General features: G+C 38.3%; 3 protein-coding genes and 2 long non-coding RNA genes across 5 annotated transcripts; 3 read left to right on the plus strand and 2 right to left on the minus strand.

Moving 5' to 3' along the window:
* The first annotated feature begins 30,513 nt into the window (after positions 1 to 30,513).
* LOC118481908 lies at positions 30,514 to 30,897 on the plus strand. The gene is made up of 2 exons (XR_004866333.1): positions 30,514 to 30,650; positions 30,740 to 30,897. It is a non-coding gene; the product is annotated as an uncharacterized LOC118481908 (long non-coding RNA).
* A 1,769-nt stretch (positions 30,898 to 32,666) lies between these two features.
* LOC110877033 lies at positions 32,667 to 33,373 on the minus strand. Its single transcript, XM_022125192.2, has one exon. It carries the CDS (start codon positions 33,167 to 33,169, stop codon positions 32,822 to 32,824), a length of 348 nt encoding a protein of 115 aa, XP_021980884.1. The 5' UTR covers positions 33,170 to 33,373; the 3' UTR covers positions 32,667 to 32,821.
* A 1,798-nt stretch (positions 33,374 to 35,171) lies between these two features.
* Positions 35,172 to 36,269, minus strand: LOC110877032. The gene is made up of 3 exons (XR_002556714.2): positions 35,742 to 36,269; positions 35,586 to 35,620; positions 35,172 to 35,497 (listed from the first exon to the last, which is right to left on the minus strand). It is a non-coding gene; the product is annotated as an uncharacterized LOC110877032 (long non-coding RNA).
* A 2,750-nt stretch (positions 36,270 to 39,019) lies between these two features.
* Positions 39,020 to 42,416, plus strand: LOC110874040. The gene is made up of 3 exons (XM_035977481.1): positions 39,020 to 39,147; positions 39,679 to 39,732; positions 41,005 to 42,416. The coding sequence occupies exon 3, from the start codon at positions 41,145 to 41,147 to the stop codon at positions 42,414 to 42,416; it is 1,272 nt and encodes a 423-aa protein (XP_035833374.1). The 5' UTR covers positions 39,020 to 39,147; positions 39,679 to 39,732; positions 41,005 to 41,144.
* Positions 42,417 to 51,072: 8,656 nt separating this feature from the next.
* LOC110874022 (nucleolin-like) lies at positions 51,073 to 56,406 on the plus strand. Its single transcript, XM_022122979.1, has 4 exons — positions 51,073 to 51,416; positions 51,505 to 51,651; positions 51,925 to 51,989; positions 56,348 to 56,406. The coding sequence occupies exons 1-4, from the start codon at positions 51,073 to 51,075 to the stop codon at positions 56,404 to 56,406; spliced, it is 615 nt and encodes a 204-aa protein (XP_021978671.1).
* The last annotated feature ends 15,683 nt before the right edge of the window (positions 56,407 to 72,089 follow it).

Genomic DNA, 72,089 nt, shown 5'->3' on the forward strand with positions numbered 1-72,089 from the left:
GTAGATACTAGTTAACGTAGGATTTACATTAGTGTCCTGACTAACCTGAGGACGATGGTCTATAGTCTAGCAATAGTGTAAGTACGATTAATTATCCAATTCAATTCTTCCAACCCAATTCCCACCCGGGAATCCATGCCTTGGCTGTGTGAACTAACCTTGGTTTGCTCGGTATGCTATGCTCTAGGGTTTATCAAATGTCTAAGTCCGTTACAGACGACCTAGGATATATTGCACATGATACGATGTAAGTGTTTGTATCCAATTAGGGTTTGCAAGTCATTGATAGTCAAGCAACTGTGTTTTGTGTGCTTATTGTGTACATGATGATATCACATAGAATGATTCATACATGCAAGATCATACAGTTGCATTCAGTATCATACGATCATATATAGAATCATACATCACGTAAACAGTTATTCGTTTTCACATAATTAATGCGTCGCGTTTTTGATTTCACAGTTTAGTCTAACGTGAATATTAACCTAATGGCCACCGTTAACATACCTAACATATTAACATCGTTAACAAGCTTAACAGGTTTAATAGAGTTTGTGGCTTAACCAAGTGACATACACATCTTAACAGCTTCACATCCCTTAACATACAATCATTGTTCCACAGAAATCATTACACAACCTCGGACAGGGCCTTGCCCTTTGTAAAACTCAGACAAGTGTGTGTGTGGGGGGGGGGGCTTCCCCTGTTTAAAAGTCAGACAAAAGTCCATTGGCAAAAGTCGGACCATTGGGGGTGGGTTTAAAGCTCGGATCATGGGGGTTTGGGATCAAAAGTCGGACAAAAGGAGGCAAGGGTCACAAAGTCGGACCACCTTTCAAGCTTAAAGGTCGGACAAGGGTTTGGGGGCCAAAACTCGGACCATGTAAGGTTTTAAAAGTCGGACCAAGTGTATCATATGAGAACTCGGACCTCACTTAATCAAACATCGGACCCTTTGATGTTTTATATAAAACTCGGACACCTAGCAACTTATAAAAGCTCGGACTCCCTATTAGGGTTAAAGATCGGACAGCATTACCAACTTAAAGGTCGGACCTATATGTGTATCTTATAAAAGTCGGATTCTCATGTGATATATATATAAACCTCGGACAACATATTTATAAACAACTAAACTCGGATACAAGCATGCCTTTTAAAACTCAGACAGTCAATCATGGTTACAAAAACTCAGACAAACACATTCATTAAAACTCTGACTAACAAGAAAAACCATACGTTCTTTGCATCGTAACAGTTACGTTTCATACATTCAATAGTTCTTTTCTTGGTTTCTACGATCCAAAACCCTAAATCACACATATTCACAGTGCAGTAGATCTCAATCAAACTCAACGATTTTGCACATCATGTATCTAATCATAAGCAATCTATTATATAACTAGTCAATTATCATTTCACAGTAAATCAGAATCAATTAAACAAAGAATAGCATAAGAAGAACTAGGGTTTTCAAGTATTACAAGATTCAAGAATTGATAATAATCAAGCAATCCATAAACAATTACCTTGTATTGATTCTAGAGAAAATGTGGAATCAAAATTGTTGAATGTCTTGTGCCAATGATGATGGTGATGATGATTGCCAGAGAATCAGAGAGGTGCAAGTACGTGTTTAGTTTCTTGGGTGGTGATTAGTGAAAGGAATTAGGGTTAACTATGATTTAGGTTTCACTAATAACTCTTTACACCCTTTATTATTATATTTTACACAAGCACACCATCTCACAACAATTTCACAGTTCCACCACCAAGTTCACATATTTGACAAGTCTTTCACAATTAACACATAACCATGCACAATCACACAATACCCTTCATTGTATCAAACGTATACAATTCCATAGCAACTAATTGTGCAAATAATTAACTACACAAACAATGAACGTGCAATAAATGCGAAATAGGAATCTTGGAAATTCGGGTTGTCACATTATCCCCAACTTGAAAGAAATTGCGTCCCGAAATTTAGCATGCGGTTACTGAGGAAGCTAGGTAAGTTGTATCGTTTACTGATTTTCCGGGGGTGTCACATCATCCCCCCGTTGATTTGGAATTTCGTCCCGAAATTCCGCAGTAGGAGCTTCAGCCTCAGTAGTAGTTGCATTGGTTTCGAATAAATGGGGGTACTTTTCTGTCATCTGGTCTTCGCGTTCCCAGGTGTACTCTGGGCCACGTTTGGAGTTCCAACGAAATCGGACAAGAGGGATTCTCTTGTGTTTGAGGAACTTAACATCCGGTCTGTGATTTCAACTGGTTCCTCGACGAACTGCAACCGCTCGTCGATAGTGAGTTCCTTAAAAGGAACTATGAGGGTCTCATCTGACAGGCACTTCTTCAGATTCGACACGTGGAATACATTGTGAACTGCACCGAGTTCAGCTGGTAGGTTCAGTTTGTAGGCTACTTTGCCTATTCTTTCTGTGATTTCGAATGGTCCAACATACCGTGGATTGAGCTTGCCTCGTTTCCCAAAACGAACCACACCCTTCCAGGGTGAGACTTTAAGTAAAACCCGGTCCCCGACCTGAAATTCCAATGGCTTCCTACGCTTATCCGCGTAGCTTTTCTGGCGGTCACGAGCTGCCGCCATGCGTTGTCGTATTTGTGCTATTCGTTCAGTAGCGTCAACAACCATTTCTAGACCTGTAATCTGACTATCCCCACCTCTGCCCAACAGAGAGGTGACCGGCATTTACGCCCGTACAATGCCTCGAATGGAGCGGCCTGAATGCTGGTGTGGTAACCGTTGTTGTACGAAAACTCCACTAAAGGGAGGTGCTTTTCCCAGCTGTTGCCGAAATCAATAACACATGCCCGAAGCATGTCTTCTAAAGTTTGAATCGTGCGCTCAGACTGCCCATCTGTCTGAGGGTGATAAGCTGTGCTCATGTCGAAATGAGAGCCAAAAGCTTTGTGCATCGCTTGCCATAGTTCTGAAGTGAATCGTGCATCCCGATCCCAAATGATAGAGGTGGGCACCCCGTGCCTCGAAACAACTTCTTTAAGATAAACGTCTGCGAGGGTGGAGAACTTATCCGTTTCCTTAATAGCCAGGAAGTGTGCAGACTTGGTGAGTCGATCCACGATCAACCATATAGTATCATTCCCACGCTGAGATCTAGGCAGGCCAGTAACAAAATCCATGGAAATTTCTTCCCATTTCCACTGTGGTATTCTGGGTTGCTGAAGTAGGCCTGAGGGTTTCTGATATTCTGTCTTGACTCTCGCACAAGTCAAACATTTGCCGACGTAAGTTGCAATGTGGGCCTTCATACTAGGCCACCAATATGTAGTTCTGATGTCGTGATACATTTTATCCGAACCTGGATGTACTGAGTAGCGAGACTTATGAGTTTCATCCATCACAAGTTCTCGTAAACCGCCGTATAATGGTACCCAAATACGTCCTGTTACATAGTAAGCGTCGTATTCCTTCTGTTCTAATCGTTGCCTTGATCCGCGTAAGGCTTCAGCCCTGACGTTTTCTGGTTTCAATGCTTCAACCTGAGCATTTCGTATCTGTGCAGGAAGATCAGACTGAATAGTGAGCTGCAGAGCTCGCGCCTAGGTAGAGTGTCTTTTCGACTGAGAGTGTCAGCCACAACATTGGCTTTGCCTGGATGGTACTTGATGGCGCATTCATAATCATTAAGCAGTTCGACCCACCGTCGTTGACGCATGTTCAATTCCTTCTGCTTGAAGATATGCTCGAGACTCCTGTGATCGGTGTAAATGGTGCACTTGGTACCGTACAGGTAGTGTCGCCATATCTTGAGCGCGAAAACAACAGCTCCCAGCTCCAAATCGTGCGTCGTGTAATTCCGTTCATGAACCTTGAGTTGCCGCGAAGCATAGGCAATAACTTTATCACGCTGCATCAATACACAACCAAGCCCCTGTATCGATGCGTCACAATAGACCACAAAATCATCCGTGCCTTCTGGCAATGAGAGAATAGGTGCGCTGCAATGCCTATCCTTTAAGTACTGAAAAGCGGTTTCCTGAGAGTCTCCCCAATGGTAGGTAACACCTTTCTGTGTCAACATTGTAAGCGGCTGTGCGATCTTAGAAAAGTCTTTAATGAAGCATCTGTAGTAACCCGACAAACCCAAAAATTGGCGTATTTCCGTTGGTGTACGCGGTGCAGGCCAGTTCCTGGTCGATTCTACCTTGGATGGATCGACATGAATCCCATCCCTGTTCACCACATGGCCTAGAAAGTGGACTTCACGAAGCCAGAAGTCACATTTTGAAAACTTTGCGTACAGTTGCTCCTTTCGAAGAAGTTCCAAGATAAGTCGTAGGAGCTGCTCGTGTTCCTCCTGACTCTTGGAGTAGATCAGGATGTCGTCGATGAAAGCAATGACGAACTTGTCTAGATAAGGTTTGCACACCCTATTCATAAGATCCATGAAAACTGCAGGCGCGTTCGTAAGCCCGAATGGCATGACAAGAAACTCGTAATGGCCGTAGCGAGTTCTAAATGCTGTCTTGGAGACGTCCTCATCCCGGACTCTCAGCTGATGGTAACCGGACTTTAGATCAATCTTGGAGTAGTAGCTCGACCCTTGCAACTGGTCGAATAAGTCGTCAATACGAGGAAGAGGATAGCGGTTCTTCACTGTGACCTTGTTCAGCTCACGGTAGTCTATGCACATCCTGAAAGTGCCATCCTTCTTTTTCACGAATAATACTGGAGCTCCCCAAGGCGAAGAGCTTAGACGAATGAAGCCCTTGTCCAAGAGCTCTTGTAGTTGCTTAGACAGTTCTTCCAGTTCAGTTGGAGCTAAACGATACGGTGCGCGAGCTATAGGTGCTGCTCCTGGAGCTAGCTCGACCTGAAACTCGACCTGGCGATGAGGCGGTAGACCCGGTAAATCTTCAGGAAACACTTGAGGAAAATCACATACTACTGGGATATCCTCTATTCTTTTCTCTTTCATCGATGCATCAGTAACTAGTGCCAAAATGGCAGTGTGACATTTTCGTAAACATTTCTGAGCCTTCAAGAAAGAGATGATGCCAATCACTGCACCACTCTTGTCGCCTTGAACTTCGAGAGGTTCTTTGCCAGAACGAGGTATACGAATAATCTTCTCCTTACACAAGATCTCTGCTTGCTGCTTGGATAACCAATCCATGCCGATGACGATGTCGAATCTACCTAGAACTATAAGAATAAGGTCAATAGAGAAAGCTTGACCAACGAGGATAAGATTACAACCCTGAACTATTTGTGTGGCCTCTATATTTTTACCATTAGCTAATTCTACGACATGTTTGGTGTTTAGGGGAGTTGGTGCACGTTTTAACATTTGGCTAACTTTCAATGACACGTAACTTGTATCCGCACCCGAATCAAACAATACAGTAACATAATAGTCGTCAAGAAGAAACTTACCCATGACTACGTTGGGATCATTTCTGGCATCACCCTGCCCCAACACAAAAGCACGACCCCGAGCTTCATTGCCATTGTTGTTCCCACCATTGTTGTTGTTGTTGCCATTTCCCTGATTGTTGTTGTTGTTGCGATTCTGGTTCTGGTTTAACTGGGGGCAATCACGCTTGAAATGGCCTTCAGCCCCACACTGAAAACATCCCCTGTTGCCCCGCTGTTGCTGCTGCTGATGTTGGTTCTGTGGAGCTGGTGGTGGGTGTTGCTGATTCTGATTTGCAGGCCATGGACTCCTCTAGTCTTTGTCCTCGTGACCCATCTTGAGACACTTTTGGCAACGACCCTTGTTGCACTGGCCGCTGTGATGCCTGTTACAGTTGTGACACTTGGGGTGAAATCCTTGATACCTTTTCTGCCTGTGACCACCAGAAGATTGCTGACTAGGACTCTGGTAGTGATCAATCTTCTGCTGTTGAATCTAAGACTGAACTGAAGCTGATCCCTTGCTGGAATCCCCATCCCACTTTCTTTTGTTGTCACTGGGAGTAGCAGAAGTAGTGACAGCAGTAGTAGTAGCACTGATACGTTTAGGTAGTCTGTTCTGATCCACTGCCTGATCTGTGATGCAATGAGCGAGGCGTTGAATAGCCTGGATGTTGTCAAGATTAGCCGATGTCACATGGCTTTGAATTTCTGGCGCCAAACCCTTGAGATACAACTCAATACGCTTAACTGGAGGGTCCACCATAGTTGGGCACAATACGGCCAGCTCTTTCGATCGTTTAGTATAAGCTTCGATCTCTGACCCAACCATTTTCAGATGATACAACTCGTCTTCCAACTTGTGAATGTCTTCACGTGTGCGGTATTCCCTTTTTATCAGTTCCTTGAAATCATTCCAAGGGGTGGCGTTAGCAGCTGCCAACCCTAGGATCTGCACTTGTGCGTTCCACCAAGTTGACGCAATCTCCTCTAAGGTACCAGTGGCATACTTGGCCCTGCGAGCCTCAGGGCATTCACACATTTCAAATACTGATTCTAGCTTCTCAAACCAATGGAGGAGTCCCACTGCCCCCTCGGTGCCACTGAATGTGCTTGGACGACAGTCCATAAAGTTCTTGAAAGTGCAAACAGGCTGATGAGCGTGTTGACCTAATGTGTAAGAACAGAACGAGGTTAAACATAAGAGTTGTTTAGGAACGTAGGATCTAAAGATCCTAGAATGAGTTACGACTGCAGGGTATACCTCCTGCGTTTGCAGCTGCAAGTGCCGCAGCAACTTGTTGATTGATAAGAGCCGTCAACTGGGCTTGAGTCAAATTGATACGCCCGACCATTGATCTTCATATCAAAGGCAACATAAGTGAGAAAGGTTCGTGAATAGTGCGATGACAGAAGAGTGTAAGCACATAGATGTTCTCAAGCAATAACAAGTAGTGAGCAATGTAATCTAAGCAGACTGCGAGCAATGTTCTATGCAATTCTAGCAAGTAGGCAATAAACATAAACCTTATTACCTAGTATGTTGAGTCTTGCACGTGGAGCGAAGCGTCGTTGTGGATCGTTGAGAGCGCTGTTCTGGTTATAGTCTGGTTTTAATAAAAACGTTTTCCCATATTAAAACCAAGTTCTCTATAACCAATGGCTCGGATACCAATCTGTCACACCCCCAAAATCCACCTGCGGAATACCACCGCTTGGGAGCGTGACTGACCAGGATCAAGCCACCAATCATATTGAACATGTAATTAATATCAAGTAAAAATAAATGCAAACCAATCATTCAATACGATAGGTGTTCAAAACATTATTATAGTATCAAGTGTAGCGGAAGCGTAAGTATGAAAATCCAATGTATATCATAGTTCAAATGTTTATATGTTTTAACATGGCATCCACGATCCATGCTCCACAACGACCTGCTCCTCCCTGTGCAAGCTCCATATACCTAACGACCTGCAAGGCATGCAGCAAAGAGTCAACAACTAGTTGAGCGAGTTCACAGAAAGTAAGTTCGTAGCAGTAATACGTATGTTCAATTGGTGGGGGCTTCCCACGTATTTATGTACTAATAGTGGGGGTTTCCCATGACTATATTTATTACAATTGGGGGCTTCCCAAGTTTATACTTACTAGACTATTTGCGACCATGTGTTCTTCTTAATCCGAGAACATGAATACGTACAAGGTCACATAGGATTTACGTGAGTGCCCTTCCCCGAGGACAGTGGTACGTGTGGGGTTTACGTAGGATTTACGTAAGTTTCCTTCCGACCCGGAAGACAGTAGTAGGTATAAGTTTACGTAGGTTTTACATAAGTGTCCTCCCGACCCGGGAGACAATGGTAGATACTAGTTTACGTAGGATTTGTGACAACTCGAACTTTAGACTTGTGTTGATGTAACGTTACGTGCTTATGTGACATTTTGAACTAATGAATGTTATGATGTTATGTGCCTTATGTGTGTATGTTATGTTTATCTTTATCGAGCCAAACCTGAACCGCACAACACTTCATACGAGTGCACAAGCCCCGTTGGGCCGCTCTTTGTTCTCGGACCACTAGGTAGCCGAGTGGGCTCGGCCCACTCCCCCACTCGCAACACAAAACCGAGTTTAAGGGTTTTGTTTTATTGTTTTGCAAAAACACAAACACACACACAACCCTAGACTCTTTCTCTCTCTCTCGATCGGAACCCAAGGCAGCCGACCCTCTTAAGTCTCGAAGTTTCTTGTAATCGGATCATCCCTCGTGCACACTCTAGAATCGGTTAGTGTTTATGGTTGGTTGTTTATACATGATGTTATATGATTTCATGTTTGATGATGTTTCTTGCATGATAATCTAGGGCTATTGTATGTAATTGAGAATGTTCATGTAATCGGCTCATGTATAGATCTGATAGTGTTGGTATAGCTCGAACGGATTGATAATCAAAATTAACATATGTAATTACGCATAGGCTAGGGTGCATGCTAGTTAGAATCGGCTGGCTTGATAATCCGATTGCATGTTTGTTTGATCTAACTGCTATTGTTCTTGATGATAATATGAATGTTCTTGAATACTATTCATATGTATGATTAGGGTTCATGAGGAAACCGGTTGATTTTGCCTATTTAATCGATGATTTGCTTGGATAGTAAACTGTTAATTGTTAGTTGATTTGAATTATGGAAACTGATAAATGATTGGCATAAATGTGTGTAACTGAATTGCATGAAATCAGGAAACCAGTTCATACGCACGGTTGTGAGTCGGTACCTTCAATTACGACTCGAAACCTCACACCGACAACAGCAGCACGAGCCGCAATCGTGGTTGCGAGTCAGGTTGCGACTCGTAACCAAACCATGATGAGCCGAGACCACCCATTGCGACTCGCATTCAGCTGTTGCGACTCGTAACCCTGTTGCGAGTCGAGACCACCTTTGCACATACACTGTCTTAGGCCTTCGCTGTCACGGGCCCAATCAGTTGGGCCCAATGATTGGATTTGTGGACTGGTATTTATTGGACTTGTATGCGTTTACTATTTGGGCCGATTGAGAATCTGGACTGTTTTGTTATTGGGCTGCTTATGTCATTGGACCGGGTATAGTTGGGCTTAGACAATTGGATCACACATGCTATGTCTTATCTGCTTACGTGCATACGTGTTTGTCATAAGGTATACGTGCATTACTTGAACCGAACCTAACTTGCATAATAACCATGATAGGACGTGGTTAACCACTTGCTAGCTTATCTTTCCTTGTGTATCTACCGAGCAACCCAAGGTGAGTTCACACAGCCAAGGCATGGGTTCCCGGGTGGGGAATGGGATTTGATGGATTGTTGTGTACACTCAGATTGTAGAACCTAACGGATACGAACCTACTAGACTAGTAACACTTATTGAACTGATCTTCGCACACCTGCCAAGGGTTGGCCGCGATATTATGACATCTTCGCACACCTGCCTTTGGAAGGCCGCGAACTGAACTTACTACCCTTCGCACACCTGCCTGGTAGGCCGCGATACGAATAAACCTAGTCTAGAACACTTGGGAGGAACATCCCCTAATAATCTTCGCACACCTGCCTGGGAGGCCGCGATGGTAATATGATACATGATATAAACGAACGAACTTACTATTACTCATACTGTACTATTACTGAATTGTTATCTGTGAACTCGCTCAACTAGTTTGTTGACTCTCTGCTGCATGCCTTGCAGGACCTTAGGTACTTATGGAGCTTGCACAAGGAAGGAGCAGGTCGTTGTGGACAATTGAATCGTGAACAATTTATGAACTTATAACTTATTTCGAGTTACATTACTATGCTTCCGCTACTTAAACAATATTTGTTTTTGAACATCAATCATGTCATGATGAATTGTGTTAACTACTTTTATTATTAATTGCTATGGTTTGATATGATTGATGGCTTGATCCTGGTCAGTCACGCCTCCAAGCGGTGGTACTCCGCGAGGTGGATTTTGGGGGTGTGACAGGATTTACGTAAGTGTCCTGACTAACCTGAGGACGATGGTCTATAGTCTAGCAATAGTGTAAGTACGAGTAATTATCCAATTCAATTCTTCCAACCCAATTCCCACCCGGGAATCCTATGCCTTGGCTGTGTGAACTCACCTTGGTTTGCTCGGTATGCTATGCTCTAGGGTTTATCAAATGTCTAAGTCCGTTACACACGACCTAGGATACGTTGCACATGATACGATGTAAGTGTTTGCATCCAATTAGGGTTTGCAAGTCATTGATATTCAAGCAACTGTGTTTTGTGTGCTTATTGTGTACAGGATGATATCACATAGAATGATTCATACATGCAAGATCATACAGTTGCATTCAGTATCATACGATCATATATAGAATCATACATCACGTAAACAGTTATTCGTTTTCACATAATTCATGCGTCGCGTCTTTGATTTCACAGTTTAGTCTAACGTGAATATTAACCTAATGGCCACCGTTAACATACCTAACATATTAACATCGTTAACAAGCTTAATAGGTTTAATAGAGTTTGTGGCTTAACCAAGTGACATACACATCTTAACAGCTTCACATCCCTTAACATACAATCATTGTTCCACAGAAATCATTACACAACCTCGGACAGGGCCTTGCCCTTTGTAAAACTCAGACAAGTGTGTGTGTGGGGGGGGGGGGCTTCCCCTGTTTAAAAGTCGGACAAAAGTCCATTGGCAAAAGTCAGACCATTGGGGGTGGGTTTAAAGCTCGGATCATGGGGGTTTGGGATCAAAAGACGGACAAAAGGAGGCAAGGGTCACAAAGTCGGACCACCTTTCAAGCTTAAAGGTCGGACAAGGGTTTGGGGGCCAAAACTCGGACCATGTAAGGTTTTAAAAGTCGGACCAAGTGTATCATATGAGAACTCGGACCTCACTTAATCAAACATCGGACCCTTTGATGTTTTATATAAAACTCGGACACCTAGCAACTTATAAAAGCTCGGACTCCCTATTAGGGTTAAAGATCGGACAGCATTACCAACTTAAAGGTCGGACCTATATGTGTATCTTATAAAAGTCGGATTCTCATGTGATATATATATAAACCTCGGACAACATGTTTATAAACAGCAAAACTCGGATACAAGCATGCCTTTTAAAACTCAGACAGTCAATCATGGTTACAAAAACTCAGACAAACACATTCATTAAAACTCTGACTAACAAGAAAAACAATACGTTCTTTGCATCGTAACAGTTATGTTTCATACATTCAACAGTTACTTTCTTGGTTTCTACGATCCAAAACCCTAAATCACACATATTCATAGTGCAGTAGATCTCAATCAAACTCAACGATTTTGCACATCATGTATCTAATCATAAGCAATCTATTATACAACTAGTCAATTATCATTTCACAGTAAATCAGAATCAATTAAACAAAGAATAGCATAAGAAGAACTAGGGTTTTCAAGTATTACAAGATTCAAGAATTGATAATAATCAAGCAATCCATAAACAATTACCTTGTATTGATTCTAGAGAAAATGTGGAATTAAAAGTTCTGAATGTCTTGTGCCAATGATGATGGTGATGATGATTGCCAGAGAATCAGAGAGTTGCAAGTACGTGTTTAGTTTCTTGGGTGGTGATTAGTGAAAGGAATTAGGGTTAAGTATGATTTAGGTTTCACTAATAATTCTTTACACCCTTTATTATTATATTTTACACAAGCACACCATCTCACAACAATTTCACAGTTCCACCACCAAGTTCACATATTTGACAAGTCTTTCACAATTAGCACATAACCATGCACAATCACACAATACACTTCATTGTATCAAACGTATACAATTCCATAGCAACTAATTGTGCAAATAATTAACTACACAAACAATGAACGTGCAATAAATGCGAAATAGGAATCTTGGAAATTCGAGTTGTCACAGAGAGCATCGAGAACACTTTCCGTCATGTGCAGTGTCCTGACAATCGCAAGGTCGAGTTTTCTTCGAGTGTGTTTCAGAAGAGGGCTATTACGTGGTGGAACGGGGTTATGAGAGATCAAGGTGCAGAAGATGCTCTAGCTCAGACATGGGCTGAACTGAGAGTGTAGGTCCCCTTGAGTCTTACGGATCGTCACAGAATCGTCTATCTAACCTAGAGTGCGGAATCCTCTAGATCAGATTGTAGCAGAAAACGTGTGGAACAGCAAATCACTTTCAATCCGGGTTTTCTATTGATTATCAAACCAAAGTATTACAATCAATCAAAACCCTAATCCTCTCTCACAATTTCGTCCAAACCCTAATGCTCTCACGAAATTGCTCTCTAACAACTGTTTTGGCTGATTAACCTCAACCCTAATGTCTAACCTTGTTTATATACCACAAGGTTTACAACTGGGCTAGGTTAAGGACTCCTGGGCTGCGAATTGGACAGGCCCAATTCGCCCCCATCACCCAATTCCTTGGGTTTAGTTAGCCCAAACATAACAACTAACTATTACAAAGCTAAACCCGCTAACCGTTTATCGTTTAACTAATTACAAGATATCCAAAGACCAAATCTAAGCTGTTGTCACAAACATGCACCAACAAACTCCCCCTTGACAATAGCTTCATAAAAACTTTGTCTTGAGTCAAAACTTTGTCTTCGGTCGTCTTGCAATCTTCAAGTAATCTTGCACTGTCTTTGGTCTTTGGATAGCTTCAGCTTCAATAGCTTCTGTCAGCAGCAACAGCAGCAACAGACTCCCCCTAAGCTGATGCATCCAATCACCAAATCTTCAAAACGTTAGCGTTTGAGAAAACTCCAGTTCAGCATTTGCACAGCAATCTTCAACTCTTCAATCTTGTCTGCAATTTAGAAAGGAGGTTCTACCATGCAGCCAATCAAACTCTCATCTTTACACTTCACAACAACTTTTCAGCAACAAACCGCTTCAATCTGTATACTATAAAACAAACATCTCGAGAAACCATAAGAATTTTTCAACATAAGTTAAATAAATTATTATTTTTCAAGAGATTAGTTAAACTGTATAACAGATTAAGCATTTTCAACTTATCACCAACACGCAAAACATTTTGCTCAACACACAAGAACAACCTGTCTGATTTAAAATTTTGAACTCACTTACTAACACCGTCTCCCCCTATCGGTAACAATTCCTCCAAGAATAACAGTTTTCCGTACGTTAAGAATTTTAAACAGAAAAAGACACTATTTTTGGATTTTTATATTTTTCTGAAAGCAAGTAAATACAAAAGCAATAAACACTCTATTTTTGTGAGAATCACTGGTAAGAAGATCATATCAGCACAATCAAACTATTGCACACACTTAGACAATTCTTATATTTTAGTGAAAAGCAGTTCAAGACGATTACCAGTATATTTGTCCACTTAAACAAAATGCATGAACATTTCAAGTACCATTACCATATGATACTTTAAGGTAATTTTATTACTGATATAAGAGCGTGTCCCACTTCAGGATATACCCCCACGATCAAGGTATGCACAAAGATTCATCGTAGTAGGTGAGTATACTGAATCCATACTTTAAGATATTCTTACTGTGTCTGCATATAATATGTTTTATCATGTTTTGATTGCTTAACAATGAACACCCAAATAAAGAGTAATCAAATCCTGGAAACATAAACAACACACTCTATCATGCAAGTATCTTCCCTACCACATATTTCACAAGTCCAATCCTGAGTTCTGAAATCTTAACTGGGACTAGGTTGAGAAGAGAAAAGAATAGATCTTTAGCAGAGATGATATAATATACAAATCAAATGAGATTTTCTCAATTTGATATAGGTTTATTGGGTTTCTTTTGGGCACTAGAGGGCCTCTTTCGGGTGTATTAGATCTATAGCGCGACAACGTACAGCTAGGTCAGCATGTATCTGGATGCAGCAGAAGCTGTCGTTGCCTAGCACCTCCAGGTCAGCATATATCTGGATGCAGCAGAGGAGGTACACGACTTTTTTCAGAGAAGATTTCAGAATCAGATCAAAATTGTGTGTATCGGGAAACATACAGACATTCAAATAGAAATGAGCTAATTCCAAGTGACTATCTTTCCTGAGGTCATGTACAATTTAATTCTAACAGACAGACAGCCAAGATATCCCTAGATGAAATAACAGTATAAAGACCCAAAACTTCAGATTTTGGCAATCTATCAACGCAAGAATTAAGGTCATTAAACCATACACCACTGATGCGTTCCCCACTCAAATTCAGTTCATTTATGTTTATATCACATTGGTAAGTTGATTATTTCATGCTTTTTGCCTACTGGTACATCATATGATGAAGCTGCTATCACACTTAAGCAATTTTGGTTCAACTTCAGTGTGACAGTCTAACTTGCTGATGTACTATCATTTCTTCTTTTCACACAGTGATAACTCATTTTTGATTTTTTTTTATTTTTTTATGTTTTTGATTTTTCAATTTTTTTGTGTTTTTTTTTATTATTTTTAAGAAAAGCAGTAAACTATTTACAAAAATTCTTATGAAAAACCAGTTATTCAGGATTCCTCATCCCGTTGAGTTCGACTAAGTGTTCAAAGCGAGCCCTGTCAAATGCTTTAGTATAAAGATCTACCAGGTTATCCTCTGTGTCGAATAAGCACTTTGAACTTCTATTTAAATCATTTAATATATATGAATCAACAATCTCATACCCCCCGTCCTGTGCCTAGAGCAGCCATTATCAACCTAAGTTGATGATCCTCCTTAGCAGCTCCTGCACACACTAACTTAAGAAATTAGTTAGATTGGGGAACCCAAGCCTTAAAGGTCTTGGGTCGTCCAAATTCACCAACCACCGGAACATCTATCCAATATCCATTACTCCTAACTGGAGTCTTGGATCGTAGACCTGTTGGAATTTGATTTTGATTTCCACTAGGCCTTTGGTCCTGAGGGTTTCTATATACATTTGGACAATTTGACCTTTGGAAATTTTGATTGTGATTCCAAGAAGCATTATTGTTATAATTTCTAAAGCCATTGTTATAAAAATTTCGACCACCATTATTTTGGTATCGATTTTGATATTGACTTTGACCTCTGAAATTATTTGAATTATAATTGTTCATTTTAGGTGAAATGCTTCTAGGTCTCTGATATCTGCCTGGTGGAGATCTAGGCTGAAATCTTTGTTGATTTCTTTGAAAACGAGGAACTTGAGGAGTTCCTTTTTCAGCCCTATCTACACCAATAGCAACATTCTGTGGTTGCTTGGGAGCAGATTTCTTTGGAGAATTTGAACCTTTCTCCTCACTCACCTGTGCTTCATTCTTTTTGTTAGGACAGCAGCTAGCTACATGTCCTTTAGTGTGACATTTGAAGCACGATCTCTTTTTCGAAAACTTCTTATTGGAAGTCTTTGAAGTAGATTCAGATTTCATTTTCTGACAACTTGATTTCACATTATTGCTTGACCCAACCTGATTCCCGTCTAAAACTTCGTCAACTTTTTGCTTACCTTTCTTCAAAGGACAACAACTCGCCACGTGCCCTTTGTTGTGACATCTAAAACAGGATATTTTCTCTTTGTTTGATCCCTTTTTAAATGTGTTGGTCTTTTTGTCTTCAGTATCCTCATCCACTTTATGAGGTGTACTGTTAGACCCAACAGATTCTTTCAAAGAAACTGGACTACTTGGCAAGTCCACAGCTATCGGATCCACTACATGTGCAGTGGTTACAAAATCAGTTAGCTCATCTTCAGTTGGTAAAAATGAGTAGTCAGAAGATGAAGCTTTAGTAAACCCCACCCCTGTTTTATCATTACTTCTTTTTAAACCTTTTTGAATTTGAGTTCTGACTAACGAAGAATTCCCAAAATTATGTAACTTCCCCTGAAGTTCTACAATTTTGGCTTGTGCATCAGCCAATTCTGTGCACTTTTCTGAAAGCTCGTTAGTCTGTTCTTTCACAGTTTCACGAGCCAAATCAATGACCTGTAACAGTTCATTGACTTTGCTTGTTAAACTGCTAATTTCCTGTTCATTTGATTTGAGTTTTTCCAAACAGTTTGACTCTCGTTTAATCAAAAGAACATTTAACTCTTTTTGGTTTTCCAAATCAGCTAACCGAATGTTGTTTTGCTCCGATAGTTTGTCAACTTCACCCTGTAGTTCAGTGCAATTATGACACGTATGACTTACAGGTTCTGTTGTTACCTTCACCTCTGTTGTAAGTTCATTCACACCATTTATGCACTTTGAAACCTTCTGTTCAAGAGCTTTCTTCTTCTCTTCTTTCACAGCAACTGCTTCAAGATCTCCTACACTCTGTCTTGATGAATTCTGATAGCGTTTTCGTAAAGCTTCCCACAGATCATAAGAAGTCCCATAGTGCTTGATGGTATGTTTAATTCCCTCAGGCAGGGACATCTTTATCACTGCTAAAGCTTTCTTCTCAGCATCAACCATCAGTTTCTCAGATTCATCCATCTTGTCATAAGAGATCACTTTTGTCCTTCCTTCAACACGACGTGTAGGAGCAATGTATCCATCTATAATACAATACCACATTCTGGTATCTTCGCTCTTCACAGCCAATTCAAACTCCTCCTTCCAGACAGCATATTCGTTTACATGTGTAAGCTTTGGCCACTTCTCGACATTGTCCACTTTAATCATTTTTAAACACGTTTAACAGTAACCGTACTGATAAAACCGTACAAAAGTCGTCCGAAAACAGTGGTTACTAAGTTACACCGTTAGAATCGTCTTGAAAAGACGAATCCAATGATATATAATGTCAAAAACCGAATTCGGGATTTTCCAGACAGCATATTTTTTTTTTTTTTGTCCTAAAAATCACACGAGTTCAACGGTGCAAACGGTTCTGTCTAACGAGTTACGGATCAATTTCTATTTGCAAAACACCGAAAAATTTCCGACGCTTGCCAACTGAAATTCCACCTCTTGGTTCTCTCTTAATTTCGCTGGTTGTTACTTAAATTCGCTGGTCAACAGTTAAATTCGCTGGTCAACAGATTAATTTTGCTGGTCTATTTCGCTGATATGTCAAATTCGCTGCCAATTTCGCTCAGATTAATTTCGCCGGGTAACCAGTTCGCTATTATAACGACTGGTTAAATCGCTGAAACCGTGATAATTTCGCTGTGGAAACTAACACGATTACCAAAGTCGCCTTTGGATTTTAAATTCGCCGATCACCGTGAAATTATGTCCCAAATTCGCTGGTTTATGAATTTCGCTGATCAGTCAGCAAATTTAATCAAATTCGCCAAATCAATATGGAAATCCAATCTTTCCGAAATTTTGAAGATCTTATCTCCTCTCCAACACAAATCTGCACAATCAAAACAGCCAAATATCAGTGATTTTCGAAAATTTTAACAAGAAACAGAACGAAGAACGCGAAGAACACGAAGAACAGTCTTCGAATCTTCAAGCCTTTTTAGCCAAAATCCTTCAAACAGTCAACCAGAAACTATCCTGAGTACCTGCAAATCAGCAAACAACAAACCAAAAGATCAAAATAGCCAAAATTTTCGAAAATCAGTATCAGACACACAATAAATTCGAAAATCTCAAAAACCCTAATTTTTCAGGTTTCAATTTTCGAAAATTTTTTCTGCAGCAAACAATTCTGAACCGAGCAATCAAGAGCCTAACGCTCTGATACCAATTGTAGGTCCCCTTGAGTCTTACGGATCGTCACAGAATCGTCTATCTAACCTAGAGTGCGGAATCCTCTAGATCAGATTGTAGCAGAAAACGTGTGGAACAGCAAATCACTTTCAATCCGGGTTTTCTATTGATTATCAAACCAAAGTATTACAATCAATCAAAACCCTAATCCTCTCTCACAATTTCGTCCAAACCCTAATGCTCTCACGAAATTGCTCTCTAACAACTGTTTTGGCTGATTAACCTCAACCCTAATGTCTAACCTTGTTTATATACCACAAGGTTTACAACTGGGCTAGGTTAAGGACTCCTGGGCTGCGAATTGGACAGGCCCAATTCGCCCCCATCACCCAATTCCTTGGGTTTAGTTAGCCCAAACATAACAACTAACTATTACAAAGCTAAACCCGCTAACCGTTTATCGTTTAACTAATTACAAGATATCCAAAGACCAAATCTAAGCTGTTGTCACAAACATGCACCAACAGAGAGCTCTTATGAGTTTTGTCCTCATCATGAACAACGAGCGTTGGAGAAAGAATTCGATGTTTTGAAGCAAGATAGTGGCGAGCACAGGGCTTATACTGATAGGTTTGAGGAGTTGAGTCTGCTTTGCCCGACTATGGTTACCCCACTCGATAAGGCCATCGAAAGGTACATCGACGGCCTACCTGACTCAATACAAGACATCCTTACTGGTAGCAACCCTACCACACTCCGTCAGGCAATCGAGTTATCAGCGACACTGACTGAGTCGCAGATTCGAAAGAATAAGCTACACAGGAAGGGCGACAAGGGCAAGAAACAGTCGGCTGACAAGGAAGATAGCAAGAAAGGTCAAAACAAGAAGGGAAAGGATTCTGGTTCCTCAAGGGGGTCAAGGAAGCGTAAGGCTTCCCAAAACTATGCTGTCACTGCCCAAGCTAACCAGGCAGCTCCCAACCAGCCTCCAGCAAAGAAGCCCTACTCAAGAAGTGCACCTTTGTGCAATCAATGCAACAGTCACCATGAGCCGCAATACCAGTGTCGTTTCTGTACTAACTGTGGAAAGTCGGGTCATCTTGCCGATGTTTGTCGGTTTGCTCAGAATCACGCAGTTCAGAACCCTGCTCAACAAGTTGCTCAACAACAGGGTCAGGCTGCACGACCAAACTACCCACCAGGTGCTTGTTATAACTGTGGGGATCTGACCCACTATAGAAATCGGTGTCCAAGGCTAGCCAACCAGAACCAGAATGCAAACCAGAATCAGGCTCAGGCTCGAGGTCGAGTCTTCAACATGAATGCACAAGAAGCACAAGCAGACAACGAGGTGGTGAACGGTACGTTCTTTATTAATAATCAGCCAGCATCTGTTCTTTTTGATTCGGGTGCCGACAAGAGTTTTGGGTCATTGTCTTTTGAGACAATGCTTCACGCGTCTAGAACGAAACTAGGTAAACCTTTGACAGTAGAGGTTGCCAATGGAGAGCCCATTGTTCTTAATTCTGTTCTACGCAACCGCCAGTTGAACCTTAATGACCATATTTTTCCTATTGACCTCACGCCAATGCAACTTGGAAGCTTCGACATTATAGTAGGTATGGATTGGTTATCTAAGCATCACGCAGAGATAGTTTGTTCTGAGAAGATTGTTCGTCTACCGCTGTCGACAGGCGAGATCCTACAGGTTCGTGGTGAGAAGCTTGCCGGTGGTCTCAGACTTATGTCTTGTTTTAAAGCACGGAAGTATCTTCGGAAGAACTATGTGGCTTTCTTAGCACATGTTACAGTAGATAAAGGCAAGGGTAAGACTATTTCAGATATTCCTGTCGTTCGGGATTATTCTGAAGTTTTCCCTGAAGAGTTACCTGGTCTACCTCCAGCACGCCAAGTTGAGTTCCGTATTGATCTCGTACCTGGTGCAAATCCCATTGCCAGAGCTCCATACCGTCTTGCACCGTCAGAGATGCAAGAACTATCTAAACAGCTTCAGGAGCTCTCCGACAAAGGTTTTATCCGTCCTAGCTTTTCACCTTGGGGTGCTCCCATTCTTTTTGTCAAGAAGAAGGATGGATCTTTTAGGATGTGTATCGATTATCTTGAGCTTAACAAGCTCACCATCAAGAATCGATATCCCCTACCTCGCATTGATGATTTCTTTGATCAATTTCAAGGCGCTTCTTATTTTTCAAAGATTGACCTACGATCTGGATATCATCAACTCCGTGTGCATGAAGAAGATATTCCCAAGACAGCGTTCCGTACTCGCTATGGACATTATGAGTTCACAGTCATGCCATTTGGTTTGATTAATGCTCCTGCTGTTTTCATGGACTTGATGAATAGGGTCTGCAAACCTTACTTGGATAAGTTCATCATCGTTTTCATTGATGACATTTTGATATATTCTAAGACGCGAGCTGATCATGAACAACATCTTCGTCTTACGTTGGAACTCCTAAAGAAAGAGCAACTTTTCGCCAAATTCTCCAAGTGTGAATTCTGGCTTAAAGAGGTTCAGTTCTTAGGACACATTGTCAACGAACAAGGTATTCATGTAGATCCCTCCAAGATCAGTGCGATTAAGAATTGGGATACACCTACTACCCCTACTGAGGTTCGTTCTTTTCTTGGCCTAGCGGGTTATTACCGCCGCTTCATTGAGAATTTCTCAAAGATTGCAGTTCCTCTAACTGCTCTAACTCAGAAGAACAAGCCATTTGATTGGGGAGTCAAACAAGAGGAAGCTTTTCTGACTTTGAAACAAAAGCTTTGCGACGCGCCTGTCCTAACATTGCCTGAGGGCAATGATGATTTCGTCGTTTATTGCGACGCATCTAAATTAGGTCTTGGCTGCGTCCTGATGCAAAGGAACAAAGTCATAGCAAACGCATCGAGACAGTTGAAGATTCATGAGAAGAACTACACCACTCATGATCTTGAGTTGGGTGCAGTTGTCTTCGCTCTCAAAATCTGGAGACACTATTTGTACGGTACAAAATGTGTGGTTTTCACTGATCACAAGAGTCTTCAACACATCTTCAATAAGAAAGAACTCAACATGAGACAACGACGTTGGGTTGAACTTCTAAACGACTACGACTACGAGATTCGCTACCATCCTGGTAAGGCGAATGTCGTAGCCGATGCTTTAAGTCGCAAGGAACGTACTAAGCTTCATTGTGTACGTGTCCAATCTGTTATTCAAACCGATATCCAAACCCGTATTTCTCAGGCTCAAGAAGCTTGTGTTTCACAAGGTTTGATGGACAAGGAATTTCCTTATCACATAACACCTGCTCTTGAACTGAAGGACAATGGATCATATTACTTCATGGACCGCTTGTGGGTCCCAAGCCAAGATAATATGGTCTTAAGGTTAAGGCTGAACATCAGCGTCCTTCCGGATTATTGGAGCAACCAGAGATCCCAGTTTGGAAATGGGAAAACATTACTATGGATCTCATTACTAAACTCCCGCGCACAAAGAAAGGTCACGATGCCATCTGGGTAGTTGTTGATCGTCTTACTAAGTCAGCGCATTTCTTGCCAATCCGTGAGGATTTTTCGGCTGACAAACTTGCTCAAATCTATGTAGATGAAATCGTAGCTCGACATGGTGTTCCTTTGAACATCATTTCTGACAAGGATGCTCGTTTCACTTCTCATTTTTGGAGAACCATGCAATCTGCTATGGGGTCTCAACTTAATCTGAGCACAGCTTATCATCCGCAAACGGATGGTCAATCTGAAAGAAAAATCCAGACACTGGAGGATATGCTTAGAGCTTGTGTGATCGATTTTGGTGGTAGTTGGGATTCACATCTTCCATTGATTGAATTCTCCTACAACAACAGTTATCACTCCAGCATCAACATGGCTCCTTTCGAGGCTCTCTATGGTCGAAAATGTCGTTCACCAGTCTGCTGGAATGAGATCGGCGAGGCTCAACTTACTGGACCTGCCCTCATTTTAGAGACAACCGATAAGGTTAAGAAAGTACGTGATAACCTTCAGACAGCTAGAAGCCATCAGAAGAGTTACGCGGACCTAAAACGCAAACCCTTGGATTTTCAAGTCGGTGATCGTGTATTACTTAAGGTCTCACCTTGGAAAGGTGTGATCAGATTCGGAAAGAAAGGAAAACTTGCACCTAGATACGTTGGACCATTCAAGATCGTCGGAAGAATCGGTAAGGTAGCCTACAGACTTGAGTTACCTCCTGAACTTGGAAATGTTCATCCAACCTTTCACGTGTCCAATCTCAAGAGGTGTTTAGCTGATGAGAACCTCCACATACCGCTTGACGAAGTTCGTGTTGATAAAACACTAAAATTTGTTGAGAAACCGGTGGAAATCATGGAACGTGAAGTCAAGTGGCTTAAACGCAAGCGCATTCCTTTGGTCAAGGTTCGCTGGGAATCTAAACGTGGACTCAAGTTTACTTGGGAACGTGACGATCAAATGAAGGCAAAATATCCGCATCTTTTTCCACGAGTTTCCTCTAAATAAATTTCGGGACGAAATTTCCACAAGTAGGGGAGACTGTAACATTTGTGCTTGAAATCATTGTGAACAGTTCAGTTATCAATAAAACAATGTTATTTTATCCTAATGTTTGTTTGGTTGTGTTTTACATTTTTCATGTTTTAACTTTTGTTCAATTTCAAACTCTACATCGCTTTCTAGAGAATTATACGCAAACTAGTACGTAAACGTACTAAGTTTAATGCGACAAATACTCCGGAACATCATCATATACTCAACATACCTTAAATAACCTTTACATAACTTAGAAATAAGTTTTGAAGGCTTTGGTATGGCAAAAACAAGTTAATTCGCTTACAGCGACTAAACTTGACAAACTGCGAAAGTATGTCAATTTGAACTGTAACGAACATTCCGGAACATGTCCATAAGTTAAACATACCATAAATATCCTTTACATAGCTTAGAAATAGGCTTTGAGGGGTTTGGTATGCTAAAACAAGCTTTTGGATCATTCAGGGGCTAAAAGTGTCAAAAAGTGCACAAGTTTGCCCTTTTGCGCATAACTTACGTTCTGAATACATCCGGACATCCAAAAATTTATGTAAGCATCCTTATATTATGCCTTAGTGTTTGGCATAAGAAAAATCCATTCGTCGCGTCATTTGGATCGTCTTTCGCGCTTATGCGCATTCCGTCGTAATTAAGCGAACATCGCGATCGTACGGCCAAACGAACCAACATCCGGAACATTTTTGAGCATGTTTCATGTCCACAATGTTTAGGCATCATTTTAGGGCCTTAAAGTTGGCTTTACAGGCCTTAGAAGTGTCGGAAATAGCTTAAACACGCAACAGGGACCAAATTTGTAAATTCTGCAAGTGGTGCAGATCAGACGGGGTCAGGCGGCCCGCGTAAGTCTGACCTGCACCTTCACGCGGGCCGCGTCAGACTAACAGATCAGATAAGATCGATTAGTTAGTGAATCTCAGCAGATTAAACCTCGTCCACATGTTTTCACTTGCCCTTTCAGCTCACTAAGGGGCATTTTCAGTAACCACAAGTTTTCGACAAGCGTACGCACGAGATTCGATCACGTTTTTCAAGAAACGATCCTAACGGTTCGGGAAATGCTATAAATACCCCCCCCCTTTTTGTTAAAACCCACAAGAATCTGATCTAAGCTCTAAGTTGGAACCTTTGTTTCATACCTGAGCTATTTTGATCTAGATTAGCATTCGGGGACCCTCCGTAAGTATTCATTCGTTCTTTTATTCGCTTTTTGAGTCCGAAAGTCAATGTTTTGTTGACTTTCTGCATTGACCAGCCTATGGTCAACACGAAGTTCATGGAACTTCATAACGTGAGCGTGATCACGATGGTTATAGTCCATGACGACTATACCTACTGATCACCACGTTATCTAGGCTCAGTGACGAGTCGTAGTTTCGGCCAAAATGTGCATTCTTGCATATTTTGTAACCAAACTACTCGTGAGCATCAAAGCCGTTTGTTTTGATGCCAAACCTATTTTCTAAACTTAGTTAAGCATGTTCTAACATGCTTAGCTCGTCACTTTTAGTATAGTGCTTATGTAGGGTCGTAAGGTAAGCGATCTAAACCATCGCTTATACTTTCAAACCCGACCCATTTGGTCGATCATTAGGATCTGACCAAACACATTAGGTGACCATAGCTATAACCTTCCGAGGTTATGCCTTGTGGTCACAATGTTAGGCGTTCCAGACGCGTTCTACGCGAACGACGCGTAAGGTAGCATAAGCTACCTAAACGGGTCGTAATGGGCCGTAAGCACTTAGGTTAGGTTTCATTTTAGTATGTAGCCTTTGTTAAACCATATTACACGAGTCTCCATACTCGTTTGGTTTACGAACCCGCATACTATCCGATCCTTCCGATTTTGGTCCGGTATATTGATATAGCTACCTATTAGGTGCCGTTTGATATTCCGTGATCTCTAGCATTATTTGGTTATTATACAAGAACTCAAAGCAATCTCAGGTGAGTACATTGAACCCCTCTTTTACTGTTTTCCAAACTGTTTTGGGGTGAAACACATGTGCCTATCTGTTACATTCATGCTTTCCATGTTTTCACATCATATGCCTGCTATGTTATTAGTACATTATAGTACACGATTTCATTACATTTCATGCTATGTATGCCCATTGTGTGCGTACTTAGTACATTGATTTACATGAACATTTCTGTTGCATATGTTTACTCAGCATATGGACACATTGATTTACATGAACATTTCTGTTGCATATGTTTACTCAGCATATGGACACATTGATTTACATGAGCATTTCTGTTGCATATGTTTACTCAGCATATGGACACATTGATTTACATGAACATTTCTGTTGCATATGTTTACTCAGCATATGGACACATTGATTTACATGAACATTTCTGTTGCATATGTTTACTCGGCATATGGACACATTGATTTACATAAACATTTCTGCTTCGTATGTTTACTTAGCATACTTAGTACAATTGTTTACATCACATGCCTTCATTTTGTTATGACATTTAGTTTGTTTAACATGGGACAATACATTCATTAACATTAGCTACGCCGTTCGTTAGTAGGTAGTGATACCATAGGAATTGACAACTCCCGTTCCTGAAATCCTGGGTTTGATAGGATTGGAAGGAATGACCGAATTCGATATACATAACTTAGATAAACCTTTAATTTGTTTAAGGGTTTATCGCCATAGTCTCAAGGCTTGGATGTATGCATAGTTTACAATACCGCATAAATGTTAATATCAATAGAGCATGCATTTTTCCACAGAACATAACGTTGATTTAAACCACGTTTTACTTCAACGACTTGTTTTGTGCATTTTACATATGGTTTAAGTTGATACATTTCGCTTACCATACATGATACATTTTGGGATACACATTACATGATTTACATTGAACATAAACACGTTGACATTGACATACACATTTGGTGGTTTACATTGAACATAAACATTTGACATGGTTTACACAATAACACTTGACATTTGGTTTATACATGAACAATTTACATGGTGGATTGGTTTGGGTAAATGGTTTGAGTAACGTGGAGTATGTAATATGATGCAAACATGGTGGATACGCCGCTGGTACTTCCTATATATAAATGTTTGTATAATATTACATATCTTAGCATTATCTAAATCATTTCAGTTTAGACATATAACATTTTATACAAATAACATACTTTTCATAAAACATTGTCTTACAAAACAACTTATCTTATTCAACTCATTTTACTAGGTTATTCATTTAACCTTACGTTTATCTATACATATCATCTGATATTATCGTTTTTCAAATGGTTTACAAAGCGAGACAAATTACAAGGTTCATGACTGACTGTTATTAAACATTTCTTTAAAACTCAAGTCATGAATCCCACTTTCACAAAACCTATGTATCTCACATGCATTTTTATGCTGACGTACCTACTTTCACATGTGTTTTCAGGAGCTGTTCCATAAGATGTTGATCACGATACTAGGGCGGACCTGTGCCTTAGAGACTAAAAACAAAGATAGACTAGTTTAATTTTGTTATGAACTCTCTGTTTCCTGTTTAAGACAATGTAACACTTCTGTTTGATAAATAAAATGTAACTTTAATTTCCATGGTTGTATAACAATTAATTCTGTCCACAACACTCCCCGGCGTTTCCGCCGCGGTTGCATGTTATACGCGGCCGGGGTGTAACACAAATTCTCGTTCTTCTTTTCTTTATCTTCTTTCTTCACCTCTTCTTTACTCTGTTGTTCTTCAGTAACAGCTTTCTTAACCTCTTCATTCACCTCAACTTCTTCGCTTTTGATTTCCTTCACAGCTTGAACTTCAACCACTGTTGTTTTAACCTCTTCAGCAACTTTCTTCAAATTATTAACCATCTCTTCAACACTCTTCTTCATTCTCTATTCATCTCTTTTTCTTAGACACGATAGCATGGCATATCTGATCTCTTTCTCATGCCTTTTTGCATATCTATCATCTTTCAACACATTCCTATTATATTCAGCTCTTGAAGGAATTATGAGAAGAACATCATCAAAAATTATATCTTTCTTTGGAACTACTGGTTCTCCTTCTCTGTTGAAATAGCATTCTCTCTTTTTATCCCATCTCTTACTGCTGACAGCAATCTCATATTCTTCCTGCATATCATCCATTCTGTTCAGTACAATGTTTCTTTCTCTGTAAGTTTTCTCACTCAAGATCTCTTCTCGAGTTTTCTCTTTGAACTCAACTTTTTCTTCATGGATTTCAGCAGTGTCTTGTATTTGTTTTCATTTTGAATCTCAGCAACAAAAACATAATGCTGGGCCTTTGATGCTTTTCTGCCATAAGTTGTTACAGGACGATCTTCATCTGGAAGAACTGTGCTCAAGTCAAAACCTTCATCGTGATGAATCACAACATAAGCTCTTGAATTTTCTTTTGGTTTACTTTCAATCAACTTTGGCTCTTCTCTGCTTCGATGGTAGATCGCCTTTCGATAATAGTCATCGTTGAAAGGACGTTCATTTCCTTCAGCAACTTCAGAGTTTCTGCATTCTCTTTTGAAATGACCCTTTTTCTTGCATCTGAAGCAGGTCACTTTGGATTTGTCGAATCCAAGTTTTGTTGATGCACCTCCAAGCGATTGTTTCCCGGTAATCTCCATATACCTCCGAGCTCTGCGAATACAACTAGCGAAACACCAACGGATGTCAATGAGCTCCATCTCTTCCGGATCAATCTGGTCGTAGTCTTCTTTAGTCAATTCAGAATTTCCAATTTTGCCAGCTACTAGACCTTCATATGACTCCAGAACAGATGCAAGAAAACTCATTTGTTGCTTAGCTGCATTGATGCTCATTGCGGGAGAATTCTTCAGTTTAAGAGCAATGTTGCACAGAATTTCTTCAGATTCATCAGAATTTGACTTTGAAGATGAATGGTATCCAGAATGATGACTTGTTGAAGTTGTTTGTGGTTCTTTCATCTTCTCACCACTGAATGTTGTCTTTGGTGAACCAACGCCTTTCTCCGAATGTACACTGCCTTTGTAGTACAAGCCAACATTCTATTGATGTGAAGAGCCAGACATCTTGTTCTGTTTCTGCAACTCCAAGTCATGACTTTCAATCTTTTCAAACAAAACATCAAGAGCAATATTGTCATATGAAGCATCATTTTTTAAAATAAAAACAAACGTTTGCCACTGATCAGCTCGTGGTAACGCTTCAATGAATTTATCAATAAGTTCCTCTCTTGTTTTGTCAATTTTAAAACGTTCAAGCTCGATTTTAAGGTGACAGAATCTTTCAATCATTTGTCTTACTGTCTCTCCTTTTATATTATCAAACAGATCAAATTCTTTTTTGAGTAAGGCAACTTTATTCTTTCTAATCTGTTTTCCCCCCTCGGCTTTAACTCGTAAAGCTTCCCAAACTGATTTTGACGATCCATCATGATTAAGCAAAGCAAATATATCATTTCTGATTGCTGTCTGGATCAAAGCAATCATTCTCTGTTCAGCTGCGTATTCTGCTTTGTCTTCTCTCGGTAACTTCTTGAATGGAAGTTCTTCGCCTTTATCATCTTTTGCATATGCTTTTGCCCAGTTGAGAACCTTTCTTTCCACCATGTATAATCCTCAATGCTTTCCAGAGTTGGTGGTTTTGATTGCGTTCCGTAAAAATTATCATGCTTGATGTTTTTGTTGATCGCCTTCCTGGTTTTTAGTGTAACATTTGTAATCTCGGACGATTCGGATGTGAACGCGTTGAAAAACGTGTTGTAGAATTCCTCAGCCATGATGTAAACCTGGACAGATAATCAAGCAAAACACAATTAGTACAATCAACTATCAAATAAACTGAAACTGACTGACACTCGATCGACGCAAAATGATCTCGACACGAAAAAGTTCACTTTCGAGCGAAATATAACACTTGAGCGAAATCAGACTGAACCCTATGAGCGAAATCAGGTTGAACCCTATGAGCGAAATTAGGTATCTTTGGAGCGAAACCTCAAGGAATGATGTCCACTGGAGCGAAATCTGATGTGAATTATGAGCGAAATCACTAGATGTCCATATGATCGAAATCAATTCGAAGTCAATTTTAGTCCATTTTTAGTCCGGATTTCAATGTCCAACTTTCAAGGGTTTATCTATGTACAATTATCTATAATCTGTGAAATTTTGAGCGAATTTTGACCGATAAATCTCTCTAAAATGATGAAAGAAGGTGTAGAAGTCAGAATGAGAATGATATCAAGCTAAACTCTTCTTCTTGAGCTCTGATACCACTTGTAGGATCGTTGTTTGACCCGATTGAGTCGATCAGAAGAGCTTTATGTCCGGTTCAAAGGCGGAATCAGAGAACTGGACTCGAAAACAGCTTGATACTATAATATCTGTTACTTATATTGCTTTTAACATCAATTACAACCTGGACAGATTTTGGCAGCACTTCGTTACAATTCCGGAAGTCGCGATGCCAAAAAAATGAACAGTGCACCTATATATACTGTTAATGATTTCGCTTATGTGAACATGCCATATGAGCGAAATCTAATGATTCTGATTTCGCTTATATGAAATGTACATATGAGCGAAATCACTCCCTTAACTCCTAAACTTCGATTCTCGAACTTCATGCACTGGATATCCTATCCTATCCTATCTTATTACATGATACAAGACGAAGTCAATAGACGCAATGCACTAACAGATATGTACCGCCATACTCCATGGGTAGGATGCCAATATTAATCCTACGTATTCTCCTTGGGTAGAATACGTACGTTCGTCCTCCTTGAGTAGGACAACAACCTTAAACTTACTAGACAAAACTCTATCATGAAGTCCCTCATTTTTATGTCGACTTAATCGCCGGGCCAATGGCGAGCGGTTATTAGTTAATAGCACTATTAGGGTTGACAAGCCTTACACCGTGCCGGTAGGACGGGCGTGTACTAATGGATCTGGGCACTTAGTTAATGATGATAGGCATTGACGTACGGCACAACTTCCTTTCGTCAGTTGTCAATTTGGTAACGGTCTAGTGGTTCACATGGGGAAGCCCCCACTGATTATGGATATGGTTTGGGAAACGAAGATACTGGTTAACTCGTGGTTTACGAAACAACTTATGCTTTTCAAAACAAACTTGTAAAGCTAAACAACCAACTGTGAACTCGCTCAACTTTGTTGTTGACTCGTTGTTACATGCCTTGCAGGTTGTTAGGTGCTTGTGGAGCTTGCACCGGGAGGAGTGATCGTTGTGGAACATGGACTGTTGAGTTCCACGTCAAACATTTAAACTTTATGAACTTATTGCTTATGGTTGGGTTTTTACATTTTATGCTTCCGCTGTTAACTTTTAAAGTTGGTTACTTTCTTTTGGACACCAATTATATTGTGGTTGGTTTTAATTACTTAATTACATTGTTTAATATGATTGGTGGCTTGATCCTGGTCAGTCACGCCTCCTTGCGATGATACTCCGCTTGTGGATTTTTGGGGGTGTGACATTTTTGACTAAGAAAGATGGCACTAATGTTGTTCCAAAATTGTGTCCGTCGATCTCGTAGCAAGGCATGTAGCTTGGTGATCAGAAGGTGTGTGATTCACAGTTAGTTGCTTTTTAGGCATACATGTGTTATAGTTGTCATCGTTCACTGAGAGGCGTACATTTCCTTTCATGTACATTAGGTTAAGGCTGAACATCAGCGTCCTTCCAGATTATTGGAGCAACCAGAGTTTCCAATTTGGAAATGGGAAAACATTACTATGGATCTCATTACTAAACTCCCGCGCACAAAGAAAGGTCACGATGCCATCTGGGTAGTTGTTGATCGTCTTACTAAGTCAGCGCATTTCTTGCCAATCCGTGAGGATTTTTCGGCTGACAAACTTGCTCAAATCTATGTAGATGAAATCGTAGCTCGACATGGTGTTCCTTTGAACATCATTTCTGACAGGGATGCTCGTTTCACTTCTCATTTTTGGAGAACCATGCAATCTGCTATGGGGTCTCAACTTAATCTGAGCACAGCTTATCATCCGCAAACGGATGGTCAATCTGAAAGAACAATCCAGACACTGGAGGATATGCTTAGAGCTTGTGTGATCGATTTTGGTGGTAGTTGGGATTCGCATCTTCCATTGATTGAATTCTCCTACAACAACAGTTATCACTCCAACATCAACATGGCTCCTTTCGAGGCTCTCTATGGTCGAAAATGTCGTTCACCAGTCTGCTGGAATGAGATCGGCGAGGCTCAACTTACTGGACCTGCCCTCATTTTAGAGACAACAGATAAGGTTAAGAAAGTACCGGAGGAGCCGGCGACCGACTTACCGGCGGTGATGATGGTGGTGGTCGTCAGACGTGGCTACAGCACACGGGGAGGGGGGGGTGGCGGCGACTTTAATTCCTTCTGACAAGTTCACCGGTAAAACATGGTGGTGTTCTTGATGAAATAATTAATTACATCCAATCATTGCAACATCAAGTTGAGGTAATTCTTGTTGTTAAGTTACTTGGAAGATCTTATGTTGATTACCGATGAATTTGACACCTTACTTTATATTTTCTTTTATGTTGTAGTTCTTGTCTATGAAGCTTGAAGCTGTAAATGCAAGGATGGCCTTGCCTGTAGAAGGGGTTCATACGAAAGATGTAAGTTTTGTTTGTCGATTTTTCTTGGTAACCTTGAGAAACTTTTAGGGAAAACTTATGGGGCCCGTCAATACCCTAATAACTAATCAAACGCCTATCACCATGCTAACCCTTGAAATTTTTTGTTTGTTGATTTTTTGAGAATTTGTTGCTAAATCTTGCTCGTCAAACTGAAAACTAATCATAATAAAAAATGTGACTTTAGTCCTTTTATGCTAATTGACAAATTGAGATCCAAATAGTCCAACTACGCTTAAACGGAACCCATAATCCATCCTAAGGGGTGTTTAAATGTGAATTTTGTATGAACATTGAATTCCTTATCCACATTCCTATAAGAGCACACACAATGATGACCTTAAAAAATTTGTGAGTGGGTTTAGTTATATTATAAGAAATGGTTGTTAGGGGACTGGGGACAGTTAACCCGGTCAAAATTAGCAGTTTCAGGTGTCGTTTCAGCGGGTTGTTCAGGTCTCGTTTCGGGTCAAGTAGCTTCGTTACAAGTTCGGGTCTCTAGTTTATTTTATTCTGTTTTAAATGCAGAAAATATTTTGAAAATGTCCGTCGATCTCGTAGCAAGGCATGTAGCTTGGTGATCAGAAGGTGTGTGATTCACAGTTAGTTGCTTTTTAGGCGTACATGTGTTATAGTTGTCATCGTTCACTGAGAGGCGTACATTTCCTTTCATGTACATTAGGTTACTGTTAGAACAAAAACTTAATTATCATATGTATTTATATTATAAAGTAAACATTATGCGTATAATTAGCGTTAGCATTAAGGTAGCATTATCGAATATTAAGGTGACAAACTATGGGACAGAATTTGGAGATTGTGGAAGACAGTTATAAACGGTTTTTGGCGCCAGGATCTCTCAACCATAACTATCACAGCATATGTATATATAGACCTAAGCTGGAATTCTTTCGGGTACCAAGATATCAATTACATTTTCTGTATGTTCATAGTTTTTGAATATTGTCATTCAAGTTCGCATTTGTGTGATATTTATCGAAACTGTTCTTGATATCCAACAGTTACATGGTCGTGGGAAGGCATGAATAAAACAAAAGAGTGTTAGAGAGATAAAGGCAAATCATTTTGATAAATGTAATTGATTGTATTTTGTAATTTTGGTATAAGTTATAAGGATTTAAGTATTTTGTATTGAGTTTTGATTTCCAATTACTGTATAACTTAGTCAACCTATATATCTGGGTTGGGATGTTATAAGAAACTTATTTAGCCATGGAAACCAACCACGAGGAGTTTGTTTGAGACCATATAAGGCCTTTTATATACGACATACTTTATTTGAAAGTTGTGGATGAATAAATCAGGAAATGGTTCCATAAAAACGGTCTCTGTAATTAATGCTAGTTTAAGTTATACATTTTGAAAAAAACAGTCGATAAGGATGCCAAAAGTGAAAGATAACAAGGAGATAATACAATGTGAACCGTGGAAGCCTTGAAAAGAGGGCTAAATACAATGTTAATCGTGGTAGCCTTGAAAAGAGGGCTGGCGTCCAAACACGATATATAGTTAAGTGAAATGGGTTTGAAAAGGGATAACATTGTTACCTTAGTTTTGTATTTATGTTTATTTCTAATTCAAAGGGAGGAGTAGTTTGTGTATAATGCATGTGAAACAATGGAACATTTGATACTAGTTTCTATTATGTAAAGATGTCTAGTAATTCTGTTCTCTGGTTGATTGTTACACTTTTAATCTCATTCTCATTATCGACTAAAATCAAACCTCCAATCTTAATGAGGGAGAAAATTAAGTTTTTAACTTGCTACTTTCAAAAACTTAAATATGATGTGGTCCAAAAATAAAATAAAAAACATAATTTAAAAAAAATATATATAATAATTAAGCAATCATCAACACCTCTATGGTCTGATTATGGCCATGCATATATAATTTATCTGTTGCTTGCTTAACATTGGTTGCAAATAAGATTCATAAGTTTATACATAACAAATCAGATCAGACACTTGCTCACCCACGCTTGACAGGATCAAAATTAGAAACACCAATGATGGCTCCAAGAATCCCACCAAGCACAACACCACCAGCCCCAATGCTGAGCAAGAAGTTGTTGAGAGACGGAGTAAGACTGGACGCCGCCTGTGCCGCCTCCGGGACCACCATGGAGGCCGTTAGAACAGCGGCAGTCAACGCTGTCACGGCGTTCTCCTTCAATGAGCTCTTCACCACCATCCGTTTAGTAGTCTTGGAAGATGAGTTAGCCTTAAGGGTCGACATTAATGGGTTGAAGAAGGAGGTTGTGATTGTGGTCTTGTTGGTCAATGGCATGGCCATGGAAACCGCACAAGTGGAAGCCATTGATGAGTTGTGGTGGATGAGATGGTGGTTTGGTTTGGTTTGGTTAGGTTAAGTTAAAGAGAGGGTGAGAGAGAGGTGTGAATTATCTCCATATCTCACGTGGCAGCTTCTCTACTTGGTATTGGTAGATAACCTTATCCACACATCTATCTATCTATCTGCATATTTATTTATTTATTATTTGGTGGATATTATTGGTTTCTACCTTAAGTCTATAAATCTTAAATCACCTGTAATATAACACTACATAGGCAATTGAGGTCATGCATGCTTGTTAGTAGGGCTGGTAATTTGGTACCTGTTAAGACATGATTAGACCTGTTTGATTGAAAAATACATCCTTTGACTTTTTTTAATTTTTAAAATAATTAAAATTACAATGTTAGGATTTACAATTTATTCATCTTTGTACATAAAATATAAAACTGTTTTATAAACATGAGGTAGAAAGTAGTTAAACGAGTCGTAATCATGTTTGAAACTTATGCCGTACGCGCCGCCAGAAACCTGTTAAACCTGTTAAAACACGATTTACCAACCTTACTTGTTAGGAATATCCATGCCCCACTTGAATTGTTAGATTAATTGTAGCCAAATAGTAGTTAATCAGTTTCTAGCTTGGATTTTTTTTTTATTGGAACGATGATATACAATATAATGTAAGAAAATGGTATTCATCGTGAATTAATAATCAGAAGAGTAAACTCTCATTTTAGTCCTTGAGGTTTGGTTACTTTTGCTATTTTAGTTCAAAACTTAAACTTTTTATAGCTGGGTTCCTGTGGTTCAGTTTTATTGCCATTTTAGTCTAAAAGTGAAATCAGATCATATTTATCTTACAAAATCCTACTATTTTATCCTTTTCTCCAAGGGCAAAATGGTCCAAAGTGAAATCAGTCAATAGTGCGGTTGGATATAGACATTGTTTGTGTTTGTTTAGTAGTATCGATTGAGATTAGGTTTAAGTACATATAAGTGCTAATGATGACGAGCACAATGAAAATCTCATGCTAAAGAAGATGTGGGAAGTATGACTTGCATTGGGTGCGAGTTTTCTTGTGACAATCCAAAGATGGTGCCATGCTACTTGGCCTATTACGATAGATTTAGGAAATAAGGTCAACTTTAAGGTTAATTTTCAACTCAAAACTTTTGGTAATTTTAAATTTGTGTTTGTTATTGGTATGACTTTTGGTAAGTTTGAATTTATGTTTGTTTCTTATTGGTATATAATTGTAAGGTTTAATAATTGTTTCAGTTTGTAACCCACTCTGATGTCAGCCTTGTGGTTGTAGGATGTCAAATCTCCTTTTCATTCAGCCTTAAGGGTATAGGGAGTGGTTAAACACTTTGGAGTGGCAAACCAAATAACCGACCAATCAGAGCGCGCCATGTCAATCAGTCAAAAATGTTTAAACTTTGATGAAAAGTGTTGGCAATGGTTTAAACATTTGGTGAATTGGTAAACTTTTTAAATAAAAAAAAGGAAAAAAATGTGATTGGTTGAGATTGGAATGGACCCCACCCCATACCCCCTCTCTCTTTCCTTTCTCCTTTCCCGCATCGGTAAAGCTTCACCGATTTCTTGAACATTTCGTCAAACACTTCATGTGGCAAAAGATTGGCAATGGTTTGCCAAAGTTTACCGATCGGTAAACTGGCTTTGCCGAAAGCCACTCCCTATCCCCTAAGGGGTTGGGAAAAAAAGTTTTAGTTCTTAATATGGGTACACTAAGAATCTGTGATTTGTGAATTTTTTTTATTTTTCATTATAGTAGATACTTGTATACCATTTTTAAGAAAACTTAACCTATTATAACAATTCGATTGGTCAAATAAAAGGGTGCTTGGTTGAAATTAGAGTTGGGATGGTTTGTATTTTAACCACCATACATTTACTCATACCATTAAGTGTGTGTATTTCTACTATTTCATTAAGTGTGTGTATTTCTACTATTTTATTATATGATCCTTGTCATATATTTTATTTGTAAATAACAACTTTTAAACATTCGATCTATGTTATAATTTTATAGTGTTTTTTTTTTCAAACCGTGTAATACACGGGTTACTAACCTAGTAACCTTACATAACTCAGCATGAACAGATTTAATCTTTTCAATTAGCTTGATAAATTGAGGAGCAGTCATGGAATGCACAGCCATCCGCTTGGACTCTGAGCTGACACCTTCATGATCATCATCTTATTCTTCTTCACCGCCCCCATTAATACCTTTTTGATAAAAAGGTTGAAAAGACAACAAGTTCTGATGTTTAAGCAACGGGCACCGCTTAAGGTGAGACTCAAGGTTTGACTCCAATACAGAACTGATCCATCACATAATAATATATAAATATATAATCTAATTAGGGAAATTGAACATCATGTTATGGATAGTAAAGAGTGAAGACTTACTGAGATGGGTTGATTGAGCACAGAAACAAAAAGCCCTAACAAAAAAAATCTAAATTAATAATCAGATTAATTTGGGGAAAATATTAATTGTAGCATAGAAACAAAAAGCCCTAACAAATTGAACCATTTTAGCAACAAATTGTGAGGTAATTTCACCTTCAAGTAGGGGAAATGATGGTCCTCTATTCAACATGGAGACAAATTGAACCTCTTCAACATAATAGAAGTGTTATGAAACCCTAATTTCCGCAAACAAGTTAATATACATAAATATGCCTTGATATGTTCTCTCTCTTGAAAGTTTCTCCCTCTAGACCTGTGTTTGTCTCCTTTCTTGGTGATGGTTTGAAGGTGGCGGTGGATGTTGCTGGGTTTGAGTTGATGGAAGATGGTGGTGATGCAAATACAAATATCACAGGAGAGGGAAGCGGCTGCTTGCTTTGGTTCAATGACCTCAAAGACTTCAGAGTAATCATAGGTGGTCAGGATATATTTATAAGAATGGCTTCATCTGAATTAGTTAACTATCCCTTACTAAATTAAGCTAAACATGTATGTAATTTCACACAAAACTAATCTACACTAATCAATTTTCGTTTATACAAATCAACAAAATTTGTTGGCTGCTGGTGAAAACGTAGAGAGAGAAAGAGAAGGAGCTATGGAAGATCTGCTGGGGAAATGGCTGGTGGTGGTGATATATTACTTTTTTTAATGGCTAAACTTGCATTTCATGTGGATTGAACCCATGACCTCCATCCATTCTACACCTTATCTAACTCACCAATACTATTGGGCTATTCCCAATGGATAATGATATATTACTTAAAATGGCCATTTTGCCATTGAGGAAAAAAGGGTAATTGCACGGTACCCCTAACCGCGGAAGGGATCTCCCTTCCCATTTCACCACCCGACAAGGATCCCTGGCGGTAAATACCCATAGCCATCAAAGAGGGGTAAGAAACATGTTTCGAACCCGAGACCTCGAGTGTCCTCGGTCCGGCTTTAAAGCGGGTGTCGGTGGCCACCAAAGTGGCACTAATGGGAATTGAACTTGAGTCTCCATTGGAGAACCCAAGTCACTCCACCACTAGGCCAAAAGGACAAAATAGTAGGATTTTATAAGACAAATATGATCTGGTTTCACTTTTGGACTAAAATGGCAATAAACTTGAAACCACAGGGACCCAGATGCAAAAGGTTTGAGTTTTGGACTAAAATGGCAAAAGTGATCAAATCTCAGGGACCATTTTAGCAGTTTACTCTAATCGGAATAACCGTAATGCTAGCTAGGATACATTTAACAATTTTTTTTAAAAGACAACTTCATTAGAACCAACCAAAGACACAACAAACTACATAATTACAAAATTAGATCAATCGGTCCATGAAACAGGCCTAACTTTTAACCTACTTCTGAACCAAACAAATCCGATCAATTTTATGTCTCTAATAATATCTGCCACTCGAACCAGTTTATTCCGAAACCTAACTTCATTCCTAGCACGCCAAACACTCCAACAACAAGTCATCATAATACCATTAAAAACTTCTTTCGCCATCCCGCTTAGGCCAACATGATTATGAAGCTCCAAAAGATCCCGGAAAGAATGCGAAACAAACTGAGCCACTTTACACCACACAATAAAGCCACTTTAAGCACAACTGGCCTCCACGCAAACACATTACATTTAACCGGAATCCACTTGCACCACTTCATCATGTAATTGCTTCTATTATCCAACTCAATATTTAAAAGCCGTCTCGCCGCCCCTACCGAAAAACCGCCATTTGCCTCGCCCAGTGGCGAAGCTTGAGATTTCTGACTAAGGGAGCAGAAGTCACCGGACCTAAAAATTACTATAAAACCGGGGGGTCGAAAACGTATATACCTTAAAAATTTTATACGAAAACTACATACTTTCCACTATTAAGCGAAAAGTTCCGGGGGGTTAGTCGCCCCCTCCCGCCCTACTTAAGTTTCGCCCATGGCCTCGCCAATCCATGTCCATTTATCCTTTTTATTGGCTAGCCTAACCGGATCGAGCTCTCTTGTCAACCAGTTGAGTTCTGTGACTTCCATAAAAGTCGTTGGGTTTTTTCTTCCAATTCCAAGACACCTCACAAACTCCAAAGTTATTGTTAATACATCTGCTATCAACTGTACATTTTTTGTTTCTTTCCAAAATGAATAGGAAAATATCTTTTAAAGGTTCATTAGTCAACCAAGGGTCTTGACCAACCCTGACTATTAACTATATTTTAAGAGTTCAATCGAGCAACTAAAGGTGAGTTCACATTTTCGTCAAAGCATGGTATTCTTGCTGGTTTGGGAATGGGTTAAGTAACAACTATCCCCCTTAGATGGGATGTAATCGGAATGGGTTAGGTAACAACTGTCTCCAATAGGTAGGGGTGTAAACGAGCCGAGCCGAGCCAATGTGGGCTCGGGCTCGGGCTCGAAGTTAAACGAGCCGGCTCAGGCTTGGTTCGAAAATGTTAGCGAGCTGAAAATATGGGCTCGAGTTCGGCTCGATAAAAGTTCGAGCCAGCTCGCGGCTCGACGAGCCAGCTCGTTTTTTAAAAAAAAATTATACAAAACTGCCCTTTGTAGCTGGGATTATATATTAAAACAATAAAAGTTGAACATTTGTAGCTGGGTTACTAATGCAGGAACATAACACCATAAAAATTATAAGAAGAACATTTGTTCATTACATTAGTAATGCTGGAACATAATACCAAAACAAGAAACAACCAACTTCAAAACATAAACAACCAAAGTACATGCAGGAACATCATACCAAAACAGGAAACAACCAAGCAAGTTCAAAACATAAACAACCAAGTTCAAAACATAAACAAAACATTAAGGTGTCATCTCATCTTCAAAACATCCCGAACTTCACTCGTTCTCCATCTTCAAAACATCCTGAGTTTATTCATATTTATATACCACAAATATAAAACATCAAAGCAATAATTTATATTCTGCAGTAATCTATACAAAATTTAAAATTACCTTTCACCTCAATTAAATGCTTCACTTCAATTAAATGCATCGTCACTTCAATTAAATGCTTCACTTCAATCATAACATCGTCACTTCAATTAAATTCTTCCATTGCCAATTGCTACGCATAAATAAAATAAAAATTTTAGTAATAAAATTATAAAATTAAAGATGAACGATAAATATGAATATTTATGTAACACCCCAAAATATGCAATTTATTTATGTTATTTGTAATATCTAGACATGTTATATGTAACCTAGTATGTTAGTAACTTGTTAAAAGGAAAGTTAAATGGCAAAATAACCAATCTAAGGTTTAGAGGGACTAGACTTGTTAAAAAGGGATGGAAGTTTTAGTAAAAAGAAATAAATAAAAACAAAAATTAAAAACACACACATCTCTGTGATGTGTGGATCGACCAGAGCAAAGAAGCAAGGGGACAAACCCTAACTTCATGAACTTCTCAAAATCAAAAGGGAATTAGTAGCCTAAATGGATGCATGAACTCAAATTTCGAATGATCTGAGCTTGTTTAAAGATTGGTAAGTAATAATTTTTGTTTTGGATGGTTTGTAGAAAGTGGGTTTTAACCCAATCATGAACTTATGTGGAAATCTTGTGTAATCGTGAGTTAGGAATGCACAATAGATGGAGGAATTGGTTTAATTTCGATTGTTTGAGTGATTAGGGTTCATACCCACTTGTTGTAGGAATAGGTTGAGCAAGATGAATTATGATATCATGTTTATGGAGGTAAATTGATATATAATCTGAATGTGATATGGAGAATTAGATAGGATGAAAGAAAAGATGTGAATTTGATTTCTTCTTGTTAGATTAGAAAGGGAACATGTAGAATTATGCTATGAACACTTGTACCTTGTGCTTTGTTGATATTGTGCACACCAAGTGTTTGACAAATTGCCTCAATGAAAATGTTAGTCTTGCAAGCCATAACTTTAAATAAATTGAATGTGTTTATAAATGCGTGAAGTAAATTGCATGATGTTAATCGACTGCTATGCGAAATTGAGTATGAAACATAAACTAAAAGAATGGATGGTTACGTGTAGGAGTTAAGGAAGAAAGTTCGAGTCAAGTGAAGCAACAAGGAAATCAAGACCGAGGTACGGTACTTGTACAATTTAGTTTTCACTATAGATATGTGTTGATCAAATAATGTATTAATTCGAATCAAGTAGGGAGAAAATGTATGTTTGGACCCTTCTTTTGTATGGGTCGAATAATGCTATTGTAAATCTAGAAGGAATGGTAAGAAGTTCCGTTGGAATACATTACCGTGCAAGAATGAAAGAATGAAGTAAAGCGTAAGTTGTAAATGTCACATTTGTTACAAGTTCGTATGTTAGATTCTTGAGTTAATGAAGGAAATTGTTTTTCTAATGAGTTTTGATGTTGTGGTCATGTAGGTAAATCTCATGTCTAGCTATCAAGCTTCGCCTGGTTTGAACACGCCTCAAGCCCGTCAAGCGTTCCGCATTTTGTAGAAGTCAATGTTTAATACTTTGTCACTTATGTTTTCGTCTAGTACATAAACCTAGTTTTCATCATGTTGTCTTTTGGGAAAACTTGTCGTAAGCGTGTACATAAACTTAATGGTTTTGTAGGTAAAATATGGTATGTTTTGACGTGTATGTTGTGTCTTCGAATGATTTTGGATTATATAAAACAGGGGACCACTCGTTTTTCAAACGGGTCATGCCCAAATTTTGTTAGAAAATTACATTGCTATTTAATAAATATTTAAAGGAAATTATGGATGTTACAAGTTGGTATCAGAGCGTAGGTTTGAGGGATTCAAGCATTAAACGCTTGAACTCAAACCGGAAGCTCATGTGAAGTGCGTGTTCGATCCGCGGCGCGAAGCAAGTAAGTACCTTTAAAGTTGATTTTGCATTATGAATGAGTTAGCTAAGGAATGATAGGAAAATCATTATGGGATGATGTGTAAAAGTTTGGGATGAAACGGACTGGTTCGGGTTAAGACGGGTTGGAAAGATGGCTGCAAAATAGAAAATTTATCATAGTATGCTGGGCGTCACCGTAAGCTACGGTGGCTACCGTAGCTTACGGTAGACACTGGGACAAAACTCCTCTGTCGTAAGGCAGTAGCTTTACACCGTAAGAAAAATAATGCCACCGTAAGTTACGGTGACACCGTAACTTACGGTGGAGACTGTTTTCAGCCTATATCAATTGTGATGATTTGTTTCATGTTTTCTATCATACGTAAAGTATTGTAAACGTTATAAGAAGACTCTAAAGAATGATAGTATGCATGAACGTTAACTTTCAAAGGAAGTTATGTACTATTAGAATGATTATATGATGGAAAGGATGATTAAATGCTTGAAATAAAGAATGATGTTTATGTGTAGATGGTGGATACGAATGACAATGAAGTGACACAACAGGAGCAACTGAAAACTATGATCTCAGAAGAGGTTGGACAATACAAGTAAGCGTCCCTCATTTAGCCCAAGAAGTGGAAGGTCATGTACTGGAAGTGGTGGAAACGATGATGGCAAGCAAGATAGATGAGTTGAAGGGAATGATTGTAGAAATGCAAGGAAAGAAAGGGGCTCGCAAATGTACTTATAAGGAATTCATGGCATGCAACCCATTACCCTTCAAGGGAGAAATTGATCCTATAGCATGTCGAAGATGGATTGCAAGTACAGAGGCGGTGTTTGTGAGAAGTCATTGTGAAAAAGAGGATCAAGTAATGTTTGCCACCGGGTTGTTACAATTCCAAGCTAAAGACTGGTGGGATGCCTATAGTAAAGAGATTGGGGAAGACAAGGTTCAAGCTTTAACGTGGCAAGAATTCAAGGAACCTTTCCAAAAATACCACTGCCCGCAGTCTGCCATTGACAGAATCCAAGAAGATTTCTTACATCTTCGTCAGAAAGATGAAACCATTGATGAAATCACCAACATCTTTCTCGGTAAGCTGAAATTCTATAAAGACATAGCGGGGACGGAAAGAATGAAGATAAACCGCTATTATGGTGTATTGAAGGCTGAGTATCGGGAATTCATCATTCCTGCTAAATGTGAAACCTTGAATGAACTCATCAATTTGGCCCGAGACAGGGAGATTGAATTAAGAAGGCAGGCAGAAAGAGGCGAAAAGAGAGTATCTGAGAATGTTTCCAGCTCGAGCCCTTCAAAGAAACCAAAATTTCAAGATCAAAGCAAGAAGGATAAGACAAAGGGTAGTATTCCGAAATGCAAAACGTGCGGAAAGTTACACACGGGGGAGTGTTTGAAAGGGAAGAAGGGTTGTTACAATTGTGGTCAAGAGGGACACCCATACTATAGGTGTCCAAATCCTTCCAGAACGTGTTACAACTGTTTCCAACCGGGTCATATTAAGGCTGAGTGTCCCAAGCTTCAACAGAAAACCGATAAGGAAGCAAGAAGGGAGGAAGCCCCAATAGCTAAGGGGAGGATGTTTCAGATCACAACCGAAGAAGCGAAGGACCACCCGAATGTTGTATCAGGTATATTCTCATTGAACTTGATGCCTACGTACGTGTTATTTGATACTGGTGCCAGTAGATCGTTTGTATCCAGTGAACTAGTGTCACACCCCTCTTTTAGAATCGAAAGAATGCATGTACCATTAGAAGTAGAGATAGCCGATAGTAAGAGTTATTTGTTGCACGAAGTTTGTAGAAATTGTGAAATAATCATTGAAGACGAGAAGTTTGCCATTGACCTTATTCCCATGATATTGGGGGAATTTAAGGTTATAGTTGGCATGGATTGGCTAGCTAAACATTAGGCCGAAATTCAATGTGAGAAGAAGGTGATTCATGTGTTAACATCGGGAGGAAAACGAGTAAGCATACAAGGGGAAAGGAATATCAATTTAAAGCTTTGTTCTATAGTCCAAGTATACAAGTACGTACGAAATGGAAGCAAGGCATTTCTAACTTATGTGGTGGATACTAAGCAGAATACCCCTAAGATAGAAGAGGTTGAAGTCATGAACGAGTTTCTTGATGTTTTTTCGGAAGATTTGCCGGGGCTTCCGCCGGAACGTGAAGTAGATTTTAAGATTGAATTGTATCCCGATGCCAAACCGGTAGCCAAGGCTCCTTATAGGCTAGCCCCAACTGAAATGCGGGAGTTAATGGTACAAATACAAGAATTGCTCGACAAGGGATTTATACGCCCGAGTGTGTCGCCATGGGGAGCGCCTGTACTTTTTGTCAAAAAGAAAGATGGTTCGATGCGCATGTGCATCGATTACCGCGAGTTGAACAAGCTGACGGTGAAAAACCGATACCCATTGCCCCGAATCGATGATCTCTTCGATCAGTTACAAGGGGCAAGTTGGTTTTCAAAAATAGATTTGCGGTCCGGGTACCATCAATTAAGAGTGCGAGATGAGGATGTGGCGAAAACGGCTTTTAGAACGCGATACGGGCATTACGAGTTCTTAGTAATGTCCTTTGGATTAACGAACGCGCCTGCCGCGTTCATGGATCTTATGAATCGAGTTTGCCGGCCCATGTTAGACAAATTCGTTATAGTTTTTATCGATGACATCCTGGTAAGTAAAGTCGAACATGCATGCCATTTACGCGAGGTTCTTGAAGTACTTCGCAAGGAGAAATTGTACGCGAAATTCTCTAAGTGTGCTTTTTGGCTTAGAGAGGTACAATTTCTCGGTCATGTGATTAATGCGGATGGTATCTTAGTAGACCCGTCAAAGGTGGAAGCCGTTATGAAATGGGTACCTCCCAAGAACCCAAGTGAAGTAAGAAGCTTTTTGGGTTTAGCAGGCTATTATAGGAGGTTCATCCAAGACTTTTCTAAATTGGCCTTGCCGTTGACCAAGTTAACCAAGAAGGATGAGAAGTTTTCATGGGGTTCAGATCAAGAGAGGGCGTTTCAAACCTTGAAAGAAAAGCTGTCGAGTTCCCCGGTACTAACCTTACCTGATGGAACGGAAGACTTGGTGGTGTTTACGGATGCGTCACGCCAAGGGTTGGGATGTGTTTTGATGCAAAAGGGTAGAGTCATTGCCTATGCTTCTAGGCAATTGAAGACACACGAAAGTAATTATCCAACCCATGATTTGGAGTTAGCTGCAGTAGTGTTTGCTTTGAAGATATGGAGGCACTATCTTTACGGTACGAAAAGTGTTATTTATTCTGACCACAAAAGCCTTAAATACTTTTTCGAGCAAAGGGAATTAAATATGAGGCAACGAAGGTGGTTAGAACTTCTTAAAGATTATGATTGTGAGATCCTTTATCATCCGGGTAAAGCTAACGTAGTAGCCGATGCCCTGAGCTGAAAGGATTACCCGCCTCCAATTCGAGTAAAGTCCATGAAGATGGTAATTACACCTCGATTTCTCGAAATGGTTAAAGAAGCCCAAATCAAGTCACTAAGCGGAATGGATTCTAAAAAGGAAAGAACAAAGGGGTGTGTGGATAAATTCGAAGAAAGATCCGATGGAATTAAAACCATGTATGGTCGTATTTGGATACCTCGGTTTAGCGAAGCAAAGGGTGCATTACTCGAAGAAGCTCACAAATCCTGATTCTCGGTTCATCCTGGAGCTACAAAAATGTATTTAGACTTGAAGAAAGGTTATTGGTGGCCCGGTATGAAACGTGATATCGTCAAGTATGTTGCAAAATGTTTGACATGTCTGCAGGTAAAGGCAGAACATCAGAAACCATATGGGAAGTTGCAACCGTTAGAGATTCCGGTATGGAAATGGGAAGAATTGACGATGGACCTAGTGACCAAGCTTCCAAAGACAAGGAAAGGTCACGATGCTATATGGGTGATCGTAGACCGCCTCACCAAGAGCGCGCACTTCTTACCCATCCGGGAAGCTTTCTCTTCCGAAAAGATGGCGGAGATCTATGTTAACGAGATAATATCACGACACGGCGTTCCTGTATCTATTGTGTCGGATCGAGATACCCGATTCACATCTCGATATTGGCAAGGTTTTCATGAAAGTATGGGTACAAAATTACATTTCAGTACCGCCTACCACCCCCAAACGGATGGTCAGCCCGAGCGAACCATTCAAACACTTATCAACATGCTGCGAGCATGTGTGATAGACTTCGAGGGAAGCTGGGATGATCACTTGCCGTTAGTGGAATTTTCATACAACAATAGCTACCACAACGGCATTCGAATGGCACCGTATGAATTGTTGTATGGAAGAAAGTGTAGAACTCCAATTTGTTAGGGAGAGGTGGGGCAGAGAGAAATTGCACCCAATGAGGTAGTGGCCAAAACTAACGAGAAAATCGATCTTGTGCGATCCCGTTTAAAAGCGGCTCAAGATCGACAAAAGGCCTATGCAGATCAAAGGAGGCGACCCATCGAATTTCAAATAGGTGATTATGTGTTGTTAAAGGTTTCCCCATGGAAAGGTATAATCCATTTCCGTAAGCGAGGAAAGTTAGGTCCACGCTACATAGGACCTTTCAAGATTGTAGCACGGGTTGGGGAGGTAGCTTATCGGTTGGAATTACCGCCAACCTTGGATGGAATACATGACACATTTCATGTGTCACAACTGAGAAGGTGTTTAGCGGATGAGACGGCATATGTGCCCCTTGACGATATTGAACTGGATGAAAAATTGAATTATATCGAGAGACCGATAGCTATCAAGGATTCTAAGGTAACGCACCTTCGGAACAAAACTATAAAGCAAGTCTTGGTGCAATGGCAACATCGGAAAGGATCAGACCTTATATGGGAGTTAGAAGATGAAATGAGGAAGCTCTACCCGACATTATTTGGTACGTATTAAGGTTTCGGGGATGAAACCTCTTTTAAGGGGGGTAGCCTTGTAACACCCCAAAATATGCAATTTATTTATGTTATTTGTAATATCTAGACATGTTATATTTAACCTAGTATGTTAGTAACTTGTTAAAAGGAAAGTTAAATGGCAAAATAACCAATCTAAGGTTTAGAGGGACTAGACTTGTTAAAAAGGGATGGAAGTTTTAGTAAAAAGAAATAAATAAAAACAAAAATAAAAAACACACACATCTCTGTGATGTGTGGATCGACCAGAGCAAAGAAGCAAGGGGACAAACCCTAACTTCATGAACTTCTCAAAATCAAAAGGGAATTAGTAGCCTAAATGGATGCATGAACTCAAATTTCGAATGATCTGAGCTTGTTTAACGATTGGTAAGTAATAATTTCTGTTTTGGATGGTTTGTAGAAAGTGGGTTTTAACCCAATCATGAACTTATGTGGAAATCTTGTGTAATCGTGAGTTAGGAATGCACAATAGATGGAGGAATTGGTTTAATTTCGATTGTTTGAGTGATTAGGGTTCATACCCACTTGTTGTAGGAATAGGTTGAGCAAGATGAATTATGATATCATGTTTATGGAGGTAAATTGATATATAATCTGAATGTGATAGGGAGAATTAGATAGGATGAAAGAAAAGATGTGAATTTGATTTCTTCTTGTTAGATTAGAAAGGGAACATGTAGAATTATGCTATGAACACTTGTACCTTGTGCTTTGTTGATATTGTGCACACCAAGTGTTTGACAAATTGCCTCAATGAAAATGTTAGTCTTGCAAGCCATAACTTTAAATAAATTGAATGTGTTTATAAATGCGTGAATTAAATTGCATGATGTTAATCGATTGCTATGCGAAATTGAGTATGAAACATAAACTAAAAGAATGGATGGTTACGTGTAGGAGTTAAGGAAGAAAGTTCGAGTCAAGTGAAGCAACAAGGAAATCAAGACCGAGGTACGGTACTTGTACAATTTAGTTTTCACTATAGATATGTGTTGATCAAATAATGTATTAATTCGAATCAAGTAGGGAGAAAATGTATGTTTGGACCCTTCTTTTGTATGGGTCGAATAATGCTATTGTAAATCTAGAAGGAATGGTAAGAAGTTCCGTTGGAATACATTACCGTGCAAGAATGAAAGAATGAAGTAAAGCGTAAGTTGTAAATGTCACATTTGTTACAAGTCCGTATGTTAGATTCTTGAGTTAATGAAGGAAATTTTTGTTCTAATGAGTTTTGATGTTGTGGTCATGTAGGTAAATCTAATGTCTAGCTATCAAGCTTCGCCCGGTTCGAACACGCCTCAAGCCCGTCAAGCGTTCCGCATTTTGTAGAAGTCAATGTTTAATACTTTGTCACTTATGTTTTCGTCTAGTACATAAACCTAGTTTTCATCATGTTGTCTTTTGGGAAAACTTGTCGTAAGCGTGTACATAAACTTAATGGTTTTGTAGGTAAAATATGGTATGTTTTGACGTGTATGTTGTGTCTTCGAATGATTTTGGATTATATAAAACAGGGGACCACTCGTTTTTCAAACGGGTCATGCCCAAATTTTGTTAGAAAAGTACATTGTTATTTAATAAATATTTAAAGGAAATTATGGATGTTACAGTTTATATGGGCGTGAACTGTTAGATTGAGTACATGTTATGTGGTAGATGCATGTAGGAACTACGTGCTTTATTTGAAATAACTAATAAACTAAATGGTAATCATACTAGGATGTGATTGACCAACCCGGACTATTAGCTATATTTTAAGAGTTCAACCGAGCAACCAAAGGCGAGTTCACACTTTCGTCAAAGCATGGTATTCCCGATAGTTTGGGAATGGGGTAAGTAACAACTGTCCCCCCTAGGTGGGATGTAATCGGAATGGGTTAAGTAACAACTGTCCCCCTTAGGTGGGATGTAATCTGCGTATTCTCCTTGGGTAGAATACGGTGTGAACTGTTAGAGTGAGTACATGTTATGTGGTAGATGCATGTAGGAACTACGTGCTTTATTTGAAATCACTAATAAACTAAATGGTAATCATACTAGGATGTGATTGACCAACCCTGACTATTAGCTATATTTTAAGAGTTCAACCGAGCAACCAAAGGTGAGTTCACACTTTCGTCAAAGCATGGTATTCCCGATGGTTTGGGAATGGGTTAAGTAACAACTATCCCCCCTAGGTGGGATGTAATCGGAATGGGTTAAGTAACAACTGTCCCCCTTAGGTGGGATGTAATCTGCGTATTCTCCTTGGGTAGAATACGTTCCTCGGTCCTCCTTGGGTAGGACAACAACCTTAAACTTACTAGACAAAACTCTATCATGAGGCCCCTCATTTTTATATCGACTTAATCGTTGTGACAATGGCAAACGGGTCATTAGTTAAATAGCGTTATTAGGTCTGACAAGCCTCACACCGTGCCGTAGAGGACGGGAGTGGACTAATGTACTTGGGCACTGTCAATGATGATAAACATTGACGTAGGGCACATAAACATGACTTAAGTAAGTACTCGATATGGTAACAGGTCTAGTGGTTTACAACATGGGGAAGCCCCCACGGTATATGGTTATGGGAACATGGATATGGGTAACTTTTGCTTTTCGAAACAACTCAACAACTTATGGTTTTTGGAACAACATTAAAACGGACAACCAACTGTGAACTTGCCAACCTTTTTGTTGACACGTTACCACATGCTTTGCAGGTCGTTAGGTTATTTGCTGGAGCTTGCATGGGGAAGGAGTCATTGTGGGATATGAACCAATGTGTGTTCATGATAAACTTATAAAACGTTTAACTTATAAATTGGTTTTTTGACTTATGCTTTCGCTGACTTTTTAAATTGGTTTTGGACTTTGGTTTGGTGAACTTTAAAATGTTTAGCTGCATTGGTTTTACTTTACTTTGTTTAATGTTTATTATGATTGGTGGTATGATCCTGGCCAGTCACACGCCTCGTGGTAATACTCCGCTTGTGGATTTTGAGGATTTTGAGGGTACCTAAATGTCCATGCATATATGGAATTATTGCATTAGTGGACTTTACTATAGGCAAGTAATGGATTTGAACATAAGTTCTAATAGTTCACTACGTGCCTTGCATGTTGTTGATCCATAAACCCAATGTTCATGGTAAGCCCTATTTATGTGAGCGTCTTGCTTGTGCATCCCAATAACCTTTGGAGCTTTGTTCTAGCCCTTTTCCTTTTGCTAGACAAGAGCTCGCGAATTTTGTTTATAAATGAAGCATCTTACCTTCCCGAAAATATTTCGGTATTTGAAGTGTCGTGATGTTGATATAAGCAATGTACTAAGCAGGAAGAAGTGAAGTGTGTATAGGAATGAGCTTCTTATGTGTGCATGGTGCATGTTGGTGATCTTATTATATTCAGCCGTGAGCTTCTTTCTTGTAAAGGTGAGCTTCTTGTTCTTGGAAGTGAGCTTCTTTTATTCTAAGATAAGCTTCTTGTTGATGGGGGTTATTTTCTTTCAATACCTACATGAGAAGTTTGCTTTCATTGAAGTGCGAGAATGAGTCTCTATCTTCTTTTATATTCAAGTTGTCTAGATATGCGGATAAGCTCTCTATTTTAGAAGCTTATGCTTAATCGTAGTTGTTTGTGGTTTGTTGTGCCCTTATGAGGGCTTATCTTGTGTGGACTTATGCTATCTTTATTAATGGAATGGGAGCTGCCCCGTTAGGAGTATTTAGATTCCCTTTATATTTTACACTTGTGTGTTTATATTGCTTTTTCTTTCTGTGATATTTTGTTATCAAACTTGTATTTGGCATGTTCGTGGGAGAATTTATGTTTTAGTTTCCCTTTGACAGTTGTATTTTGTGTTTTGTAATGTCTTTATCCACAAAGATTTCAAAACTAAGTGCTGGAGTCACTTGGCTTGAATCTTTTGGGAAAGAATCAATGCAAGTTGTTGTAGTTCTGTCTCTTTTCTAGTCCACATTTCATTTTTGTTATTGTGTCTGTTGGTGCATATGTCTCTCGACTTCGTCTTGAATCAAGTCTTGTAATATGTTAGATAGAACAAGACACGTAGTACGAGATAATGAGAAAAAGGTCAAAACAAGCCAGTCCACACGAACTGACCAGTTCATACGAACTGGACAAGGCCAGTTCATGCGAACTGGGATGACTGGTTCATGGGAAGTGGTTGGCCTATGAATAGGTGTCTTGTGTTTTCATTTGTAAGATTCCTGATTCCGGTAGCGAAGCTCTGCCAAAGTGTCTCCAGTCATTGTAAAGTCTTCAAATCAATACAAGAGACAGTTTAAGTGATTCTAGTGTGTATACAGCTTAAATAACTTCGATACGTCTGATTCCACCTTTCGTATTGGACGGGATCTCTTCTGAACGACTCGTTTGGTCATATCAACGATCCTATAAGTGGTATCAGAGCTCAAGAGGAAGAGTTCTTACCATTTTAGCTTGTTTTCAAGGAAAATTCTCATTTCTACTCACTTTCTACACATTTTTTTCATAATTAACCGAGATTTTACGGTTATAATGGCCTAATTTTTACATATAACACGCGAAATACTGTTTTAATCAATCCTTGAAAAAATCAGAACCTAAATCGACCTAAAACTTGATAAAATCATGAATTTTTGGTCTGAAATCGCGTGAAAAAAAACCCCAGTTCGTGTGAAAGTGTTGTCAGGTCGTTTGAGGTTGTCAGTTCGTGTGAAATAACCCCCAGTTCGTGTAAAAGTGTTGTCAGGTCGTTTGAGTTGTCTTCCAAATCGTTTGAAAATAGCTCAATGCGTGTGAAAGATTGATCAGATCGCATGAAATTGGGTCAGGTCGTGTGAAATTATTCTTCCAGTTCGTACGGATTGGTTAACAACATCAGGTCATTTGAAAAAGTTTGACCAGGTCGTGCGAGGTGACCAGGTTGTTTGAATTTTGTTCAGATCGTTTGAGAGATTCTCAGGTCGTACGGTTTGAAAAAGAAGTTGTCGGCCCAATCATATTCTATTGGTGATAACGTTGTTGGCCTAGTGGGTTTTTCGATCCAATCATCAATTGATCAATATCAATTTTGTCGACACAGCATTTAATAGATAACAGCCCATTTAATCACGACCTAATCAAATTTGAGGATATCATGTGATCTTGTCGGCCAGCTTTAATTGATTAAAATCGATTTTCACGTGAATCAAAGGATAATTGTCTATTTGCATGTGATATCACCGATCTTACAAATTGAATCAAAACATTTGGGTAAAAATAAATTGGTGTTGTAAGTGAACTGGGCCGATACAAGTTTCTTTGTTTGACATTTGGGCCTAGAATTTGTGATTGACATTGGGCCGAGTAGTATAAATACAATTGAAACAAGAAGCTTATAATTTTGTTTGGCCCGAAAGTTTTTTAAAAATGATATTGGGCTGCAATTGATTCAAGATAATCATTTGGGCTGATTTTTAAACATTGGATTGTCGGACGACACAATTTGAAGTTTAATTTTAAGCTGAAATTTTTAGTGGGCTTGAATCAAGGAGTGATTTAAGTTTGAACAGTTTGAGGATTTCTTGCTCGCGTGACATTCCAGACTGTTTGTAAACGATAGTTTGTGAAATTTTTAAAACCGAAACATGGATTCTGAAGATGAAATAGCGTATTTTTATTACGAATCTCGGCAATTCAGTCCGAAAAAGAACGAAGAAGAACCAGTTTTAAAAGAAAAGGCTTCAGAAAAGGCTTCAGAAAAGGTTTCAGAAAGAGCACCAGTCTTTGATCACTCATCGGATGAAGAGAGTGATGATGACAGTGAAGAGATTCGAAAACTTGAATTTTATACAAGAAAAATTTCATCTGATAATGATAATTTGTGTTTTGCAGGTAAAACGGAAAAGATCAAAGAAAAACAAGCTGTGAAAAAGAAGAATCATAAAGCAGCAACTGTTAAAGAAAAAGATGATAGTGATGATGATAATTCGTATTATGCAGGTAAAATGAAAGAGAACAAAAAAAATACAAGCTGCGAAAGATGACAGTGATGATGAAAATGTTCGAGTGATAAAAAGGCAGGTTAAAAAACAAGATGACAGCGATGATGAAGATGTTCGAGTGTTAAAGAAGCAGGTTAAAGAAATTCCAGCTTTCAAGGTTGAAAAGGAAGCTGATGCAGAAAAGATACCTGAGAAATGTGAAAATTGTGATACTGTGAAAAGGCACAACAACAAATTGATTCATAACATGAACAGACTGAAAGAATCTTATGATGTTTTAAACAAAGCTATGAATAAATACAACAAGTCAAGCAGTGAACAAGCGTTAGCTATGAAGACACTCAATGGAGCGTTCATGACAAAGCAGAAAATTATCAATAATTACATTGAAAAATGTGTTGTACTTGAACAAACATTGGAAACCCAGAGGATAGAAACTGAAAGGGTAAACAGGTCATTGAGAAGTTACTCATGTGCTTCTTATGTGATTGACAGGATTTATCCTACAGTAGAAGGCATGAAAGCATTTGAAGAAGAGGATATTGAAGTAAAGGATATTGGTAAGAAACATAGTACTGATTATACCAAGTGTCCACTGCCGCTTGAAAATGGATATTCTCCACGAAATCCTAATTCAGAAAGAGTCAAAAAGGCAACCAATTTAAAGTGGGAAAATGAACCTTCAGATGGATTGCCAGATAACATTGACGTCACATTCACATCGTCCGACAATGATCATGAGTCTGAGTTAATAAAGAAAGTGGTCGATCAGGTGTTAGATAACGATGAAACCGAGGAGTCAAAGTCAGAGTCAAAGTCTGAATATGAAACTTCAAGTTCATCAGTTGACAGTCCGAAATCACCAGTTAAAAGAGTTTACAATAAAGATTTTCTGTTATCAAAAAATAATTTGAATGACGAAACATTCAAAGTAGCATATACTTTGAATGATTCTGACAAATTATATTCTGATGAAGAATTTCCAATAAGAGGTGTTAAAGCTGAAATGATTAACAAGGTTTTCAAATTAACAGAAATTAATATTTCTGAAATAAAAGATATATAGATCTTTCCAAAAAACCTAAACAATACACCTCAAGAGTCCAACAAAGGTTAAACAAGAAAAAAGGTTACAGTTCTGGTTCTGGTTATCGAAAGAAACCAAACCATAATAGTAATTTCAAAAAGAATGGATTTGATTTTATTCCACCAGAAAATGATAAAAAAGAAAAAATTTATAAACCAAAAACTAAATTTGTTTCAGGAGCAACATCATCAGAAGAAGAAAAGAGTTCATTCTGGAAGCAATCGAACAAAGAATTCCTTGCTCAGAAGCAAGAGGGAATGAAGAATGATGAGCAACATCAGAAGAAGGAGACAAGAACCTGTCATCAATGCAAAACAGTTGGTCACATTGCCTTGAACTGTCCAAAGGCAACCAACACAAAACAGGGAGTCTCTGAAAAACTGAAAGAAAAGATGGTTGAAAATGAACCACCAACCAAACCATTTAAAGTTTTCAAAAATTCAAAATTTGACGTTGGTGAAAGTTCAAAAAGTGTTTATAAAAGAAGAAAAATCAGTTCCGCCAATGGATAACGTCAACTTTCCACCATTGCGAACTGAAAATTTTAAACAAAAAGTTGGAAAAGTTGAGATTTCAAATAAATTTTTTTTCTGAAAAGAAAGAATTTGATGTTGAAAAAGCCTTTAACCCTACAGTTCAAAATATTTTTTGGGAAAATGGTTGACAAAAAGGTCAAAGGGGTAAAGGAATTTAATGAAAAGAAAAAGAAAGGAAATAAACCGAGTGTTGATGACTCGGAATCTCCCAAGGACCGTCAGGCTTGGGATAATCTTTATATCTGAAAAACCTGACTTGCTGGAGCTCCCAAGTTGGTAATCGTGGAGCATGAATCGGTATATTTCTTAAGAAACTCAAAATTGTCATATTTCAATTTACAAATGGAATTGTTGATAAGTGAACCGACAAGTAGTTAATCAAGATCATTAAGTTAAACTTGATTTAACTTCCATACAAGTAGACGAATAAACAATGTGATGAATCCCCGATCCTACAAGTGTTGTGTAACATCAACAAAACTAGTTTTCCGGAAAAACCATTTTGATTAAAACAAACTTAAGTGTTTTGAAATCATAATGGGAAAATAGTTTGTTGTCAGGGGGAGTTCTGATTGCTTATGCCAAGTGAATGGAGAATTGAAGCAATTCACATCGGTTTGTCAAATTTTCTTTAAATGGTTTTGAATTTTAGGGGGAGTAAGAAATTTCAGAAAATCCAAAAACATTAGAAAATTTGAAAAAGCCAAAAACATGATAAAATCTAAAATCCAAAAAAAAAACACTGAAAAAATAAAAAATGAGTTGTGTTGTGAAAAAGAGGAAATGATAGTACATCAGTGGACTATCACAACATGCTAAAGAATTGGAAAGTCAAATGTGATAAACGGTCTCACTGATGATATGCCAGTAGGTTTTTATACATTCAGTAGATTGTTTCGAGATATAAACGTAAATATCAAAACTTACTTATCTCGTGGGGAACATCTCTCGGATATATGGGTAACCCCCGAAATCTTGTTTGAAAGATTTTCTATTTCTGACATACTAGGTCTTTGTGCGTGATGATATCTGGGGTATTATACCAGGACTTCTGATTTTGCGGGAGCAATAGCATAGTCCTCGTACAATGCTCTCCACTGCTTTTATCATAAAGCTTACCCTCAGCATAAAAAATGATGAAACATTGAAAAATGCTAATCATGTGCTGTTGAAGAAAAGATCCCCAAACGGGACACACCGAAAGACGAGTCATCATCTCTCTGATTGAACGGAAGTTCTAGCCTGAGCTCTCATGGTCTCACATTACCCGTTTACAGATATCATTAGTGTACATTCACCTGTATGACTGAATATAGGAGTCTGGATACGGGAGTATATTCTGAGGTAGGACATGCGAATAAGTTTAAGTCCTTAAAACACTAATCTCGTATCTCGAAACAGTTGAACTTTGTGTGAAAATTTAAGTGGATCAGTATACTGACAATCTAAGTGAATCGTTTAGAACTTAAAATGTTTCAAGCTTAACGGTGCTAGTGATTTTTCATAAACTGATATGATCCTCTTTCACAAACTCACAAAAATATTGTCTGTAAATATTTCTTTACTGCTTTTCATTAAAAACAAAATCCAAAAAGAATGTGTTTTAGTATAAAATTTTTGAAAAAATCAAAAAGATTCTATTTCATCTTATTTTCGACAACTGATGTTGAAAAGCTGATTTTCAAAATTCCAAGTGCTAAACATGATGGAAAACAGGTTTGGGAGAGTTTGTTTAGAAATAAGAAAAATGGTATTCTTACAAGTGGTCATCAGAGATTATAAATGTTAAATCATTTTGAATAATATTTACAAGTGATGGTTTGAGTTTGATTTTACAAGTGGTAAGTAGAGATTAATATTGTTATAAATAAAAATCTTACTTTTTGGTAGAGATTGTGCAGGTAACAGCTTTGAAAGAGCCAGGTTTCCGATCCAAAGCCTATAGATTGTGAATTCCAGACTGAGATCCCAGCTTATTGAAAGGGGGAGTCTGAAGACATTAAAGCTAGGTTCGAATCTTGTCTGCTAATACTGAAGATTTTGGATCAACATTCAAGAAGGGAGTCTGAAGATGTAAAGAGCCAGTTTCTGATCATGGAACTGTGTTCAAGATAGAAGTTGTTGATGTTGATAAGCGAGAGAAAGATAGAGATTGAGAATGCTTACAACGTCAAATACTTTGGAGAGAACGAGAAGACTGATAAAGACTGAAGACTTGACATACTGAAGACTCGTACCGAAGACTTCGTCAACATCCAAGGGGGAGTCTGTTGGTGCATATGTCTGTCGACTTCGTCTTGAATCGAGTCTTGTAATAGGTTAGATAGAACAAGACACGTAGTATGAGATAAAAGAGAAAAAGGTCAAAGCAAGCCAGTCCACACGAACTGACCAGTTCATACGAACTGGACAAGGCCAGTTCGTGCGAACTGGGATGACTGGTTCATGGGAAGTGGCTGGCCTATAAATATGTGTCTTGTGTTTTCATTTGTAAGATTCCTGATTCCGGTAACGAAGCTCTGCCAAAGTGTCTCTAGTCATTGTAAAGTCTTCAAATCAATACAAGAGACAGTTTAAGTGATTCTAGTGTGTATACAGTTGAAATAACTCCGATACGTCTGATTCTGCCTTTCGTATTGGACGCGATCTCTTTTGAACGACTCGTTTGGTTGTATCAACGATCCTATATTGTGGTATATTGGACATAGGCTTATTATGTTTTATATGTATATTGGCCTATGGAGCTGAATTGGGATGAGGTGCTTACCCTCTTTCATGGACTTCTTTTGTGATTTCACAATGTTTAGTTGTTCCTTTACTTGTAAGCTTGTATTTATTTGCTTTCTTGCAAGGGAATAAGCTATGGTTTTTGTGCTTATTTTTGTTTTTCGTAAACAAATTGGAAGGAGCTTTTTTGAGTCCATGGAGTTGTACTGTTTTAGGAACTCACCCTGTATACAAGAAGGTATATCACCTTGTTCCCTGTTGAGCGATATGGCATGGGAGCTCATCCCTGTTTTATGAGAAGATATAGCGTCGGATCCCATGGAGCTTTGTTTGGAGTAGCCCACCCTTAGGATAGAACAATGATAAATTTCTTAATAAAAGTGTTATCTTTGTTTCCATTAAACGAATATAGTCAAGTACAAGTTTGTTTCCGTCATTACATTAGTCATTCAGACTATGATTTCTTGAGGTGTTTTCCATTCCAATGCCTTGGTACCTTCTTGTCATTAGGTGTCTTAGTTATTTCATTCATATTTTCACTAAGTATATGCATAATTACTTGATCTAGGAAACTTTAAGCAAAGGAAAGTTTCCGGTGTTTGCGCGTTTGTGTTTGCCATATATTGAATTAACAAAATGATATTAGGAAGAAGAAAAAAGGAGGTTCTTCTCTATCTAAGTAGGGCTTCTTGTGCAAGAATGCCAATTGTTCGTGCTGAATGGTCAGCTTCTTAGTAAGAACAACTTTTCATGTTAGAAGGTTACCTTCTCTACTAGTAACGGTCAGCTTCTCTAGTATGATGATAAATTTGTTTTTATCGGTGTTGGTTAGCTTTTTTTGTTTCTAGTAGAAGCTTCGATAGCTTCTTGTAAGGTCAAAAAGCTTTGCATTTTCGTGCTTTGATAAGATAATAGTACCTCGTAGCAGTGCTAGATAATGTTAGGTGTGAGGATTTATTTATTGGTGCTTGGTGACAAGCATTTATATTCTTATAAGGTTGACTTATCCCATTAATATAGTATACGGTTACTTTGGATTAACCATTATATAAGACAAACTTGTAGGGATCTTAATAAAAAGAAGCTTTCTTAAGATTGGGGAAGCCCTTTTTTATCATTAGGCACTTTAAACTAGATGAAATGGAGGTATGACTTGTAAGTGCCATAGTTCATCAGCGTGGTGTTTAATTTGGGGAGAGTTAATAAGTAAAAATTCAAGGGTTGAAGTCTACTTATCTTTTAGACGATGAATATTTTAAGGCTTCGATCATTGAGGTTTTTGGGACTCCCGTGCTCAAGTGTTGTGAAAAATCTCCTAATTAACGTGTTTTGGTGACTTGGCGGGCTGCTCCATTGATTCCTTAGGCAGCTTCCCTGCTTCAGCAAACTGTTTGAGGAAGCCGCTTCTATGTATCCACAAGCTACTATGGCAGGTTGCTTCTCGTCTTCGTAAGGTGCTTACATGCATCTATGGGTTGTATTTAAAAAGAAGTTGGTTGTAATCTTTGGTGTTACCAAGTTGTATTAGTGCCTTGCCATTTTGCTTGTATGCTTCTTTAGTTGGTCGGTTGTCATGATATTCTAACCATAGCTCGAAGCTCCCTTGTTTATTTTGGTGAGCTACTTGTTTCTTCCCCAAATTGTTTCTTCTGGATTGTTATTGTCCTTTTATGCCTTATAAGCTTTGTGGGTTTTAATTGTCTTCCAAGATTATACACTTGTAGCAACAAGAGAATGGCAGGGGGAAGGTCCAAGATCAACTCCAAAATGTAGCTGCTTGGTCGGAATTTTGGGCTGCACAAGACTTTCCTTTTATAAGTAGATTGCTCTGCCCAAGGGAGCCTTGTGCCAGCTGGTATCTTCTAATATTGGTAAGCTTATCCTCCCTTGACGTTGCTTGCAGGGTTAGCCTTGCCTCTTTAGGTAAGTTCAAGGTTTGTGTGTCTCGAGGACACCTTTATGTGTTTTAGGGAGAAGTCTAATCAGTTTGACTTGTTAGGTTCAAGTTCCAGGGTTGTAGAATAACCTTAGCTCCCTGTCACCAGCCGTTTGTGTATCAGCATCTCGTCGGTGCCTTTAGCTTCCAGCTACTTACTTTCAGTTATGTTTGTCATTGTTTGTTGTTTTCATGCGATTCTTATTCACCTTGGTTTTGCTGACTAGGAACTTCGAGTACCCACGTCATCAGCCCCCGGTCATGAGTATCGATGTTGTAAATATCGGTGCTTTTGACTCTAAGACTAGGGGTTTTTATCTTTTAGTCTTGCCTTTCGAAAGTCTTTAGCTTCCTTGTCATGAAGGTCCTTTAGCAATGCGTTTTGATTAAACACCTTTAACATGTGAGTTAGGTGCTTTACTTTGAAGTTTTGGCGAAGTGCAATTATGTTGTAGCAAGTTGCTTCGATGATTGAGCAAGCTTCTTTAGTTGACCTTGACCTCGTAGGTTTAGCGTATACTTGATTCTTTACAGAAGGTCTAGCATGTGATGCTCTTTAGCTAGCTTGATAGCTTCCTCTAGAAGCATGAAGCAACAATAATGTTGCAGGGAAGCATATTCATTATCCTTCTTAATGATTCCATTTGAGGCTTCTTTGGTTCCCCAATAGGCGAACTCTATTTGCTTCTTTATTCTTGCTTACTCCTTGGATGGAATCGCATCCGCAACAATAGGCTTGTAACTAAGTTAGCAATAACCTTGACATTTGTAGTTGCTCACTTCTCGTCTTTTTAGCTTCTAGGTTTCTTAGAAAATGGGAGTTTAGGTACCTATATCAGCCCCCAGTCATAAGTAGTCAAGACGTAGTTATGGGTGCTTGTGACTTAGTACCTTTCCCTTCAATTTTAAACCTATTGTTTATGAGCTTCTTCTTGAAACTTATACGCTTATAAATTTGTTGAGTTTTCAAGCTTGCAAGCTCCATTTTTTGTTTATGAAGTTGTGACACTTCCTTTGAATCTTCTAAGCTGTCACAGCCTCCGACCCCTCCTTGGTAGCGGGAGTCGTGAGCCAGTCAAATGGTATCGGTGTTTATTAATTTAACAGCGGAAAGTTTCATCAGAACCGTAGTTAGAGAATATTTTTACCAGAGTTAAACACCACAATGTTTAAAAGAGAATAAATAGGATAAAGCCCAAGTTTTCCAGATATTATATTTATAATAAACCAGTGGGACAAAACCCGATTTTTATTTATAATGCGTTTATAGGGAACAACCCCAGTTATTAAAAACAATTCTCCTTTTTAATTTGGTAACTTTTATAGCCACTTTTTCTAAGCCTTCAGTGCTCTCCAGCTGGCTTTTTTTTGGGCTTCACACTAAGTTACCTGAAACACGTGTTTAAAAGATTTTATCAGCAAGAAATATTGGTGAGTGAATCCCAGTTTAATCAAAACAGATTTATCATTTTTCAGCATTGAGGGCGATCTCGCAATTACATTTGTTTATGTTTCTATTTTAATTACCACCCACGGTACTGTCAACCCGACTTGTGATCATGTTACTACTCACAGTGTAGTAACAAATTTTGCATACAAAACCCCAACATACCGACGATAATTGTAGAAATTACAAATACTCAATCACTATGAAATATAATTTAAAACATTGAGGCTTTGTAAAACAGTTTACAAAAAGGACGATTACTCACATTGCTATTTCTTGCATACGAGGTGTATTTAGGAGCGTTTAGGGTTGTCTAAAATATTTTAAGGAGGGTTGTTATATCCTGAGTATAACTCCTGAACTATTTAATAAAATATATAATGCACTCGTATTACATATAGTAACCCAATTCAACTTTATCAATATGTCACGAGACAGAACCCCAACGTGCTTAGTTGGGCAGAGCCTTGACATGTGTTGGTGGGTCCTAAATCAATCGGACAGGGAATTGACTCAGTGATCAGGGGTTACAATACTTAAATTAGGGCAGGTCTATTATTATTAGTGAAATAATAAAAAGGAAAAAAATATATTAAAGAAAGAGAGTGGCCGAAATGGACAATAGTGAAAGAAGAGAAGCAGAATGGCTATGTTAGATAGCCATTCTCTATTTATACTAGAGTTGGTAATTCTTGGAGCTCACGCTATTCTTCCATGTACACAGAGTTGAATTCAATGTTTTAAGTTTTAATATTATTTTATATTTTGATTTGATTCCTTGTGCTTATCTCCACACGATTCAAAAAATCTCAAATATAAGTTAAACTAGGTTTTTACCCGGGATTGCTTCCCGGGCTCGGGAAACTTAGTTATATTAATTACTATTTGTTACTAATACGACCACATTACATCAACCATCTCATTTGATTCAACAAAAAATGTCTTCAAATCACCGGATTAGATCATGAACGCATATTAGAGGTCAAACACAAGCACAACAGGACCACATGAATAATATCATTTCCAGTTTTACTTCAATGCACTTACATGTTAGGTTGATTTGGGATTTTGTAAAAATGTTTGTTTTTGTACTTCTTTACAAAATAACATGTTGACCAAAATTCAAACAGATGTTGACCAAAAGTAAATCAGATGTTAAACATAAACACTGAATCTATAACAACAGACACGACAGACACTGATTATAGTCAAACTACTGATACATAAACACTGATTCTTCATTCAACTATTGTAATCTAAGCAATGATGTGGAGCATCAGTGCTATCTTCAAAGGGTGATCAGACCTTGAATGGACAATGCTTTGATCTTCAACAATGCTTGGATCCCATCAGTAGTTTGAGCTTCAATTTTTATGCTTCATCAGTGCTTGGATTCCAATGTATGTTGAAGCTTTGCTGAGCTGTCATCTTCAAGTGCCATTCTCTTGATAGCCTCCTTAAAATATACAGCTTCTTGCTCTTTCTCTACTGCATCAGTCAGCTTTTGCCTCTTTCTTTGGTTTAACATAATGACGGAGGTATCTGATGATGTGAACAGTGGTACAGAATTGTGGACCTGCTTCTTTGACATGTCAATAGTTTTGTAATCAGGCTTCTTTGGAAGGCTAGGATCTGTTTCTCTCCTTTTTCTCAGCCTTTCATAAGCTTCATCAGTGTACTGCTTTGTCCATTTTGCTATGGCCTTGGCAGTTCCAACCTTTGCATCAACCAACTCTTGTTTCTTTCTTTTATACTCCAAGGTAGGATCATCGATAGCCTTTTTGTATTTACGCCAATTTGGTGCTGACCTTTTCATGCTTGGATCTCTTTTTACTCTTTCAATTCTATTGAGTTTTGTCTTGAGACCAACAAGTGGCCAATCTTGGAATTGTTCTTCCTTGGTAGGGTAGAACTTCTCACTCGTGATTAGTGCCAGAAAGTCTTTTCTCGGATCTTTTTGCAGGCCAGGTTCTGGTGGTAAATTTGGCATTTCTTTACTTAAATCTCTAGCATAATCTTCCATGAGCTTGACTTTGGTGAGTAAAAACTGATAATGACTTAAAACCACATTGTCATTTTCTCCTTGGCATTCAAGCCTAGCTCTTATTTCAGCTTGTCTAGCTTTTAGTTTTAGATATCCATCCATGTTTTTTGGATTTCTAAAACCAAGCAGAGAAGGGAATTTCCTTTTTGAAGGATCATCCACTGTGTAGAACTGCCTCATTTCATTCTTACTGCATGGAGTTCCAGTGGATAACTGGCAACTGCTGGGGTAGTATCTGCAGAGTCATATCCTTGAAGAGCTATTGGATCTTTGATTGGATTGACCAATTTTGTAGGAATGAAAGATTCAGGTTTGGTGATTTTGTAAGGTACAGATGAAACAGAATCAGGTGCTGGTATGTCATAATCATGCACTTGAAACTTTTTTCTTCTAGTACACACATTTTCAGGAGGAGGTGTTTCTGTTTGAGGTTTTGGAGCAAAAAGAATTATGGCTTGGGAAGGATTGTTAAAAGTGGTAGGTAATTGACTAACAGTTGTCGAAACAACTGGTGTCTCAACCATTGTTGTCATTACAACTGTTGATGTATCAACAGTTGTCTTTTGCTTTAAGGCAGGTGGTGAGTTTTGTGATGATGGTTTTGTTTGTGGTGTTTGAGTTGTGATGGTGTGTGTCTAACAGCTGTTGAAACAACTGGTGTTTCAACCACTGTTGCCATTACCACAGATGATGTGTCAACTGTTGTCTTCTGCCTTTTGGCAGGTGGTATTGGTGGTGGTGAAGTGATTTTTGGTAATGGTGATAAGGCAGTGTATGTAGTGTGTGTTGAAGTGGTAGTGGTGGCAGTTGTTTGGATAACAGATGTTGAAACCACTGAAGTAGCAACAACTGTTGATACAACAGGTGTTTTAACATATGTTGGTTTGGAAGATTGATGTGTGGAGCTTTTGGAAGGTTTGGGAGTTTGTTTTGTGGATTTGGGAGGTGTGGTTTTGGGTTGTATGACTTTTCTAGTAGACTTTCTTATGGGCTGAGGATTTTCTTGATCCTTTGGCTCAGAAATACCCTGCTCATTCATCTCCATAAAAACTCTCTTCTCCTGTTCAAACCTTCCTTTATCCTTTGCCTCCATATCCTTTTTCAGCCTTGCTTTTGCATCAGCAATGGCATTTAAGGTTACATCAACCTTTTTGGAACCATCTGGCAAAGGGATGTGTGCAAGCATACTTGAATTATCTAGGGCAATGTACAGACCATCTTCATATCCCTTTTTCTTCAACTGCCTCATTTTCTCCGCCTTTTTGGCATCATTTGGTGGTGGGTTGTCCACAAAGATGATAGAGGGAGGAGCAGTGCCAGTGGTGTTCAGCAAGTGAGCCTTCATGGCTTTTATATCTGCCTAGGTGTCTTTGAACCTTGCTTCCATGATATTTCTGATCTTTTGAAGCTGAATTTCATGTTGCTGATTAGCATTTGCTCTTTGTTGGTGAAGCAGAAGTTGAAATAATGCCCAAAGGTCAGTGGGAGCAGGTGGTGCCTGTTGTGTTTGTAACAACTGTTGCAGTATGGTTTTGATTTCTGCAACAGATGTATCCAGTTTGTTAACCCTTTTCGTCAATTCTCGATAAATTAAACCATCACCCAATTTAATGGGATCATCTGATTTCCCACCTGAGGTGGTTGTAACAGCGGTTGACTGAGGGAGACTTTCCCAAAAGCCATCCCCTATTGCCCTTTTTTCTTGGAACTGGGACTTCTTTCCACAGCAGAGGTTACCAATCTAAGCTCATCAGTCAATACAGGATACACACCAGTGTTTAGAAAGGTTCCCATAGAAGAAATTGCCTTCAAGGAAGTCTGATTAATGAAATTACTGTCCAAGTGTAAACCAGTGGGTTCAACACTTGTAGTAGCTGCTTCACTTGAACTACTGACAGGAAGTACTTGTACATCCTGCAATGTAACCTCCTCAGGTGTTGTTGGTGGGTTAGCAATGATAGGGAGCTCAGACTCAGTCACTTTCTGTGGCATGCTCTCAATGATAGGTGGTTGAGAGGAACTGATTGCTATCTGAGTTATATCAAGTGCTTCCAACAAAAGTTTTGTTTGTGGTAGAATTGTGGCAGTAAGTATGGGAGTGGAAAGAGAATTTGCCCCGGGCAGTGGGCTGGGGATGATGGATTCAAGTGAGTCCAGAGCAACATAATTTCATGTCCCTATTCTTACAACCTGTTCTTTTTGAAAAGAAGCAGGAGGAGTTTGAGGCTCAGGTTGAGATATTTCTACCATCTGCTGTGAGGAAGTAGCAACAGTGGTTTCTGGTGACTTTTGTGTTTTCACTGGCAGTTGCTCTAGGATCTCATCTTCCAAAGTTTCCTTTGTTTTAGGTTTGAGGGGCTTTTATGTTTTCTTTTGTCTTGGTCTTTTAGTGGATTTAGGTGTGGGTTTCACAGCAGTTGTTTTGCTGCTGTGATCACCTTGAGCAGCGGGCTTAGCAGCAGGTGCCTGAGGAGTAGTGGTAGCTGCTAAAGTCTGCTCAGGAGCCTCTGCTTGTGTTTTGGACACTTTTGATAGCCTTTTAAATGTTTCAGGTGTAAGGCCATTTATTTGAAAAGGTTCACCTTGGATGAGTACATGAGCATCATCCTTTCCAAATTTCTTTTGAAAATAAAAGCTTAGGAACCTTGGAAATAGTAAAAATGATTTGCTATTAACATTTTTTACCAAGTCATCAAATATCTCCTATGAACAGTTAAAGTTTTCCCCATGCAAGATAGCATATGCCAGGTATTGGATCTTTAATGGAATTTCATTGAAAGCAGTGGTCTTATTAGAAACACACATTAAGAGGGTATGAAACAAAAACCTTGAGGCAGGGGGAAAACTGCCTTTTTGCAAAGTGTCTTTTTTCATTTGCTTTGCATACCCTCTATCTAAAAAATCTGTTTGATACTCTATTTTAGAGAAAGAAGTTTTACCTTGAAGATCATTGAGTTCAGACACTTCAGAGATGGTTTGTGGTGTAATTTTAACATCAACACCCTTTATCGAGGAATTGATGGCTATGGGTGTTTCATCTTGAGATTCAAGTTTTGCATTTTTCCAAAATTCCCTCTGGATTGCCAGGTAAATAGGAGCATCAGAAGTCAACAAAGTTTTGTACTTTGAAGACGAAAGGGCATCTATGATGGAATTGAACGTTTCAGTGTTACTTGGTTTTGTCAACAGACCCAAGTAGTTATGGGGAGCTTTGTATCGAATTTCTATGGCCTTTAACTGGATTTCCTTTTAACTGATGAAGACCGTGATTTTGCCATTTGAGGAAGAAGGACGATGGGGAATTTTGAGAGAAATGGAGGATAACTGCTTTGAAAAAGGAATTTTGAATTCGTTTCGGCAGTTAAAACCCTGTTTGGGGGTTTTGATTAGGGTTTTATAGGGGAAAAAGTGAATGCTGACGTGGCAGCGGTTACAAAAGATCTGACGGCTATGAACTGTCCACGAGCCAACCCCTGATGAGTAATGCAACACAGTTGTTTTATAAAGCCACTGATGGAATAATATCAGTGGTTGCAATGATTACATTGAAAACAGTGGGAGACTTTAAGTTATCAGTGGATAGCCTGAAAACATTTTAATGCTTATAATTCATGAATAATTTTCATTTTAATTATTTTTAAGATGCATGTTGAGATTATTAAAATAAAGTATTACATATAATCGGTTAGCATGCTGGGGTGATGTGATAAATACCGTTACATATAAACATCTCAGTGATATGAAATCTAACAATCTAACAGAGTATAAAACACTGATGTGATAAATATTGTTACATATAAAAACTGTTAACATAAACAAAGGTAGAATATCTACTGTTGATGTTGAACCACTTTTTTTGTTGGGCAGTTGTTCGTCTTTGAGTTTGTATAGGGTTTGTCTCGAGAGATAAACTATATGAACCACTGCTACACTAAACCTTGTTACATAAGAAACACTGATACATAAATACTAAAGTTGAATCCGTTGTAGTTGCTGAAGCACTGCTGCTACTGAGCAGTGGCTTTCCTTTCGTTGATCAGCCTTTAGGTACGCAAGTGCTTGTCTTTAACATGGCTTTGTCCTCAACAGTGGATCGCCTTCATCAGTCTTTAAGTAGATCAGTCTTTATAAGGAGCAGTGGGTGATGTGATAAATACTGTTACATATAAACATCTCAGTGATGTGAAATCTAACAATCTAACATAGTATAAAACACTGATGTGATAAATACTGTTACATATAAATACTGTTAACATAAACAAAGGTAGAATATCTGCTGTTGACGCTGAACCACTGTTGTTGTTGGGTAGTTGTTCATCTTTGAGTTTGTATAGGGTTTGTCTCGAGAGATAAAATATAGCGAACCACTGCTACACTAAACACTATTACAAAAGAAACACTGATACATAAATACTAAAGTTGAATCCGCTGTAGATGCTGAAACATTGCTGCTACTGAGCAGTGGTTTTCCATTCGTTGATCAGGCTTTACGTACATAAGTGCTTGTCTTTAACATGGCTTTGTCTTCAACAGTGGTTCGGCCTCAACAATCTTTAAGAACATCAGTCTTTATAAGGAGCAGTGGTTAATTATAACAGTCCTTAGCATGATCAGCTGTTATAACCACAACATAACCCTTTAAGAGGAAGCAAGTGTCCGTCTATTCATTTGAGAAGACTCATTGACACTATTAAACCACTATTAACTTACCAAACAGATGTTCAGATACAATTCAACATCAACATAATCTAAATCTTTCTCAAACACTAAATAAAAAATAAAAATAAAATACAACATAGATTCATAAAATTAAATTTATTCATTTATACATGACCTTAAAACTAAAAGTCCAATAATTACATGACATACTGAACAATATTAAAGTTCAAATCTAAGAATAACAGCAAGAATTAAGAAACTTTAGTTTCAACTCCATCGATTGCTGAACCTCTCGATGTATGTCCTTCAGCATCACCATGAACTGCACGTCTCTATCACCGCACTCTATATTACTGACAACACAAATAAGAAACAAACCTAAAATGCAAAGGTCTCTTCTCAGTTGTAGCACATCTGAGTTTTCACGATATTGCACGAATCTATCCATACTTTCTATAAAAGAAGAAATCCCAATGACAACCCTGACTTTCGATTTAACGAAAATCGAACAACGCAACTTTTCACAATGTTGCAACAATGATACTGCAACATCGATATTGAAAGGTTGATGTGTGATGGGAAGCTTCATTGAAACTACAATGTTGGAACAATGATACTGGAACGATAACATGTAAACATAATCAACAAACATTCGAACAAAGAAGTGTAATCGGAGATTAGCGGCTGAATTACGAGAAATATGCATATGAGAGAGAGAGATACGCTCACATATATGAGTGAGCGAGATTTGAATGTGATAGCAGATAATTATATCTTATTTATAGGATTAAAATATATGGTTTGAATTTTGAATTTTGAATGTGGGAACTGATAATTATATCTTATTTATTGGGAACTGATGTTTATTGGGAACAGATGTTTATTGGGAATCGACAGTAGTGTATATCCTTATATCCTGCTTTATTAAACTATTAAATATTAAATATTAGAATTGATATGCAAAGTAGGAAAAAAAAAAGAGAGACAAGGTCAATTTTAAATTACCATTTTGCATATTTTGAATTTCAAAATTACTGATATTGATTTGAAAGCAATTATCATGATGACTTTTCTAATTTTTATTTTAACTTTAATTAAGAGATAATAACCGTCAGTTTGAAATTCACATTTTGCATATTTTAAATGTCCAAATCTCAAGAAATTAGCATTAATTACTGATTTGATCTGCAACAAATAGTCATAAAGAATTTCTTTTTTAATTTAACTTTAAATTTTATGATGAAAACAATGTTGGAGGAAATCTTACCTCATTGGAATGTAACGATTAGCTAAAATGGTAATTTCATTGTAATTATAGTTTTTATTTGATAATTTCAATCTATCACTAACTCAATAGACGTCAACAGTAAAAAAGTGAGCAGTGGCTGTTTTTTAAGAAAACCGCTGATGGTCAATATCAACAGATGTTAACAATAAAAAAGTGAGCAGTGGTTATGTTTTCCTATCAATGGATACCAAACAATTTTTTAAACACTGATGTTTGGCCAGTCAGTGGTTAACACAAAGATTGAAGAAACATATGTTTCAAGTCAAACATCTGTTTAAGTAAAAATATCTGATATAGAAGGCGAAACATCTGTTTCAGGTCAAACATCTGTTTAAGTAAAAATATCTGATATAGAAGGCGAAACATCTGTTTATGGGCAAACATCTGTTTAAGGTCAAACAACTGTTTAAGACCAAACCTCTGATATAAAAGGCCAAACATCTGTTAAAGGACAAACATCTATTTAACCCTGAACAAATGTTTAAGTTAATAAGATATACTGTCTTCTCACACTGTTTTCCTCTTAAAAACACTGTTCAACCTAACATGGGTTTCCATTAACTATTGACCAAAATGCAAACAGATGTTAAAACCACTGTTGTTATTGTACTTCTTTACAAAATTACATAGAATTCAAGAAAACGAAACAATGACTTAAAGAACTATAATTTAACACATAATCTAATCGGGCAAAGCAATCTATTATAGAACAATTCCCTGGTTTTTACAACATGAAACACAACATCATCATCTGCAATAATCAGATGATATGAAATATACATAATAATACCTATTCAGCTTAAAATTACAACGAAATTTAAAATCTAAGAACAACACCAAGAAATTTACGAACCTAACAGCAAAAATTTAGTGCTTTTAGCTCAAAATTTAGTGTTTTTAGCTTTAAACTCCATCAATGTATATCTCCGACAATCGCCATGAACTCCATGGAAGTACTCAATGCATCAACATCGGGATTTATAGAAACCTGATCTCTCGTGAACAGACCAAGATGCAGTACATGAAAACACTTTTTCAGCTATTGAAGAGTAGCCTTGTCCTTATATACTTAATCCTTAACTTTGTTCATAAAGAGCTGCTTTAAACCAAACTTTATGCTTCTTTTAATAAAAAAAGGCAGGAAAGACCATTGCTCAAGTAAGATAAAATCTTATCTCACAACAGTAGCAGATCCTTTCTTGCGTTTAGTAGGAACTACTGTGGGTTCTACATCATCATCTTCTGCCCAAGTCAATTATAATCATCATTTAGTCATAAGCAAAAATTATTTTAACTGTAAATTTAATAATCTTTCTTTACAAACCTATAATAACCCGTAGCAGAGTGTATGAATAATAATCAACTGTGATTAGACTGAAATATAAAGCGAGAATTAGATTATATCACTTCAAAATTAAAAACTCAAAATTTCAAAATTGGAGTAGCAAAAAACACATACTTTAAACGATGTTGGAACAATGATACTGGAAACAACCGTAGAACAATCATCATCATCATCTGCACCAGATCATTAACAATCATCATTTAGTCACAATTCAGATAACAAAACTTTAGTAAAAATCAAAAACAAAAACACATACCATGATCATGGCAAACCACATATCACCAAAAATTAACCAAACAATCGGAAGATTCAAATCTCAAGCAAATGAAACCCTAATTTCATAAAGAATAATCGGTCAACGTATTCACAAATCAATAATCAACAGATGTTGTACTCATATCATAACCGTTATGAAAAATCAACACAGATCTATAAACATACAAATCAAACCTCAAGATGAAAGAATCTTGTAAGAGAAACACCGCAGAACCATTAGCCGGTGCCCCATCTCATGAAAGTATTTCAATAAAAAAGAAGAACAAAACTTTTGAATGAAGATAATCGATGAACAAAAGAAGATTTTATGGTAGCGTCTGGAAGAAGATTGGGGTTTGGATGGAGTTTGAATCGCCTGAATATAGAGAGAGAAGGAACCTTAGGCGTTTCTAAACAAATATGAGAAGAGATATTATAAAAGGAAAAGGGGATGGCACTGTTGGGCGGGAAAAGAAGCCCTAATTTACTGACACGTGGCCCAAATAACTTTCATTTATTATATATAATAGATTCATTATTATTATATTATTATAATTAATTCAGCTACTTCACTTATTTGGCGCGTATAACTTCTAAAATATGACGTTTTATAAAGGATTGAAATGAATTATAAGAGGGTGGGTTTTTTTTTTAAAGAATTAAGGTGATTTAGGTAAAATGACTTTAATGGATATCATGTGGTGCACATGACCTATTTATAACTAGGGTTATAGATGGTGTTAGTCTGGGGGGCAAAATAGTTAGATAAAAAGATGTTTGGGGTACAAATGTTAAAATATTCCTTTTTAGGCTAATAGAATAAAAGTGACATAACCACATAGACCAAAATCATAATTTACTGTTATAAAAGACAATAATATTGCAAATAATCGTTTCCTACACACGCATATCATGTCAATGGCTAGTGCAACTCTGGCATGGAATTTCCGCTTAGTATTTGATCCATTGCATATGTGTATACCTACCCCTATATTAACTAGAAGAATCAATTTTCGATCAACAAACTTGATGATGATGAACACCTATAACACTACTCGCTTCCACTTCACCATGCCTGATGACGGGGTAGCTCAAGCCTCAATAAAATGACTAAAAATACATAATAGCTTGAAGGGTTAAAAGGTTCAAAGGTTTAAAACCCGGGAACTAAGGTGAACAGCAAAAAGAACGTGAACAGTAATCAGTCACTTCACTGATTACTTAAACAACTCTACCACAGCCGCAAAAGCAAAACACGTGCACAGGGAGTCCTCTTTTATCCGCAGGTCCAAACACTTCAACCACTAAAAGGGTAAGTTCTCCACTGCAAGCAGGATTCACTAGTCAAAGGTTTCTCCTTTGAGAAACATCTTTCCCTATAAATGACACTTCATTGAATACATTTAAAACATTCTGGATCAGCTCATATCTCTTTGGATCTCTAATCTTCCTTCTTGTCTCTCGAGAACTTGTTTCACACAAGTCTCTCTTCTTCATTCCAACACACACAATCCACTTGCTCTTGCATCCAAGGTTGAACATCCTTCAGCCGAAGATCTTAAATAAATAGCAAACATAACTAGTGAACCTCTCTCCACGTCTTGCAAACGTGGGGGGACCCCACGACCTGCTTTAGGCAAACTTTAACCCTTGAAGCCTTTTGCCTAACCAGTCTGATCACTACTTCAGGTCTCATTCTCGTTGTAACAACAATGCCTAAACCAATTTTTATTTTTTACTTTCTCCTCCCTCATAAAATCAACAAGATCTTCTTAAACAAAAAAAAAATTACTATATAAAATATCTAATGAGCTATATGTATTCAATTGTTTAATTCCTTTCGACAGTTAAATTAAAATATACTAGCAAAAGGAAAAAAAACAATTAGTTCACTTACATTGCTTTATAGCCTAGTGGCATCTTGGTGGTGGTATAAGATATTGGGACCTATAGGTCTTGGGTTCGATTCCTACAAGGGGGTTTTCCCATATTTATTGGGTTTCCTCCTGAATTGGTGTCAATAATCCAAATTTACGGTTAAAAAAGAAAATTTCACCAACTGCTTCGTAAAATATACACTTTGAATTATAAACCGTTGTTGGTCACCATCTAGTATCACTTTTTGTATATATCTGAAAGCTGAGACACTTGAGAAGGTAGGCAGGCAGGCAGCGTGGAAGTGCAAACACTTTATTACTAATAGCAACCACGTTCCGTTTGTTAGCCGTATTCATGAATCGACCACCCCTTTAAATATTATTATTATTATTATTTTAAGTATGTTTCCTAATGTTTAAAAACATATTGTTCTGTACTTTTGTAGTATGAATTATCAGGGGCGTAGGATTTAAGGACGGGGAGGGGCGTTCGATCCTTCGAACTTTTTGATCAGTAGTATTATATATGTACGTTTCGTATAGGATTTTGCATGTATATACGTTTTCGACCCCCGATTTTATAAAAAAAATTGGTATATACATTTTCGACCATCCAATTTTAATTTTTTTTATTTATATAGCCCAAATATTATAGCCCAAATAATTATATTTGGTAGAATATTAGAATATATATTATATAACCGAAATCAAATCTTTATATAGCCAACTTAAAAGCCCACCCTATCAAAAAAAAAAAAAAACCAAATTCGTTTACTTTGGGACATTGACCTAAAGAACAGAAGCCACAAGCCAGAACTGCAGAAGGGGGGAAAACTCAGGTTTCAGAACTATTCGACTTCAGCTTCTTGTTCGAGAACAGAAGCCAAAACGCTGATCGTTGTTGTGGTCTTGTACTCTTGTTCGACTTCTTCAATCTTCATAAGGTTAAAGGTATGTGTTTTTTATCTTTAGGTTTAATTAGGGCTGGAATTTATGTGATTTAGGTTGAAATTAGGGGTGAAATTAGTCCGAAATTTTGCTCTAAACTTGTTGAATCTTTCTGTAACTATGTCTAATTTTATTTGTTTAATTTTATTGTGATTTGATTTAGACAGAAATTAGAGTTTGAAATTTAGGGTGATTTTTAACTTGTTTTGCTATGGGGAATAATAAAATGATAATTCTTTTTTAATGTTGAGAACGTTTTTTATTTGATATTAATGTTTGCCCCGACCCGACCCGACCCGAATCGAATCACCGACATCCGACCCGAACATACACCTCGAAACTACGCGATAGAATTTTTTTAGGTCCGTTACCTTCTGATCCTCCAAACTTTTTTTTCAAGTTTCGCCACTGTGCATTATGGACTATGGTATGTAATTTGTGTGTGTGATACGAATCATCTTTTCTGTTTTTCTAGGGACAATAAGGTATAAGAATAATTTTGTTAGTCCAC

This window comes from Helianthus annuus, chromosome 9, assembly GCF_002127325.2.
Source record: "Helianthus annuus cultivar XRQ/B chromosome 9, HanXRQr2.0-SUNRISE, whole genome shotgun sequence".
NCBI lineage: Eukaryota > Viridiplantae > Streptophyta > Magnoliopsida > Asterales > Asteraceae > Helianthus > Helianthus annuus.

Bases quoted from the DNA above. Each gene is read 5' to 3' on its own strand.
- LOC110877033 (XM_022125192.2), bottom strand. From the start codon at position 33,169: ATGGCTTCCACTTGTGCGGTTTCCATGGCCATGCCATTGACCAACAAG.
- LOC110874022 (XM_022122979.1), top strand. From the start codon at position 51,073: ATGGATTCTGAAGATGAAATAGCGTATTTTTATTACGAATCTCGGCAA. The intron at 51,417-51,504 runs GTATTATGCAGG...AGTGATAAAAAG, and splicing joins GATAGTGATGATGATAATTC to GCAGGTTAAAAAACAAGATG. The intron at 51,652-51,924 runs GCACAACAACAA...TGTGATTGACAG, and splicing joins AATTGTGATACTGTGAAAAG to GATTTATCCTACAGTAGAAG.
- LOC110874040 (XM_035977481.1), top strand. From the start codon at position 41,145: ATGATGGCAAGCAAGATAGATGAGTTGAAGGGAATGATTGTAGAAATG.